The 56,838-nt window shown below is 39.0% G+C and overlaps 5 protein-coding genes across 5 annotated transcripts; 4 read left to right on the top strand and 1 right to left on the bottom strand.

The window, feature by feature from the left end:
* Positions 1–7,707: 7,707 nt before the first annotated feature.
* Positions 7,708–14,923, top strand: LOC144990473 (protein disulfide-isomerase-like). The gene is made up of 11 exons (XM_078943957.1): positions 7,708–8,135; positions 8,685–8,891; positions 9,029–9,162; positions 10,624–10,761; positions 11,450–11,566; positions 11,650–11,775; positions 11,887–12,078; positions 12,160–12,280; positions 14,307–14,485; positions 14,563–14,730; positions 14,799–14,923. The coding sequence occupies exons 1-11, from the start codon at positions 7,856–7,858 to the stop codon at positions 14,853–14,855; spliced, it is 1,719 nt and encodes a 572-aa protein (XP_078800083.1). The 5' UTR covers positions 7,708–7,855; the 3' UTR covers positions 14,856–14,923.
* Positions 14,924–17,544: 2,621 nt separating this feature from the next.
* Positions 17,545–21,458, top strand: LOC105354377 (uncharacterized). Its single transcript, XM_023958213.2, has 5 exons — positions 17,545–17,684; positions 19,171–19,324; positions 19,848–19,943; positions 20,037–20,232; positions 20,308–21,458. Exons 2-5 carry the CDS (start codon positions 19,189–19,191, stop codon positions 20,411–20,413), a joined length of 534 nt encoding a protein of 177 aa, XP_023813981.2. The 5' UTR covers positions 17,545–17,684; positions 19,171–19,188; the 3' UTR covers positions 20,414–21,458.
* A 4,733-nt stretch (positions 21,459–26,191) lies between these two features.
* zgc:136472 (protein disulfide-isomerase) lies at positions 26,192–31,209 on the top strand. Its single transcript, XM_011477150.4, has 11 exons — positions 26,192–26,475; positions 26,577–26,777; positions 27,356–27,480; positions 27,557–27,694; positions 28,026–28,133; positions 28,393–28,518; positions 28,751–28,948; positions 29,035–29,155; positions 29,404–29,585; positions 30,801–30,890; positions 30,983–31,209. The coding sequence occupies exons 1-11, from the start codon at positions 26,295–26,297 to the stop codon at positions 31,058–31,060; spliced, it is 1,548 nt and encodes a 515-aa protein (XP_011475452.3). The 5' UTR covers positions 26,192–26,294; the 3' UTR covers positions 31,061–31,209.
* Positions 31,210–32,302: 1,093 nt separating this feature from the next.
* Positions 32,303–39,472, top strand: LOC101164956 (synaptogyrin-3). The gene is made up of 4 exons (XM_020704242.3): positions 32,303–32,545; positions 35,021–35,255; positions 35,363–35,508; positions 38,591–39,472. The coding sequence occupies exons 1-4, from the start codon at positions 32,441–32,443 to the stop codon at positions 38,816–38,818; spliced, it is 714 nt and encodes a 237-aa protein (XP_020559901.1). The 5' UTR covers positions 32,303–32,440; the 3' UTR covers positions 38,819–39,472.
* Positions 39,473–39,747: 275 nt separating this feature from the next.
* LOC144981367 (voltage-dependent T-type calcium channel subunit alpha-1H-like) lies at positions 39,748–53,540 on the bottom strand. The gene is made up of 10 exons (XM_078943946.1): positions 53,382–53,540; positions 53,149–53,258; positions 52,924–53,057; positions 52,757–52,827; positions 50,231–50,309; positions 49,831–49,952; positions 49,211–49,501; positions 48,978–49,116; positions 44,582–45,141; positions 39,748–43,746 (listed from the first exon to the last, which is right to left on the bottom strand). Exons 1-10 carry the CDS (start codon positions 53,409–53,411, stop codon positions 43,045–43,047), a joined length of 2,238 nt encoding a protein of 745 aa, XP_078800072.1. The 5' UTR covers positions 53,412–53,540; the 3' UTR covers positions 39,748–43,044.
* Between the last annotated feature and the right edge of the window lie 3,298 nt (positions 53,541–56,838).

Here is a 56,838-nt window from a genome sequence, read left to right as displayed (position 1 = left end):
AAGAGAGTGGCAAGACGGCTTTTTCTGGACAAAGAAGACAAACTGGTAAGGAAAGTCCTTAAAGGTCAGCAGGTTTTGTTGACCCCTGATATCAAAGTAGATATTAGACACAGGTGTCCAATTCAAAATTGAAGTATTAAACTAAAAGAAGAAATGTCAAACTATCAGGTTTTAAAACAGACATTTTCATCAAATTACACAGAGACAAAGGAAGCAATTTAATTGTTAGTGTTAAAAAAATGCAGTTTAATCACCCTGTCCTTCACACTGCCTTTTTTAAATATAAAAAAGCTTGACTGGCTTCCAGTGCTTATTTAGATTCACTTTTCTGTCTATTGTTCATAATTCATGTTTGTTTCTTTTTGTACCAATGCATTTCACAAACAGGAACCCAAAATTAGCTTTAAGGAACTGCCTCAAAGCTTATTTTACTTTGAGCCAGAGCTATATCTTTCATCTATGGTAAGAGGCACATTTGGTCTTCTTTTTTGTCAAGAAGCTTTAAGGACATTTAATACACCTGTGCACAAAGTCTTTGTTAAAAATATAAACTTTTAAGATATTCAAACCCAGCCAAAAATGCAGAGTGTCCAACCTTTATGATTCCTGGATCCGACTTCATGTGTTCAGCACCACATGACTGTTTATAAATCTACGGAGGTACATATTTAATTTTGTGCCTAAGGCAGTGGTCACAACTAAAATGTATGTCATTTTTAGTCTTTTAAGTTTAAAGAAGTTTCCTCTTAATACACCAAGAATGAACATTCCAGGTGGTCCGGGAACCTGGCTATTGCCCTATGGAAGCCCCAGAAATCCTGGTTCCAGTTCCCAGATTTTATTTTTCTTCATGTGAAACTGAACCGTTAGGTAAAAATGGCTGCACCCACTTTAAATTCTAATGTTGCCTCTTTTGAAAGACAAAGAATCATCTAGTTCTAATTTCTATTCTTGTTTCATTTCTATTTTAAATGTTTCTACAATCATGGGTTTGAGTCAATCGGATTTTTGTTTTTATGTCTATTTTACTTTTTACAAAAGGAAAAAAAAAACATGTTTTAGTAGGTTTAACCTACAGGTGCATTGTCCCATTTGTTTGTTTTTTCCCCCCAAAAAACATTCAAACTTTAATTCAATCATAATTTCATGTTATAAATTCACAATAAAGGACTCGTCCAAGAGTTTTTTTTTGTGTGTGTGTATATGTGCTTGTGTGCCTAAAAGCGTGTGTAATTCTTTGTTGGGCTCTTAAGAGCTGACATATTGCAGCTATTGATCTTTAGTCCTAAAATCAACACAGAAGCCGGGATACTGACGACAGGCCGGGTACAGGGGCATCAGGGTGTCCTGATAGCGCACACACGGGTGGTGATGCTGAACACGCACACATGTACAATGATACAGTGGTCTGCAAACATCAGTAAAACTCAGTGGCTGTGCAGGATTTAATCAGTGAGACTTAAAAACAGTTTGATTTTGTGATAAATGCACTTTAAAAGCACAGATGTCTGCTTTGCTCCCTTTAAGCTACATACTTCACTTTTTCTTTATTTTGCTCTATCTTTTTAAACAGCAGCATAATTTCACCTTTATACTTTGCATCAAAATAAAAAGAATCAAATTTTAAATCCTATAAGTATTTTATCTGGGGGGGATATTAAAGCAGACATTAAACAGATTTGGTGATGAGGTGTGAAATTAACTGAAATCTTTTTTTATTAACTTTATCTCACCTAAATATATTGAGAGCATTTTTCATCTATAAGTGTGTGCCTTACATTTGTTTAATTCCATTCATTTTAAATATATTTTCTGTGATTTTCAATGAATCTCTCAAATCAATCAATAAAAAAATAAAATAAAATAAAATTTGGACTCTTGCAGTTTATGGTTAAAAGGGTAAGGACGGCCATTTTTGTTTGTTGACTATACTACAGTTGTTTTGGGGAAAATCTAAACTAACATACATTTACCAGGTAAATAATCAAATTAGTTTTAGTTTGAAATAAGTAAAACTTTAAATAAAATACTAGAAAAGATGGTAAAAAGTCATTACAATGCATCGTTTAGAGAACATTGTGGTTTCATCTTAAAGCAAAAATTTCTTTAAACCTGAAATCAAGAAATTGAATAAAGTTTGTCAACGACGTTGTCATCTTTCTCAACTTGAGCAAAAGGGCTTCAAACAGGAACCATTCAGAACAAACTTGTATATTTTGGTTTGAACTTTTAGGCCCCTGATTGCATTTTAGAGCTGCTGTGTTGTTCTTTTTACTGCCTAAAGTCTCCAGCCTTCAGGGCCAAAACCTGTAACTCCCAAACTCTGGATCCCACTGCTCCTCTTATTCAGTGTTGCAATCATGTAATCCAAACATTCTCCCAGTTCATTTAGTTTAATTACTTTTATTTCTGCCGTATTTTTTTGTCTATACTTATGATCATTTTTGTGCTTATAATAACCCACTTTGTAAATATATGTAGTTTATGTGTAAGTACTGCTATTAAAAAATGTACTAAATAATGCATTTAACTGATTATTAATGAAGTATTCATTTTCCAAAAGTTCAAAACGGTCTATGAAGCCCTCAGTAATTTTATAGGAATCATTTTAATTGATAAGGATTGCGACATTTGACACAGACGCTATATTTGTTAACCCTCCGTAGTCTGTGATGGTCATTGGTGAGTTTACCAATCAAATCGGTTGTTTAAAATCATGTAGGAATGACACCTCCCACCCATTATTTTCACTCATAACAAAAGTTATGGAACATAAATGTGACTCCCGGAACCTTCTCATTCAAATGAATAGGAAGGTGCGTCCAAACCTTTGGCCTGTACTGTATATTTCTGCTGTTTGCCGAGTTTAGTTTTATTTTTGTTTTGATTGCTTGAAATTAACAATTTCCAATCCAATCCAAAAGAAGCTGCAGTTGTACTAGAAAGACGGATGTCAATTACAAAACACAGTTTTAAAGAGATAGAACAAAGTAAAAGGGTTAAGTTTCCCAAACAGCAGGACTTGCTAATGAGTCTAGCAAGGCTTTGTCTTTATAGCAACTTCCATACACAAAAATATTTCAAAGAGCTTTACAGATATGTAAATAACCTTGGCAGCATTACATCAATGAAATGAAAGAATACAATATGGAAAATAACATGGTTACAAAAAATTGGAAACAAAAACAGAAAGATAGAGCGTAGACGGTGCAGGACCTCTGTGCTTCAACTATGCACTGTCTCCACAACATTTTTTTCTTGAGCTTAAAAACATTTCAATGTGTTTGTTTTTCCCCTGGTTTCAGATTGTGCTTGTATCCTTTAGTGTCTCCTGATGGTTCAGCGTCCCTCTTCAAAAGTCAAAAAAGCATGTCATTTGATTTCACGCTCTTTTATGCTTTAACTGGCTGGATAACAAGGACAGAAAACAAACAATGATGTGTTCATGTCTGTGTGTGGAACAGCTCTTCAGCATCTCTTAGCAGAGGATCCATTAACCTGCAACCTTCTCTTCGGTTGCCCAGCGATTAAGTAAACAAACTGTGTTTGACCGAATCCACATTCAAATATTTGTCCTGGAAGCTTCCTGCAAGACACACACGTCTGCAGCCATGTGCTGAGGTATATATACTGCGGCAATCCTGCTGGGCCAGCATCACGTGTGCACACACACAAAAAAGTAGATCCATCAGTGACCCAAACCAGAGATCTTCTCTTGGAATCATCTGAATCAGGCTACAAATTAAGAAGGTAGACCGCTACTTCGCAAAATTTTAATTTCATTCTGATCTGATCTGTCTCCCTCTCACTTTTTCTTTTTTGGTTTTTCTTCCCCCCAAAGTTGCAGCCGACATGGCCACAGTGGTCATGGAGAACTTCCTCGTCCAGGACCCAACTCCAAACTACTTCCCCATGTTTTTTCAGCACGCCGTATGCAGAGAGGATGAAGAGGAGACACTGGAGGAAATATCAGAGGTGAACGATGAAGAGGACAGAGAGGATGAGGTGGAAGATGAAGACTGTGAAACTCAAGAGGATGACGAAGAATGTCATGGTGGGTTTCTCTTGAACCCCTCTGATGCTGTTCTGGACATGACCAAGCAGCTTCTCAGGTTTGCTGATGTCATCAGCCATGATGTCCGGCGGTATTTTGGTCGCCGGTCTAATGATCAACAAGTTTGTGACATCTACAGTGACTCTGTCTCCATCACTACCAGCGGATGTCTGCGTTACTATGACGACCTGCTGAAAATTGCAAGAGCAGAAAGTCCAAACATGCAAGACAGTGTTCCTGCAGGCGGTGCTGAGGAACCAGTCACCTTTGCCAGCGGCAGCAGTGGCTTGGGGCCCCTGGCTGAACTGTTTGACCACAGGGGTCTAAGTCAGAGCCGAGGCCAACCCATGATCAAGCGCCACCTCCCACTGAGCTTCTGGACCGAGCCGGTCCCGCACGGCTCTCTGGCTGACTTCAGGAACGGTTCTGACCTTAGCCCCACAAACTGCGGCGCGCACACTCAAGACGGCACGCACGTCCGCAAACACATGAACTACAGCCTTCTTATGCACAGCAACACGCAGGCGCTCAGCAACATTCAGCCGGACTTCAGCGACCTGCTGGCAAACTGGGATCCGAACCTGGAGTTCACACATGCTCTAACAGAGGAGACAAACATGCAGCTCTGAGCAAACCGCTCACATGTGGAGTCCACAGCTGTGACAAAGTCAATAAAAAATAATAACTGCCTGGTGTTTATTTCTTTTTTTCTTTTTATTCCTCTTCAATCAAATTAAGATGTACCACAATTTGTGCACTAATGTGTCTTGATGCAGTTTGTACTAACTCTTCATCACTCTCTGTGTTGCAGTCTATAAATAGCTGTTTCATCCATAAGTTTTCATGTTTGACAGTTTTTAACTCTCTTTTGGTAATTTCCTGGTGGGGCAGGAAATAAAGTTTATACTGCTTATAATTTTACTTTTTAATTTGAAGAACTGTCACTGAAGTCATTACCTGACTGTTGTTCAGCTTCTTGTTGTGATGGATCTGTGTTTATCAACATCATGTGACCTTCTAGTCTTTCTTCAGAGAAGCAGAAGTGAAGTAAAAGTCACAAAGCTGTCAAGTGAGGCAACACAACAGAACCCCCCCCCCCCCCCCGCTCCCATCAGTAAAGTCCCAGACACCTCTGCCAGTGCTTTGATTTATGTGACCAAGGTTAAAATCTTTGTTCAATAATTAAGAACACACACTCAGCAGGTAATGTGTCCCTCTTTCATATCAAATTTTCACACGGCTTTCCCATTTTTTAAAATATAGAAACTCCATTAAACATGAAGTGTTAGTTTTTTTTTACACTAGAACAAATGTGTGTTCTGAAACAAACAACAAATTATGAATTTCAATAAAGGGTTGATAAAACATTAGCTCTGTACACTTTTGTCAAAAATCAGATGGAAAAGTGGTCAATTTCATTTTTGGTTGAGTAATTAGAAAGATAAACACTTTTTAAATCTACTATAAATGTGTTTACTTAATTAACAAGTTAATTGAATTATTTTACATTATTATTCATCAGAGTTTTTTTGTTTTTTGGGGATAGATTTTTGACATTTGCCATCATTAAAATGCTTTTAGCTTGTATTTTTCCTGCAGGACAGCAACCCTCTACCGACTTAAACTGGTTTATTCTGTAATAACAGCTGTAACTTTCCATCAGGTCTATTTACTACCTTGAAAGCTACGTGTGTTTTCACCAAAGGATTTGCATCACAAAGTGTAATAAATATTTAACTGCTGTTAGAGTAGAGGTTGCAGAAGGTTAGATGGAGGAAGCTATGGCAACCCTTTAAGGCACATTTGTCAAATTTAAGGCCCTCGGCCCAAATCTGGCCCGCCATGTCATCTTATGTGGCCCGCCAGAGCATAAAAGTTTTTAATATCTAGGGGGAATCTGACTTGAAATATCGGATTAGGCAACTATACATTAGACTTAAACACTGTCCATAATAATAACAATAAAACATTTTATTTGTTAGGCGCCTTTCAAGGTCACCGTACATAAAAGTGAAAATAAAAATAAAATAAAAGCAATCAAATGCACAATAAAATATACATATAAATAGGCCAGAAATAGGAAGTTATCGGAGGGAATAGGCGAGTTGGAAAAGATGAGTTTTCAGTTTTTTGGCAAATTGTGAGAGAGACCCGATGTTTCTGAGGTCCGGAGGTAGAGAGTTCCAGAGCCGGGGGGCAGAGCAGCTGAATGCTCTGCCCCCCATAGTGACAAGGCGAGCAGTGGGGACATCCAGATGAAGGGAGGAGGAGGATCTGAGGGTACGGGTGGGAATGGCCACATGAACAAGATCTGATAGATATGATGGAGCAAGGTTGTGGATGGATTTAAAAGTCAGAATAAGTATTTTGTTTGTAATCCGGTGTGTGATTGGTAGCCAGTGGAGCTGCTGCAGAACAGGTGTGATGTGTTGGGAGGAAGGTGTTTGAGAGATAATTCTGGCAGCTGAGTTCTGAACGTACTGTAGTTTACGTAGAGTTTTTTGTGGTAAACCAAAAAGAATATATATATAACCTAACCTGACAGAATTAAATCTAAAAGGATTAATGCTAAAGTAACAAGCAAACATATGTTTTCTATGCAACTGTAATTGTCACTTTAAAAAGTTATAATAAATAAATAAATGAGTTATTTAACATTAATGAGTAGTTACGTTTATTTTTCATTTCATTTAGTTTCATGTATAAGTTATATCTGGCCCTTCGAGGACAGTCATATGCTGATGTGGCCCTCAGTAAAAATGAGGGCCTCTGGAGAGATTATAAGCGATGACTGGAGACCAGAATGAAAAACAGGATGTTCAGTGAAGACTACATAGTTTTTGAAATCAGCAGATCAGTTAAAAAAAAAAAACAAAAAAAAAACACTATTTTAGATTTGAAGGAGTCAACAAAATTGAGCTAACTGAGAAAATATGATTTCTGCTGCAACTTTTCATCAGAATTGTTGATGATAAAATGTTTAATAGAGAAATTCTAGAACTGCATAAAATGAAGGAGTGTAATAGTTCATTTAAATACTCCAAACTTGAAGTTAGAAAAAGCAAAAACTAGTTTCTCTACATCATTTGGACTCAGGATGTTCCGCATTTTACAAATATTACTGACACCAAATGAGATGTTTTTCAAACTTTTGTTTCTGTGTATGCGATAAACATCAAATTACTAACATCCAGTGTATATATATATATATAGAGAGAGAGAGAGAATAGAGAGTTTTTAATAGATGTTTGAAGTTAGCACAAATCTTGTGATTTATTTGATAAATATAGCTGGTTATCATCAACATATTAAGAAAGAAATATGCTGTGCTGTCTAATGGTTCCTTATGGAAGTATGTACATACTAATCAGGCCTGGACGTCCCAATGATTCTGATAAGTCTAACACACATTTCGCATAAAACATTTCAGCACAAAAAGAGTTGTTTTTTTTTTAAAAAATCAGTTTTTTTCAAGCAACTGACCTGAAAAGTTGTAAATGTGTTATATAAAAACCACAAAGTCAAAAAAGAGGGGAAAAGCTGCAAACGGGACATGAGATGTTAACTTAAAGGTCTAATCTGCTTCTGAAATGTTTAACCACATGGCACTTTTTGATAGGCTTGTACTGCCTGGAAAAGTTACCCACAAGTATAACGTCTGATTGGATGAGAGAGAAGGCCAGTAACATTTCGACACACACACACACACCATCAGAGATAAATAAACCTACAGTCTTTCAGTATCATGCAAGCTGAAGCTGTCCCACACCTGACAGGAGGAGGTCACAGAACAACACGAGGATGAGGAAGCTTCTGTGGGTGAGTCTGCTGGCTCTGCTGCTGCAGGCCTCTTGCATCCAAGCCAACCATTCAGATGACAGCACAGAGGAGCACAGAGATGCTCAAGACGACACAACAAAGGAAACCCCAAAGGAGACCTCAGCAGAGACAGACGAAACTGAACAACCACCAAAGAGGGAGAAAACAACAGAGATAGAAGAAGAGCAAGGCATCATGGTTCTGCACATCAACAACTTTGACAGGGCTCTCAGCGAGACCAGGCATTTAATGGTTGAATTCTGTAAGTTCTATTGATATTGTGTGACTATTTAGAGATCAATTTTAAAATATTTAAAGTTATTTGTGCTTAAACCTCACAGCTTTTTATCACTGATGTGGGAGACAGCATGTTTTATTTTAGTTTTTTGGGTAAATGCAGTGGACTTCAAGGTTGAATGAAATATCTATTACTAAATAAATTAATAAAATAATGATGATGAATTGTGGGATAATAATAAATGTTAAAATATTATGCAGCTTCTCTAAATAAAAAAAAATACATGAAGTGTAATCCACTTACAGTGTTTGGCAAAAAAAAGGTTGGGGGAGCAAATTGTCCAGATGCTGCAGTGTTGAAATTCTCCCACAGAGAATGGCAGAGGGGAGACCCGTCAGGGAAAAGAGTAGATGTGATAAAAGCTTGCTCCAACGGCTGCTTCCACTATCAGCCGCTCATTTTCCTGTTATCTTAGCAGGAGCTGCTGAGAGCCAGAGGCCTGCGGCCTGTAGCTGGGCACAGTTCTGCAGGAATATATTAACTGTGTGTGTGTGCGTGCATGCGTGCGTGCAGATGCTCCTTGGTGTGGCTACTGTAGAAGATTTGAGCCAATTTATGCTGAGGCTGCTGGGATGCTGAAGGAGGAAGGCTCAGAAATGCGTTTGGCCAAAGTGGATGCCATAGAGGAGAAAGAACTGGCTGAAGAGTTTAATGTTGACAGCTTCCCCACCGTGAAGCTGTTCATGAACGGAGACCGAAAGGAGCCTATAGAATACACTGGTAAGCATAAATAGACACAAAAATGCTTTAATATTATTGTTAAAAATTTTAAATGTAAAAGTTTGTGTTAACTAATGCAAAAGCTGTAACAAAGACAACAGGTACTTGGACTTGACTTGTCTGCCTTCGTTGTCCAGGTAAGAGGACACCTTCAGGAATTGTTCAGTGGTTGAAGCGTCGCTCTGGACCTGGAGCTGCAGACCTGAACTCCGCAGACTCTGCGGCTGAGTTCATCAACACCCACAACGTATCAGTTGTTGGATTCTTTGATGTAAGTTCTCTCAATTTCATTACTTAGATTTTTTTTAAAGTGGTTGGACAGCTCAGTTGGTCAGGTATAGGACTGGCACATGGGAAATCAGGGTTCAATTCCCATGGGGTGCAATGAGCTTCATCCAGTGTGGGTCCTTCCTTCACGCTGTTCTGGTCCCCAGCCTGGATAAAATACAGGGTTGTGTCAAGAAGGGCATCCGGTGTAAACATTTCTGCACACCACCTGTGTGACTCAGTGAAAGCTTGTTTGCTGCGGCGACCCCTGAATGGATATGCTAACAGATAAACAACATTTAGTCATCGGACAACCCAATTTAGATACATCATCAACCTTTACATTAAACTTTGCCAGTTTCTCTTTTTGTCTCGCACTGTCTTTCCCTTTTTATGTTCATGTGATGCAAACAAAAAGACATCCAATCACAAGCTTGCTTCTAACATGTAGAGTCAAATACAATTGGCAAAAGGTGTGTTGTATGCACAAAATACATAACCCTTTTCCCCACAACACTTTAATAACTTACATTAAAGATATTAATATTAAATGACTTAAAATAACACTTTCTCTAACCTTGAAGCACCAAACAGTCTAAAAACTCAAAATGCCAGGTTTTCATGTTTGAAGCTGTCATGTCAAAGATATTTTGTCATCGTTGCTTAAAATAAAAAGTGCTAATTTAAAAAAAAAAAAGTTCTTCTCTGTTAAAGGCATTTTTGTTTTTATGTGTTGATTCACGGACCATTTATCGAGATGCGTATGGAATCATGTGAGAGAAAGATTTACAGCTATACTGTTGTAGTTCATATGCAGCTCTTTGTTCCTGTAAAGGCATATTTATTTACTCTGATTGAACCACCAGACCAAATCTGTTCAGTTTTTTGTCATTCATCATAGCTTTGCTGTTACGCTCTGAATCCTAAGTCTACTGTTTATCCACAGGACATTGTTCCATGTAAAATGCTAAGACACAACTTTGCAAACTCAAACCACACTGACGTGTTTTTGTCGAGAATTATCAAATTAGCATAAACCTTTATTTTAGACTGCCATTATAAACTTAAACACTTAACATACTCTGACATATATTCCTACTTTTCTTCTGTTTTTCTAAGCATAACATTGACTGATTTTGACTGAGACATCCTGGGAAACTGACAGCTGTCCTCAATGTTTCCACAAATATATAATCTGACACTGTGGAGACCTGCTCCACAGGTTCTCTTGGTTTCAAAATTCTTTTCATGTTAGGTATTGCCTCTATATATCATTTTCTAAGCTTTTCTTTTGTCAAATAAACTCAGTTTTATTGTAACTTCTGGGAAATAAATTAATGTATATAGTAATCATTTTTCAAGATCTGGATTTTTTTTTTGCCTTTCTTCAAGACAGGTAAATCCAGTGAATGTGTCCCATCAGTACATATTCAAATGTCTGTTATTCTTGTCTCCCTTTCTGCAGAACCTGGAAAGTGAAGCTGCTGCTGTGTTCAAGGAAGTTGCTTTTGATTTGACTGATGTCGAGTTTGCAGTTACAGCATCTCCAGAGGTTTTTAAGGAGTATGAGGTTACAGCCAACAAAGTGGTGCTGTTCAAGAAGGTACGACTGAAACCCAGTTCAGGTCTACAGTCCACAGAGAGGCAGTGCAATGCTGGCCCAAATGAGTGAGCTTTACTGCCATCCATTGGTCAGAATTAGAAAGTTCTTGCCTAAATCCAAATGTTTCCATGAGAATATTTATAATTAGGCGTCAACAATTCATTTAACAATGATTCGCTTCATATCATAATTTTTGGTTGCTGACATAATTCATATTGGTTCATTTTAAACGATCCGATTCAATGACCTAAAAGTGATCCAGAATATCTTCAGCCTCTGTATGGTCACATGTCTTTCCACACATTGGTCTGGAATGATGGACTGATCATTTTTTGCTGCCATCACATGTGTTTTGTCCGCTGTGATGGACCTTGTTTTCACGTTATAGTAAAATAAACCCACCATGCTTCAATCCAAATGGTATTTTCCAATACCAATGTAATCCTCTTATGTCATTTTAAAACCATTTTTTAATGGTATCGGTCGATTCGAATAACATCTTGCCTCAGACAGATTGATCAGGATATAAATCGATGTATCAATTAAGTCAATTCACCGTTACACCCCTAATTATAAGAGTAGTAGTATAAAAGTAATGAGAGTTACCTTAAATTATCTTATTATTTGAGTTTTATGTCGAATAGATAACTTTTTGTGATTCTACTATAACTTCAAGAGTTTTTTCTAGTTTGATGACGGCAGAGCAGACTTTGAGCTGTCTGAGGAGGACAAGCTTGACAAACACAACCTGACAGATTTCATCAAGGAAAACAGCCTGGAACTGATCGTCCCGTTCAACCAAGAGGTAAACAAACATGATTATTAAAAAACAAAATGAAAATGAGATCCTCGTTTGCATTTGAAATAATCCATGTGTGTTTTCGTTAGACATCAGACAAGATCTTCACCTCTCGTGTGCGACTGCACTGCCTTTTGTTCATCAACTCCACTGTGGAGAGTCAGATGAGCCTGCTGGAGGAGTCCAAGACTGTCGCCAGAGAGTTTAAAGGAAAGGTAGGAGTGTGTGCATGCATTACGGTGCAAACTTTACCGTTTTTTTGAGAATGCTTTATCCATTCCAAGAGAATTCATTAAAGTACCACCGCTTTTTCTCGTGTAACGCAGGTGCTGTACATCCTGATCGACATGACAACTGCCGTGTCACATGTGCTGAATTACTTTGGCGTGTTAGAGAAGGATTCCCCCACTGTACGCATGATCAACATGGACACGCAAAAAAAGTTCAAAATTGCCTCAGAGATGACCATTGACTCTCTGAGACAGCTTTCCCAGGAGGTTGTTGATGACACTGCAGAGGTAACACTTTAGTTCAGCTGACGTGAAGTCAAGCAGGAGCATTAAACTCAGTAAGCTCTTTTCCCTTTTTGATTGCTTCAGCCATACCTTCGGTCTGAGGAAATCCCTGAGGACTGGGACAAAGGGCCAGTTAAAGTTCTGGTGGCCAAGAACTTTGAGACTGTTGCCATGGACCCGACCAAAAATGTCTTTGTAGAATTTTGTAAGTTATTCATTCTAACTTTTAATGTATTTAGTTTCCCCATAAAGAGTCTGAGTTCGCAGTTTAAATATGTGCTTGTCAAAGTCTATTAGTTAATCTGAAATTACTCTAAAATCACACAAATGTTCTGATTAGAGTTCACATATACCATCCATGAGGAATAGAATAGACCCCAGCCAGGTAGAGACTGACATGGGTTGAAGTCTCACTCCGATCATTAGAATTCACCTTTGAGTTGTTGGCAGGACTAACCCCCTTCTCTTCCCCATTGCTAAGAGTACTCTGTTTACGTTCTCTCCCGCTAGCCTGCAGACCCCCAAACCCCCAACCAAACATTAGTGGTGCAACAAAAACGTATATATTGGATACATTGGAGCTATCTAGCCGAACATTTCTAAACCAGGTGCCAGCTCAGACGAGGAAAACAAAGACAGTACATGGATCTATTTGTCTGAAAGTGGCTGATCAGAATGGAGCAGAGCAGGAAGCTTGTCACAAATATGCTCTTTTTTTAAAATGCCTTTTTTGTCTACTCCTGATTCACAATGATTTGAATAAAAATACTTAAGATGATTTTTATCCTAATTTTCTTAGTATATGCCCTCCATCATCAGAAAAATGCAACAAGAACATGTTAAAAACACCAAAAACACTATTTTCATTGGAGTGAAAGTATAGAAAATATGTCTTGTTTTACACTAATATTTAAGAAGCAAACATCTAAAAATTTATCAATTTATTGTTACAAAATTGAATTAAAGCAAAAAAAAGGAAAAGAGCACTCTTGTAAAACATGCCTTTGTAAAAAAAGTCTGAATGGCAAAACCTTGGGCCTGTTAAACTTTTTTAATCTGACCCACCTAACTGGAATAAATTATACTTCAGTGTTTTGTTTTCCCTGTAATTCTGGGGTCTACCCATAGATGAAGCACTACAAATGCACTGACCTAGTCATTGCATTTGTAGAGTCAGAAAGTTTTTCTGCATTTATGCGGTGCTAGAAGATTACCGTACTTTCTTTTCGGATGTTCGTGTGTCGAGCAGTCATTTTTCATATCATTTTATCACCACATGAGCACCGCATTTCTTCATGACTTTTTAATTTTTGGAAGAAAAAAAAATCATTCTATTTTTGGGTTGCTTTGTGGTCCCCAATATAATTTTAATCCTAAAATTGATCCCCCCTCATCCCCCCAACCAGATATTGGTTTGTTGCTTTAAGGTCACACTGTGCAACAAGGGTAGTAAACACACCACATAATCATCAATTGCATTGTGTTTGAATTTGACAATACAACAAATATCAAGTAACAAACAAACAGCAGATAAACTATGGAACATCTCTTGGAACATCATGAAAAAAAAACATGGAACATAAAAACTAGAAAATATATCCAAAAACTTGTATTTCTTATTTTCTCAAGCGTTCATCATCAGTGTGGAACTTGAGGAAGCAGGATTGTGATTAGGTGTAAAACAGAGGTTTAAACTGCATTTTTGCTCAAAAAAAGGAAAAACATGTTAGAGAGAAATAATTGCTTTAAGACCAGTAGGCACGCACACACACAATTACTGTTCCAACTGATCCCTCACCCTAACCATGAGCTCATAGCCCCTCAAACCAAACTCAAAATCCCATATTATTTCTGTCTTATGAGGTGGATTACCATGACACTCCATACATCTGCTCCTGGTCTGGTCCTTCTGTCAAACGTTAGAACCCTTTGTGGCCTACGAGTCAAAAAGTTTGCCCACCCTTGGTTTAACTGACTTTGCCATCTGAAGCGCAGGAGACAAAGAGATGAGTCTTTAGTGCAATGCAGTCATTGACCACTAGGCGTCACTAACTGACTCTTAATTATCCACTTTCCCTTTTTAGCCACTTGGCGTTCTAGGTTCTGCTTAGATTCTCTGCAGCATCTAAAAACTATCACTGACAAGTTATAACATTCAGGTTGACAGAGTTGGCAGTTTTTTGTCACTAGGATAGCCTCTTCCACCCCTCACAGTGTCTGTGTGTGTGCAGATGCTCCATGGTGTGGACATTGCAAGGAGCTGGCTCCAATCTGGGAGCAGCTGGGTGAAATATATGCTGATCATGATGACATCATCATTGCAAAGATGGATGCCACGGCCAATGAAGTGGAGAGTGTGGCCATCGATGGATTTCCAACGTTAAAATATTTCCCAGCTGGTGACAAGGAGGTGCTCATCCAGACAGAAAGAACAAATTATGTATGCATACATATACATATGTTTGTGTGTGTGTTATTTTCTCTCAGGTGATTAGCTACACTGGAAACAGGGATCTAGAAACATTATCCAAGTTTCTCAACAACGGTGGAGTGCTGCCACAGGAGGAAAGTGATGAGGACGACGACGATGAAGACGAAGCTGACAAAGACAAAGCTCAGACAGATGAAAGGGAAGATGCTGATAATCAGAGCAAGGTTTGTTCTGCTGCTTCACTATTTTCTCCTTCGTTGGAACTAGATTCACTTTTCTTTCTTTACCTCAGGGGACAGACGATTCTTCAGAGAAACCAACAAACAACACATCCAAAGATGAGCTGTGATAACAGTTCAAACTAAGATCAATTATTCTTTCATTTTTCCTAATAAAAGCTGTGCAAGTTTGACGTAATTTGTGATCATTATTCTGCCTCTGGTGCTTGATTTTTATTTTTTATTTTATTCTTTTGTCCCGACCTGAGCAAACAGATGGAAGACAAGAGCCTTTATTTCTAGACATATTTTATTTTTACAACTGTGGTTTTTGTCACATGTTTCAAGGGCGATTTCCATGAACTTTGTATGTATTTTAAAACAAAACTTATGTGTAAATATGTTAATTTAGGGGAACCTTTTTACAGGAAAAGGGTGGTTCTAGACTAAGAACTTTTAAAAAATATATATTTTACACAGTCCTTTAATAACTCACATTAAAACAATGGCACTCTGTCCATTAAATTAAAGACAAAAAGATACTTCATTGTGGAGAAAAAAACAAGAAAAAGTCATAACAAAACACAACAAAAACAGTATGTAAACCAGTAAGCTATCAAAATTGAAACACAATGTTTTCATCCCCAATACAACAAAACCTCCTCCAGAGCCCAAAGGCTTTGAAGCCTTTAGGGTCACCGATCAACCCAAAAGTAAGCAAATTCAACATTCACACGACTTTTCAGAAGAGAAAAAAAACATAAAGGGAACATCCACACAACCAACACAGAGTAAACGATTCTTTCTCGTTAACCAAATTGAAAGTTTAGTCGTTGAAAAAATAAAATTAAGTAAAAGTGTATATTCAGTACACTTGGGACCAAAAACAAACAATGGGAGCCTTTGACACTAATTTTCCAAAACTGCAAAAAAAAAACCTTAGCCTGTTACACCAAATCACTAAATGTGCAAGAGTTTCAGATACCTCAAGAACTTAGTCGAGGTGTACTAGAGATAGCGCTCACACTCTTTCATCAAGAAGAGCCTAATTCAAAATCCTCTTGGGTACAATCCATCTCAAGTTTGCATGTTTTCTCTGTGCATGTGGGTAGTTTGTGCGGGCACTCCAGCTTCTGCCCACTGTTGGAAAACACGCTTCACGGGTCGATTTGTAACTCTAAACTGACCCTCAAGTGTAGCTGTGTAGTTTAGGGATGGAGTGGGGACTTGTCTAGGGTGCACCCTATGGGATAGACGCCAGCAACCCTATGTCCCTGCACAGGACCAAACAGGACTAGAAGATGGATGGATGAATGATTTTTTGTCTTGACTGGATAAGAAAAATAGGTGGGAGAGAAGAAAGAGGGCAAAGAAGGAAAGGGATAGAGGGCACAAGATAAACATTGAACATAAAGACAAATGTTGCTTGAGGTTTAAGGTTTTACTGTCATGTTTACCCGGTTACAAAAGGGCTGAATTATTTAGTACAACCACACACATCTACACACTCAAAAATCTTTACAAACTTACATAAGCACCTGTCTGGACAAACTTGCCTGCTCATATACCACACAGAGATTTACACCAACAACTGTGGACACTACATAAGTGAAGTCACATGTGTCCACCAGCACACATACAGACAACATAAACCTTCAACTCCCCCTTGAGGAGTGTGACGGTGTGGCACCGTCAGATGACGAGGGGGGGCCACACCGTGTTTTATTGTTTGTGCATTTATGTATTTTATGTTTAAAATTATTACCTGTGGTGCCACCTGGGTGAGGATTAAGAGCCACGCCCCATGGGAGGGGCTCCTCATTTAAAAGGAGCATCACAGGTTAGAGAGAAGGGGAGTGACAGAGAGTGCTGCATGCTGCATGGCCCTGCGTGGTGCTCACCGGGTCTTTAATAAAAACAGATCCTCCTCACCTTGGCTCCTCTCCATCCAAACATTAGAGAGGCCGCACAGACAGTGAGGGCCCCAAGACTGATCCATCTCTCCATCTTCAGAACCTGCTGAATCCCTTTCAGGGTCACCGGACTGCTGGACCCAACTCAGCTACGAAGTTGGGCGAAGGCGGGGTACACCCTGAACATGTCACCGGTCTCTTGCAGGACCAAACAATCACATACAGGCACACCTTGGAGCAATTTTAGAGTCCCCAATTAACCTATAAAGCATGTTTTTTGGGGTGTTTGAGGAAGCCAGAGACCCCGGAGAAAACACACACATGCATGGGGAGAACATGCAAACTCCACACACAAAGGTGTCCAGGTGGGATTCAAACCAGGACTTTCTTGCTAACCTCTGCTCCTCTGTGCTTCCTGCCCCTGGACCCTCCACGGTAAAGTAGAAGGCCAGGACCTCCACCCCCAAGACAGCCTGATACCAACAACAGAAAGAGAAAGAGAGAGAGAGAGAGACCACCCTGGAAGAAGAGAGGGAGCAGGATCATGGCGCTAAAACCAGCGCAGAGACAAGGCCCCCCCAAGCCCAGGGTCCAGTGAAAGGCCCCACATGAATGACGTCCCCACCCCCAATGAAAGGCCCAGCAGGGGCATGGACATCTCTCCAGCATAGATGTAATATCACCCCGAATCTGTCAGGGATAAAACCAAGAAGATCAAATCAAGAAAGCTGACGCACCCTTCACACAACCCCTACCCTTGGATAACCTCCCCTTACACCACTAAGCACACTTGTAACTGCATTTGAAAAATATATTTTAGAGGATGTTTTTTTCTGAGAGTCTTTCACAAAACCTTTTTATCAGCATAACAATGGAGCGAAGAAAAATAAAGAATGGCTGGGAAAACCAGCGGGGCCGGTTTTAACACGTGACTGGAAAATGTTTGTAATTCCAGCATGGAGCAGGTTTAGCTCAGAGTGACGTTGCAGCCTCTCTCATTGTGGTTTGTTTTGTTTCCGGCCAGTGATGTTTCCCGCTGAGCATAAGGTAAGATCATTCAGTTTTTTCAGCACTTTTTAGTTTTCACCAGATCAAACTCACTATTGGCCAAAAGAACTAAAAGGTTTTCTAGATAATGTGTAAAGTGTGTGTACATCCAGTGTTCGTCTTCACACCGGGGGAAAAGGCTTGTCACTATTTACACGAGAGCAGATTTACCTGTGAGCTTCCAGGTTGTTGCTGTTGGTGTTTCACAGAAAACATGTTCAGGAATTATCATTGCTGAAGTTATTTTACCAACTTGTCTTGATCATTTCCTTAATTTACTCTTTCTGGACATTTAGTATACACAGCCTGTTGAAGATTAAAGATTACACCTAAAATAAAAATAGTAAAAGTGAACAGACGGTCAAACTGGATCTGATGTTTTTCTATCAAAAAATACGAAACTGGTAAAATAATTTTTACTTACACATAGAAACTGGAAGCAGGAAAAAAGCAGGAAGTAGAGAAGTAAATTACTGCCAATACACCAGCTGTCGTACATTAAGGTAACCCCTGTCACATTAGAAGGGAGTATTATAATTATAGTTTTATTTAAATTAAAGACAGACCTGTGAGTGTTGTACATCACTCAATATTGCTTTGAGGAACACAAGATGATAAAATATAAATCTGATCAATCTGAGCTCTAAAGTGCTGTTATGCAACTTTTGTCTCCAAACAACAACTACCAGACACTATTTCAACTGTACACAGTTTTTTCTGTTACTCCCTCTTGGGAGAAGTTTATTTTTTTTTGTTTGTTTGTTTTGGTACAAACTGAAACATGGAGTAGACAGAAACTTTGTTTATATGTCACAGGGATTATGTGAAAGAAACTTGATGCCTTAAATTTCCATGCTTGTTTTATTGTATTTCCATACAGGTAGGAGGTGAGCTAAATATGCATCACGTCCTTTTGTTTTTTGTTTTTTATTCCAAAATAAAATTTGTTTTCCTTTCCAAATGCTGGCTTGTACCTAAAGGTTTTCGTTTGGTATTTGTTATTTTAATTTGAGCCCTTAGCAACAGCCAGGGCTTCTATGTACATGAAAGTCTGTTGTTATGAGTGAATAATCATCCTTATCAGCTTTCCTTGCCTGCAACAGACCGGCGACCTGTTCAGGGTGTACCCCGCTTTCACACAGCAGTATCTGGGTTGGCTCCTGTAACCCTCTGACCCTTAAAGGGATTCAATGGGTTCAGAAGATGGATTGATTTGCTGCAATAAAAACTGCATCCATAGAGAAAATGACATTTTACTGTGCTGCTCGATAATTAAAGAGGACTGAAAGTTCAGCAAACGAAACAAAGAAAAAGTTGGATTTTAATTGAACTAGATTTTATTAGGTTAATGAGCTGTCGGGTGCAGACAAATACAATTCAAAAAACAAAATTAGGAAAATGGACAATTGTTGAATTATAAATGTGTGTTTTTACTGTTGCTTCGATCTGAGTTTTATTCTTACCAAAACTTTGGTCTTGTTATCAGAAGCCACCTGTGTGACTGATGTCTAATTCAATGGAACCTCCTTCATATGAGGAGATCAGTCAGCAGCCCCCTGCTCTGGTGATACCGGTGTCAAACCCTCCCGCCTACACCCCCCCATCACCTTCAACACCTCCTCCCGCCTACGGAGATGCAGGTAACACACTTTGTAAAGAGTAACTCTCTTCCTTTTACACCTTATTGAGCACAGTGGTAGAGGTATCGTGATTTGGGCTTGTTTAGGACCACATGACAGAGACAGCTTTTGATTACTGAGCTGGTTATGAAAACCACAAAATAAGAGTGTTCTATGAAAGTATTTAAGACCAACTATCAGAGGGTTATATCTAGACCAGTTATGTCCAGGACAGTGATGCAATGTTAAGCTGAAGCACAGCAAAAAAAAAAAAAGTATGACTAACGCAGAAAAAAATCAATTGTTTAGTCAAAAACTGTCCCAAACATTTTATTTTGGGCCGTAAACACATGACAAAACTGTGGTTCCTTTGTATTGTAACAAACACAAACTTAGTCTTTTCACCTCATTATCGGATTTCTTATGTTAAACAGAAAATGCCTAGTAATTATTTCAGTGTCTTTACTTATTGTTTAAAATAAGAAGCCATGTCCACATTTTAACAATAGAAAATACAAATGTTTGTTTTAAAATCTGATTACAGTTCAGTCAGACCCCTTTCCTTTGCTGACGACACCTTCCATGGTTGTGATTTCATCCCCACAACCTCCTGGAGTCATCTTCCATCAAGTTACACAAAGTATTGAGTTTATCCTGTTACACTTGATTATTTTATTTAACTTCTTCTAACACATGATCACAAATGTTAATTGTGTTTTTTTCTAAATGACAGTTGGTGTGAGAAGGACAGAGGGTCAGACAGTAGCAGTGGTGTCTCAGCCGTCACCTGTTCCGATCATAGTGTCCTGTTTGAGGGAAAGTCCTGGTTTGGTGGTTTGTCCTCACTGCCAAGAACTTGTGACCACCAAAGTCAAACACGTGGCTGGGAAACAAGCTTGGGGCATTTGTATGACCCTTACCTTGTTGGGGTAAGAAAAGAGGAAATGCCAGAATACTTAAATTTTGCAAGGATGGTCAACATTTCTTTTCCTTTTCTGTTTCAGGCTGTTTTGCGGTTTCTGTTTGATCCCCTTTGCTGTTCCTCACTGTCAAGATGTGGCTCACTTCTGTCCTGGTTGTAAAAAAGAAATCTATGTTTTTGAAAGATGACAAAGTCCTCACATTTAGACAGTCTTGGCTCCATAATTTTTATGAACACTTTTCTTCTGTTGTTGTTTTTTTATTTTTTTATTAAAATCATTCAACTTTATAAAAACCAAGAAACCCAGCCAGGACCTGAATCAGTCTTATTGCTGTGAGGCGGCAGTGCTAAACACCAAAGCACTGTTAACTGTTCAGAGGAGAAAGTAAATCATGAAGATTAAAATTTTGCTTTTAATAATAACTTTTATATTTAGCAAATAGGTTATACCTTATTTCAGTATTTTATGTATCTAAGTGAAGCTCAGCACACATGTATGCATATCAACAAAGACATTAACAAACATTTTTAGCTTGGACACTGCTCCAACATGAAAGGTTTGAACTTGGAGGATTTTCCTTTCAGCTCTGCAGAGAGTCCAGTCACATATGATTTTCTGTCCCTGATGGTTTATCTGTTCTTTTTTTTACTTACTTCCACTTTCGGCTTCTCCCATCAGGGGTCGCCACAGCGAACATGTCGCATGGTAAATTTGGCAATGTTTTACGCCGGATGCCCTTCCTGACGCAACCTTCTCAAGCTGGGCTTGGAACCGGCAGAGGTAGAGAAGGGAACAGGGAGCAGCCCGGAGTCGAACCCGGGTTTCACGGACGGAAGGCGCCGCAAACCAGCACGAGCTAAACTGGCTCCCTGGTTTATCTGTTCTTTTTTTTAATTCTGTATATTCCGTGTCTTGCTGTAAAGAAATAACTTTATCACAGAGACTTTATAAAGCATGTAAAGAATATTTTTAAGTATACAAGGATGACACACAAAGCAATTGATACAAAACTCTTGAGCGTAAATGTTATTTTTTGCTGAGATTGTTGACTTTCAAAATCTTTTATTTATTCAGACAAGGTAGCTTACTATTTTACTTTTGTAATCACCATTCTTTTCTGAAACTTGTGGACTACCTTTGAGTTAATTTAGAAACATTCAAGTAGTTTTATGCTTTATTTGTATTTTTTATTATGTTATGTAATTCAGTATTATTAAAAGTCGCTTGCAGATATTTGGCTCTAGTAGTCTTCCGTTTAGAATGACACTGTGTTTAACTACATTTACTCATCATTGTTCTGCAAGCTCTTCTGAGCTTTTTATTATGATACCAAATACAGCAGCAGCATCGCATGCAGACTTACAAACATCTGTTTACCTTAAATGGTAAATGGTAATCCTCACCCAGGGAGACAAGCAATATTGTGATTTTTTAATTGATATTTTTCTTGTTGGGGTTGTTAAATCCTTCTCAAGCTCTACTCTCTTTTCCTGTTGTTTTGAATCACCACACCTTTTCTGAGGGGCATGTAATAAAATGATTAATGTCCATGCTAACAGAATGTGAGAAGCTATTATTTACTTTTAATATTTCTTTGCTGCAGCAAAAAAAAGACAATAAGACAATACATTCAAAATTGCCACTTTTTCCTTTAATACTCTATTTAAAATTGTTTAAACAAACATATTTCAGGAGCAAAATATTTAAATAATATCATCTAAACCAGCGGTTCCCAACCCCGGGCAGCAGACCATCACCGGTCTGTGGGTTACTTGGTACCGTTTGATACTGGTCCACACAGACAGGAAACATAACTAATTAGTTTATTTTTTGTTCACAGATTCCGATTAGGCTGTGACTCAATGATTTTGAAGCATTGAGTCTAGTGTTGCTCGCTCAATAGTGACCTCTGCAGTAATTCTAAGATTATTGCAGGTAAATAAAATGAAAATACGATGTTACCTGCTGTAAACCTAACATCAGCCTGTGATTTTATATTAAATGATAAATTTCTCTTAATTAAAAAAAAAGAATTTTCATTCACCTGAAAGCTGAAATGACTTGGTGAGTAAAATATAGCAAAGTTGTCTAAAATAAAGTTAGAAGTTAAAATGTTTAACTTATGTCTGGAATTGTATTACAATAAACAGACAATACATTGATTTAGTCTATATTTATACTGAGGACCAAAACCTTTTGGAGTGTCTTTGCTCCAAGGTGGTTCCGCTGCAATAAAACAAACTCTTTCACAGGACACAGATGAAGATGGTATGCATAAAAATTCAAGTGTGATCTGATTAAGTTGTGGATATGTTTTCCTGTTTTTTTTCCCAATATTGTAATGGGTCTTGTGTTATTCTTAGTGTGTTGGTTTCTACAGTGGCACAGAGGTGCCAGACACGTTTACATTTAAGATATAACAACAACAAATCCCAGTACAATAGAACAAATACTGAAATGCAATCACAGAACAAATTACAGAGTCCTGAAACACAAAAGCAAATCCGGGTGCAAATTACAAAATACTGAATCACAACAACAAAAGCGGAGACACGGCTTTTAACAGAAAGGGATGTAATATAAAACCATTGGTGCATGATTTTTTAAAAGTTATTTATTACTGTTTTCTTTATGTGGACATTATAAATTTATGAAACAGTCCAAAAACATTTTTTTGAATTGTATTACTACAATACAAATCACAAAAATGTTTAGCAAGGCAAAGTTTTTGCCTCACTTCCGGTATTAAAGGTATTCCCTTTATGTTAAGCAGCTGCTCGCTTTTGTTAATTTTCGTTAATCTTCTGATGTTGTGTTCTTTTGCTCTTGCCGGACGGCTGCTTAACGGATAAGAAATTAGAAATATATATTATAAATGGGCTGCACTGTGCAGTGGTTAGCGATCTTGCCTCACAGCAAGAAGGCCCCCAGTTCAAGTCCCAGCTGGGGGACCTGAAACAGAACAACAATGGGGGACCTTTCATGTTCTCCCCATGCAGGCGTGAGCTTTCTCCAGGGACATCAGCTTCCTCCCAGTGTCCAAAAAGATGCTTCATAGGTTTATTGGTCACTTTAAATTGTCCATAGGTATGTGAGAGTGCAAGGGTGTGTGTTTGTGACCCTGTGACAGACTGGCGATGTGCCCAGGATAGGCTCCAGCAGCCCCATGACCCCAAAAGGGACAAAACAGATAGATAGATATTCCTTTATTAGTTCCACGATGGGGAATTTTCCTTATTGCGCGGCAGTACAGGAACAGAGAGCAGTATATAAAAGAAAAAGACTATGGAATAAGTATAAACACCTATATACACAATATACACACATACATTCCAAAACATTGCACAGGATGATCATATGATCGGTTATTGCACAGGGTAAGATAAGACCGAGTCGATGATGTTGTTTGACGTGGTTCACTGGGAGCAGCTAAGGTTATAAAGTCTGATGGCAGAAGGTAGAAACGACCTGCGGTGTCGCTCCTTCAGACACTTAGGATGTCTCAGTCTGACGCTGAAGGAGCTGCACAGTGAGGACACAGACTCATACATGGGGTGGGCGTCATTCTCCATCAAGGATGATAGCTTAGCTATCATCCTCCTCTCTCCCACCTCCTGTATTGAGTCCAAAGGCAGCCCCAGAACGGAGCTGGCCTTCTTCACCAGCTTCTCCAGTCACTTCCTGTCCGCTGCAGACCGCTCCATAAAAGATGGCTGATGCCACCACAGAGTCGTAAAAGGTTTTTAGGAGTGATCTCTGCACTCCAAAAGACCTCAGTCTCCTCAGCAGATAAAACCTGCTCTGTCCTTTTTTGTACAGTGCTTCTGTATTGTGTGACCAGTCCAGTTTATTGTTGAGGTGAACACCCAAGTACTTGTATGAGTCCACTCTCTCAATGTCCCTTCCTTGGATGTTCACCGGTGCTAATGTAGAGTGAGTGTGCCTGCGAAAGTCCACCACCAGCTCCTTGGTTTTCCCTGCATTAATCTGGAGGTGGTTCCGCTGGCACCAGTCCACAAAGTTCTGAATCAGCTCTCTATACTCTCTGTCATTGTCATCCATGATTAGTCCGACAACGGCAGAGTCATCCGAGAACTTCTGCAGGTGACAAGATGCTGAGCTGGACATGAAGTCTGCGGTGTAGACAGTGAACAGGAACGGAGCCAGAACTGTTCCCTGCAGTGCTCCTGTGTTACAGACGATCATATCTGACTCACAGTGGCGAGACCTCACATACTGCAGTCGGTTTGAGAGATAGTCCAGCATCCATGCAGACAGATGCTGGTCCACGCCCATGTGCACCAACTTGTCCCTCAGCAGCAGCGGTTGAATGGTGTTGAAAGCGCTGGAGAAGTCGAAAAACATGACTCTCACAGAGCTTCCAGTCTGGTCCAGGTGTGAAAGAGCTCTGTCCAGGAGGAAGATGACAGCATCCTCAACTCCGATACCGGGCTGGTAGGCGAACTGCAGCGGGTCCATCGACTGGCTGACCATGGGACGAAGATATGTGAGCACCAGCCTCTCCATCGTCTTCATCAGATGAGAGGTCAGCGCCACCGGTCTGTAGTCCTTGAAGTCAGTCGGCCGGGATGTCTTCGGAACCGGGACCACACAGGATGTCTTCCACAGCTGTGGCACCTTCCCCAGCTTCAGGCTCAGACTAAACATGTACAGCATAACGCTGCATAGTTCATCTGCACATGTCCTGAGGAGCCTGGGGCTGATGCCATCCGGGCCAGACGCCTTCCTTGCCTTTGTTTTTCTGAGCTGCCATCTCACCTGGGCTTTAGTTAGTGGCAGTGTGGGGGTTGGTGAGGGGAGGGGGCTGCGGGCTGATTTGGAGATTTGGAGATGGATGGACCCACTGGCATCTCTTAGGGACTGCCAACAAATTAACAAGTGCATGATACAGTGAAGATATTAGTTAAAATCTAATATAATATAAAAGTGAAATAAAATAAATAAATAATAAAATAATTTCCTAGTGCTGAGCTAAACATTGGGGAATGCTTTTTATAAGAAATTGATAGACTGATTTTTTTTTCAATCGCTTCCAAACGACCAAAACAAGATAAATGTGTCCCAAATTGTGGCAGTAACACCATTCATATGCAATCCTTTGAGATTTTAATAAAAAAAATCATATAAAATATGCGTCATTGACGATTGCAAAACAAAGTAGTATATCTGATGTAGGCGAGTATAGGACCCACAATTCCGGATACATTTGGACTTGTTTGGTCACCTGGTTAGGAAGCTATTGAAAGAAATTGCCAGTCCTCACATTCTGTTTAGTGGGAGACAGAACAGAAAATACTTTTTTATCCATGTCAGGTTATGAATTCCATACAAATGTGTCTAAATCTATAGTCTATATCACTGCGCTGGTCTAAATGCCATTGGGCGTTCCATACAGTATACTAGTAGGATAATTTCCTCTTTCTCCTTTTTTCTTAAGTTCTCTTAATTGTTTGCATCAATGTTTTTACTTTGCTTGTATTTTGTAAATCTATAATTCACCATGTAAAATCCAAAGAAAATTAATAAAATTGTGTGTTAATAAGTTTAAAGTTCCACTCCAATCAACTTTAATGGCTGTTGTTTGTTGTCAAACAGTAGATTGTCATGTAAAAAAAACTGCTGTTGCAATGCTAACATATGTTTCTTGCATTGCTTTCTTATTTTAAAAAACTTTCCTACATTTTCTTTAATGTTTTCAAAGTGGTGCAAAATTTTCTTCCTGGCTAACATCAACTGAGAGCATGAATTTGACATCTTTTCTTTCTTTCTGGACATTTTGTTTTGACCTTGTTGGGAAATGCCCTCCAAGGTAAAGGACGTTCGTAACTCGACATGAGCCGCAGCCAATGGCAGGAATACAGCAGAGCTCAGATAGGAGGGTTAATCAACAACAGACTGTTGGGCATAGCAGGCAGATAACAAAAGCACTACAATTACAGGCTTAACACTGATCCAAACTTATCAGTTCATCCTTGCACAACTCTCCCTCCACACCTTCCTGCCAAGTCCGTTCAGTGTCCATGCTGTCAAACTGCCTGTGATCCGCCATGAAGAATCTGCTAATATTGGGTGCAATGGCATTTTGCCTTTGTGTGCACGTTTGTTCAGACACACAATCTGGACCCCAAGGAGACACAACGCTTCCAGAGGAGGATGGAGTTTTACAGCTGAAACAGGAGCATTTCAAGAGAGCACTGCGGAAGTACAAGCAGCTTCTGGTGCACTTCTGTAAGTTACTCCGACCTGTGCCATTTTCCTTTTCCTTTTGAATGCTTCAAATGATTAAATTACAAGTTTAAAGCTTTATATTTACTCTGTGTGCTTCTCAGACACTCCTTTTACCAAAGAAGCTCATCGCGTGACGGCAGCATTCAAGGATGCAGCCGAAGCCCTCATGGGGTCAGAGGTCAAACTGGGAGTTGTGGACGTGACTCAGGAAAAAGACTTGGTTAAAGAGCTCAATGGAACCAGCTACCCTATGGTCAGATTATACATCTCTGGAGATATACACAACCCTGTACCCTGCCCTGGTGTGTAAGAGTACATCAAGAGTAATCTGCGTGATCCACAAAGATGTCAAAGTTTAAAATGAAATGGAAAAATAGTTAAAAAAAAGGGTGTTGTGCCATGCCAACACATTTAGGCACACGATCCAGAAACTTGGGTTTTTATGTGGGACATGTGATTTGCAAAACTTTCAGGTTAAAAGTTTAGCATTTTTTTTTTGTATTTTAACAAGAACAGACAGCAGAATGTAGAGTATTTAGTATGTTGTTTTATATGACCTCCATAATCTCTGCAGCGATTCTCAGTTTTAATAAAGCTTACTGCTTTTCTCTTTGGCTGGCAAAAAAGCTAGATGAAGGCAAACAAAAAAGTTTTTACAAATTGTTTAGTGCTCCGAGACAGGAGTTTTCACGCGTGTTTACATGTTTCAGGCTAAGCCAATATAAGGCAATTCTGTCTCTCATCACAGACCTCTGATTGTTATGATAGTTTGAGTTCTATTGGAAGCCCTTTTGAAACATTTTATCAGATGATGAAATGGTGCTAAACCCTGAACGCCTTTCTGGAGGAAAGTAACCCATTTTTCTGAATTGTGTTGAAGATCCTCAGAGCTCAGCTTCCATCTTGACATGGCTGAGAAGGAGATCGGGGTCAGCTGCTGACCTCATCACTGATCTAAACCAGTTTGGGGCCTCTGAGGAGTTGATGGTGGTTGGATTCTTTAAGGTAAAAACTGTCGGATCGTATTTCCTATTTTTGCACTAACCTACGCAGACTTAGACATTTGTGTGTTTTTGTGCAGGAACTGACCCATGCGTACGTCCAGGTCTTCCATGCTGCGGCAGTGGACCTTCCTGACATCACCTTTGCTTTGACACAGAACGAGGAAGTCAGCAGGAAATACAGACTTTCGCAAGATGTTGTATTACTGCTTAAAAAAGTACGACCAACACAAGAACATCAGAAACCCTGGCTCTGACAGTCAAAAGATTTACTTAGTATATTAATATCAAACAAGTTAGACTGTAGAAAACATTTTAAAAGTGAGTCAGGAAGAAGTTTTTGCAAAATGTTCAAGCGTTAACTCAAAACTATTTTTTATTCATAAAATGCTTTCCTGTGTTTCACAAATCAGTAATCTAATAAAAGTCTTTATTTTACAATTACTCAATTTTTTGTTGATTATTCTTAAACTGCTGAAAAAACTTAAATTTTTGGTTCACAGTCTTATCCAGAAAACATTGTTTTATTGCTGTGTTTGTGTGTTGTAGTCTGAACTCATCAAGGCTCACAAAATGACGCCTCAGACTTCAAAGGAAGAGCTGGTCCTCTTTATCTCTGTCTACAAGATGGATCCGGTCACTGAGTACGATGGCCAGGTACTGTTGTTTGAAGCTTCAATTGAAAAAAAATGACCAATTTTGAATTGATTTCATCAAATGCTATTATAAAAGGGAAAATAATCAAAAAATACAAATCCATTCTCCACTAATGTCAAAAATTCAGACCTAGTTTTCTAATTCTTCTTATATCAGTAGTATGTACCATGAAGCGCTCCAGTAGTTGGAGCGCTTCATGGTGCAGTTGATGATTTTGTTGTTTAACACAATAAAGGGTCCTTCCTCTCCGTTATTGCAGACAGCTTCTCAGATCTTGAACTCACCTGTGTTAAACCACGCCCTCCTCTTTGTCAACAAGAGTTCTGCAGACTTTGAAGAGATTTCTTCTGCCTTCAGCAGCGCTGCAGAGAAGTTTAGGATGAAGGTATGCAAAACACTCATGCCTGAAGACTTTCTTTAGCATTTACCAAAAGCAAAACACATCATTGATCATCTCTACATCCTACAGAACATGGTTTTATCTTCACTAAAGGAACTTACACTGTGAATTATTTCTTATGTGCTTCAGATCAATATACCTTGACAGAGTTTAGTAAAATCAAATATCTTCCTAATATTTGATCATTTCCTACTAAATTTGTGTTTGATGTTTTTAGATTTTGTTTGTTTTGGTCAACGTGGCTGAATCTCGTAATGGACGACTTATGGAGTACTTCCGGGTTCGGGACTTTGAGGCTCCTCTCATTCGATTGGTCAACCTGACAGATCACGTGACCTACCACCTGCCCTCTGACACCCTGAATGTAGAGGTCATTCAGGAGTTCTGCCAGTCCTATCTGGATGGAAAGGCCAAGGTACCAAGAACTCACAAGTCCTGCTTGATGCGTGGGAACCAATGGTAACGTGTTTTCAGCTTCATTTGTTTGTGTCTCTAAAACAGCCCAAGATGCAGAGTGAGCCGATTCCTGAAGGCTGGGACCAAAAGCCTGTGAAAGAGCTGGTGGGAATGAATCTGGAGCAAGTAGCTTTTAACCCTGACAAGACGGTTTTTGTTCTGTTCTGTATGTGAACACACCTTGTATATCTGTTTTCATGCTTTTGATCAACCAAATTGTGGAGACATTTGTATTTTTGCAGTATTTAAAAGCAGAAAAAGTACTTTTTATTTTTATGAAAAGAAAAAAAGAATGTGAAGCATCTTTTATCATTTGTATGTATCAAAGGTATTTTTTGTTACATAAACAAACACAGTTTTACAAATGATGCACTGCTGTTGAGTGTTGTAATGAATAATTTGTTCTATGTTCAGATCTTCCTTACAGTAAAGCCTCCCTCACTCTGTTCCCGCTGTGGGAAGAGCTAGCCGAGGCTTTCAGGGAGCGTGAGGATGTGGTCTTCGCTCGCATCGATGCTTCTGCCAATGACATCAACTTGTCCACACAGGGAGCCTACCCTTCCCTCTGCCTGTTTCCTGCTCTGTATACAGAGAGGGTAGGACGCAATAATCATAGATAAGAGCAAACACTATTCTCCAGAAGAGTTAAAGTCAAACTCCAATCATCTTTTACATTTTTTTAAAGTGTTCCCAGAGGTCAATTAACCAATATTTTTGCAGTTTTTACCCCGAATCAAAAAATGTGTTGTTTTTTAGGACATAGTTTCTTAGGAGCAGCAATAGTTCATTAGAAATTCACCTCTGAGTTGTGAGTGGTCCGGTTGGCATGGAGTAAGCCTGACCCTGCTTCCCATCATCTGTTTACATTCTCTCCCGCTAGCTTACAGCCCCTTACAACCCCAACCAAACATTACCATGGCAGCAAAAATGGCAAGCAATGTTGAAACTATCCATTTGTACAGTTCTGAGCAAGATGTCAACTCAGACGAGAAAATAAAGACGTACATGGATCTAGTCATCCACATGCGACGCATCAGAATGGAGCGGAGCAGGGAGCAGTGAGCTTGTGACTTGCCATAACAGCATCTACGTCACAACAACAAGCTTAATTCTCCCCCATCATGTGAAAAATACCACAAAAATATTTTAAAAACACAATTTTCATCAGAGTGGGACTTTAAAGAGATTTTCAAATTGATGGAGTCTAACATTTATATTTTGGAGAAAAAAGTATCTTAAAACAGAAAACTGAGTTAGATTCTAATTTCAATATAAATGCTACTGTTCCATTTTTTGTAGGACAATATTTAGGGAGTCACACATGAAGCCTGTTAGCTGCTGCACAACATCAACAAACTTGTGTTTACATAATAGTCTCGGAGATATTTCTAATTGCTCATCATGGCAACATTTTTGTGTGCTGTGGCTGCAAATACAGGATAATAATGATTGCTCTTGCAACAAACTGTTCATCATAAAATTAATTTGGTTTTGCGTCTTGGGCAAAAAGCTTTCAGCTGTCATAGGTTGGGTGGAAGCTCAACATGATGCAAGCATTTGATGAATGAAAAACGGAGGAAATTCTGACTTCAATAAAACAAATCTCACTCACTAGTCCATAGCCTTGTGTGGAAAATGGATTTCCATGAAAACAAATTTAACGCTGATATTTTCTTTCAGTGTCACATATAAATATGTAACATAAATAACATTTGTGTTGCTTTCACTTACTGTATTTTTAAATCTGATCACATTTGTAGAACATAGCTCTCTTGACCTCACGGATCTCCATCATATGTCCTCTCTCTCAGATGGTGATTTACAGAGGAAAAAGGAAGCTGAAGGATCTTGTTCGATTTGTCGATAAAGAGATGGAGAAAGCCAAAAAGTACAGAGTAAAGGTGAATCATCTTTTTCATGTGTCAGCAAATGCTTTGTGTGGCTGTGAGTTTGAAGGCTGGCATTAAAAGATCCCTTTCTGTTGTGTTTCTAGGAGGATGAAGAAAGAAAGAAATACATGGAGGCCCAAGAAGACAAAACAAAAGGCAAAGAAACTAAGGATGAGCTTTGATACAAAGACTGAAACAGCTCTGCTTTGATTTGTGTACGTGTGTATATATCACATGACTTAATTTTTTCATTTCTGCATAATTAATTTAACTAAAATTTTAAATGTCTGTTTAATCTGATTAAATAAAAACGTTTTTAAAAAAAAACAAATGTCTTCAAAAAGTGGGGTGTTGTGATTTTCCATCAGAAATTCAAGAAAGCAGTTCCCTACATGTGATGTAGTGTTACTGACACTGTAGAGCTACCATTGGCTGACCAGATAGTGATGCCATATTTTTCATTGCAACATTTCTGTCATGGTTTCAGTTTGTTGTGTCTTGTTTTTCGCTTTAGTTCTTGTCCTGTCTTGTTTGGTTCTGTTTCCTGTTTTATTTTGAAAGGTTTCCTGTCTTGTCATGTCTTGAGTTTTACTTCCTTTGGTCCCCATCTGTCCTGATCGTGTTCACCTGTGTCTTGTCTGCCCTGTCTGTATATAAGTCTTGTCTCTGCCTTCCTCCTGTGTTGGTCCATTATCCCTGTCTGGTGTTCATGTCATGCCATGTTCCTCATTTTTTGTCCCTTGCCACGCCACAGTGAGTTTTGTTTTGTTTTTGTCATCCTGCTCTGCAGCGTCTTTTGTTTGTTCGCATTAAACCCCTTGCCCTTGAACCGTGTGCCCCCGCCTCTGCATTCTGGGTCCTACCGGCTCTCAAGCCACCCCCGCACATGACAATTTCTGTTTAGAGGAGAATCTGAAGAAGCATTTGTCCTTTTCTGTATCTCTAAAAAGCTCCTTTTCTCAGTGCAGACTGTTTCCATGCTTTTGATCATTCCCACTTCTGGAAATAAAATCAGAATCCCATCTTTGGGAATCTTGGGATTTATCCTGTGTGAAATTCCATAGACTGAAATAAAGAACCGTTGTTACTGCAGAACTTTACTGCAATAGATCAGGCACCATTTATTTTTAATTCATAAACACTTGTTCCAAACATAGACCTATTTTGGTAATTTCCCCCTATTTGGACTTATATATTAATGTATGTAAAGACATCACTCATGTTCAAATGACTTTTTTTTTGGCCTTTCCATCTTTATGACGTTGCTCTAATTTTCTAATCAAATGGGTTTTGAAAGTTTGCAGCAGGAAATCTGGTATGTTTTTTAATAAAAGAAAAAAATGATAAAGGCTAGATGTTTTTTTTAGATTGTGGATATAAATGGAATAGGCCAGCCAGAGGCAAAGCGTCAGAAAGCAGCGCGTTGCTGCAGCTGCTGATGCGCTCCTGTGACGCGGTGTGACTTCACACGGAGGCTGGAGGAGACGCCAACGCTCCGCGCTGCTCTCCCCTCGACTCCTCTCGGTCTGTGGGCGACCATCATCCTGCACAAAGCCGGAGGGATGGAAGCTGCGGGCGCGTACGGCGCCAGGAAAGCCGGGAGCGTCAGTTTTGACCCGGTTGCGTTCTTCACGCATCCCCGCACCATCTTCAGACTGCTGTCGTGGGTAAGCCTTCTCTGCAGTATGCTGGCTCTCAAACTGAGCGGACGGCCTGTCTGCATCCTCCCTTTGTCTGCACGCACCCCGCGTTTTTAGCATCTATATTGCTTTAAGACCGCGTTAATAACTTGTTTATACAGATACATTTTTTGATGAATAATTTTTGTCCAAAGAAGAACAGAAAACGTGATTTTCAGCTGCCTCCACATGCCTCTGTAGGGAGCCCCATTTTGTCTCGATAGTTAATTAGAGGCGGGTTTTTAAAACCTGCCAAGTAGACTGCTGGGAGCCACTTCACAGTAAAAGAAGTATCAACTATCATCATTTGGGTCTCATCACTTCTGTTTGATAGTTGTTGGGGGGAAAAGAGTCGTTTTATAAAAGGGAAGCAACATGTTAGAATGAAGCAACACCAAAAAAAAATTAAAGATTTTAAACCTAAACCAATACTGAGACACTATAGTGAATGAGGCTCCAGCAGTTTTAAAAAAAATGTCAGTTTTAAAAATAATAATAATGAGAAACAATTTTATCCACAGTTTTTGTGGCGTGTGACAAATATTACAGAAGAGTGAAGCATGTTTTTGTAAGTGTATTCAGATGACTGTTCCTTTTGAGGTGTTACCACACAGATTCGTGCAACAAATCATTTACTCTGATCATCTTCTGATCTATTGTAAGACGTTTCCAGTCATCTTATCCAAAAACCTTTGTTGTTTTTCTAGGACATAAAGTTTCTGCAGAGTTCATTAGAAATTCACCTCTGAGCTGTGGACTGGACTACTGGAGTGGAGTAAGCCTGCCCTCATTTCTCATCATCCCTTTGTTTACATATTCCCCTGCTAGCTTAACGCCCCTCACATCTCCAGGCTAACATTACTGGTGCAACAAAAATGGCAATCAATATTGAAGCTATCCAGCCAAACAGTTTTGATCCAGATACCAGCTCTGACAAGGAAGTGGATGCATCGGATTACGCAGGGAGTTTCTGGCCTGCCGACAGTAGTTTCTACATCACAGCTACAAGCTTTTTCAAACGGCATATTTTCCTCTGCTCCTGATTCACAACAATTTGGACAAAGAATTATTAAAAAATGCAATTTTAATCTCAATTTTCTTTAGAATGTTCTCCATCATGAGAAAAATGCCACATGATAAAATCACTGAACACACTTTTTTTATTGGATTGGGTCTTTAAGTCTTTATTGAAGCATCTGATCAGTGACAGTACTGCACTGTCAGAAACTTAGTGGCTGTCTTCACCAGTGACCTCATACAATTAAAGCTTTCGTTGAATATGTGGTTGGAAAGATGGCCAATTGTTACAAAATAATAAAGAGTTTAAATTGTGTAATGAATATCTCAACCCTGGTTGGAATATTTCAGGAAAAAGTTCTGCACTAATTGTTTTTCCATCAGTATGTTATCAATATTTTATTTGACTTGTCAATTCTAGTCACCCTTTGAAGACCCGATCTGATAAAAAATGGTGCTTTTGGTGTTTTTATCAAGTTCTTGTGGCATTTTTTCTAATGATGCAGAACAGATAAATAAAATACAATTATTCTTACAATTGCATTTCTAAGTATTTCTTTGTCCAAACTGTGAATCAGGAGCAGATGAAAAACTGCACGCTGGAAAAGCTTGTAGCTTTGACGCAGCTGCTACAGTCGGCGAGCAGGAAGTGTCCTGCTCCACTCCATTCTGATGCCTCCACTTGTAGATGAACAGATCCATGAGCGTCTTCAGTGTCCTTGTTTAAGCTGGCATCCGGATCAAAACTGTACGGCTGGTTAGCTCCGATATGGCTCACCATTTTGTTTGCACTGATAATGTTAGGTTGGAGGTGTGAGGGGCTGTGCGCTAGCAGGAGAGCGTGTTAACAGATATCTCAGTTATTGGTGATGGGAGATGTTGCTCTGTGCTTATGGTCTTGCCTAAAACTCAGAGGTAAATTTCTAATGAACTCCTGCTGCTCTGCTATATCCTAAAGAAAAGACAGTTAAAAAAGGCAAAATCATAATTACAAGAGCACTGGGAAAGCTTTGAAAATAGGTCAAAAGGTAATCGGAGTGGCTTTCAGTGTTTGACACTTTAAGATAAATAATTCAAGTTAATTTAAACAAAAAAATGGAATATTCCTTTAGAGGACTTACATAATGACACAAAGTGAATGACTATTCCTTTATCTCTATTTTTGTCTCTTTTTACTGTTTCCAAAACCCAAACCTGACCTCAACCATTACCAGTTTGTGTCTGACCCCAACCCAAACCTAACCCGTACTCCTACCTTAGCCTTGCACCTAACCAGGACTCTCTGTAACCACTAAGATCGGATAGGTGTGATGGTTAAACCAGGACAGGTCTTGATGAGGTGAAACAAGACAGTTCACACGTATGCACACTCATTGTTGTCTATGGTGGTATGTCTGAGTGATTCACACAGTGATTTTTTTCATAAAGGACCATCCATTCTTACAGGTCTTCTCCATAGTGGTGTTCAGCTGCATTGTCAACGAAGGCTACATCAACATTGGGAGTGAGCGTTTGCTCTGCGTCTTTAATAACAACGCTGATGCCTGTAACTATGGACTCACGCTGGGTGTGGGCTGCTTCCTTGGCAGCCTCTGCTTCCTGGTCCTGGACTTTTACTTTCCTTCCATGAGCAACATAAAGGACAGAAAGCGTGCCGTTCTGCTGGACCTTATATTCTCTGGTAATTTGGCACGAAGGGGCATAGAAGTGAGAAAGCTCCACTATGTCCTTCAAATATGAACAATGAATGGTGGTTGAAAAGATTCAAACGTGCTCTCCCTGCTGCAGGTCTGGCCAGCTTTCTGTGGTTTGTTGGCTTCTGTTTTCTGGCGAATCAGTGGCAGGCGACCTCTCCAGATCAGCTGCCATTGGATCAGGGTTCGGACGCCGCCAGAGCCACAATCGCTTTCTGCTTCTTCTCCATCCTTACATGGGTCTGTACCTGATTTTATTGACAGTTGTTTGGGTTTGTTGGGTCATCACACACGTGTTGTCATATTTACCAGTCTGTTTGGTCGCTGTGTTCCCTTTTGTTCATTTTTCTGCAGCTTTGTGTTTGAAGGAACAGACTTTAAATGGCACACTAAAGTCAGATCAGATAGTTATCTGATCCATTATCCATCCATCACATTTTGTTTTCCTAGGTGACAGGTGACGGGAAAAGATGCCCAGGTCTCTCTCCCCCCAGCAATAACAATATTGAGATGTTTTAAGACCACTTGAGAGATATCATCTCTCCACTGTGTCCGGGTCTGCAGCAAAGTGTCCTGAGTAGACATGTTCTTCCCTAGGGAGGCATCTTGGCAGCATTCATGCCAAATATCAGAAAGCTCTATAGAGTAAATATAGGTAAATAAAGATCTTTGTCTCGAATCTATTCACCAGTGGTGCAAAGTCCACAATACTGAGGACAACTCACTAGTTATTTGGTTAATGCCACGCTCTATGCTTCTCTTTCTTGATTAGAAAGGGAAAAGTTCTACTCTGGCAGGTGGGGGCATTCCATCTTATTCCAGCAACAATGCCCTCAGTCTTGAAATGTTTACAAGAGTTAAAATGAGTGGTTTAAAGAACTCAATAGGACTATATCAACTGCAAACAGCAGAGGGAAGATTCAAAGGCTTTTAAAGCCAACCTTTTTTCACAAATTGCTTGGAAGCTGTATTTTTCTCAAAGGCATTGGGTCATTTTCCCTGTTTTCTTTCTGCTTAGCAAAGATTTACAGCTATTACTTATAGAAAAACTCTGTGGGTAAGATAAATGGAGGACATGGAGCATTACTTCAAGAGGATTATTTTAGTAGAAATGTATGTCGTAGGCATTGTTGACTATATTAACCCTTGTGCTATCTTAGATGACCCCACCCTTACATTGAGGTGTTCTCCCTACCATGACAAAGGTGGATAAAGGTGGAAAGATTTCATGTAATCATGGACACCAGTGAAGATCACAAATCATTGAAGAAAAAAGGTTCAGCGCACTGTCTAGTGGGTCTAGATGACCCAACTCCCAATGTTAAAGTACCTAGGATAGCACAAGGGTTAAAGCCCACACTAATGTGTTAACCCTAACCCATGTCAAAGTAAGGGTGGGGTCATCTAAGATAGCACAAGGGTTAAAGTAAGATTTCCAGGGATTTCCATGAAGCAGCTTAGATCCACTGCATATGTTACATGTCAGAAGTAAACATTACTTGCGTTTGCCACTCAAAAAAAAATATATATTTGTGGTTAGATTTAAACTAATGCAGAGTTCTGGAAGGAACATGCCATTAAAAATCACTTTGTTTAAATATTTTTGACCGACCATTGTGCTGCTATGGAGCCCCAAATTGTTCATAGTTAAGAAATTAAATATGACCTTGTGCAATCACACAATCAACCAATACATCTCTCATAAATAAATAAAAAGATCATGAAATTGTGAAAACCTGCTCACAGATTTTAAATTAGCCATTGTATTATTAAATATGTTTTATTTTGTTTTACAAACCTGCTCATTATTTTAAAACAGAATTTTAAAATATTTATTTTAAATCATGATGAATATTATTATAATACTATGGCTTTTTTATAGAAACTTGGATTTCAAAATCAATAGTTTCCAAAGTAGCCTTGTTTTTATTTCATGTTGTTTTTTAGAATTAAGTTGAGCTTCATTCTTCCACCTGTTGTTGACGGGTGTGAGTTGGGCCGTCACGTTTGCTCAAGCAGTCTGAGTAAAGGAGTAGCCAATATTAAAAGTGTCTCCACCTTGCATTTGATAGACAGACTCATTCTGCTGAAAAAGCTCATTATTAAATAAATAAGTAATTCTCAAAAACAGCAATGTGAAATAAAAACAAAGCTACTTTGGAAACTATTGATTTTGAATTTCTAATTAAAGCCATAGAATATTCAATATTCAACATGATTTAAAATGAATATTTTAAAATACTGTTTAACCCTTGTGCCATCCTATGACCCCACCCTTACAATTTGATTTTGATTTTTGATTTGAAATGGTTTATTTCAAGCTATCAAATAAGAATAATGCACAAAAACAATACAATCATCAGTTATACATTCATACAATGACAAATCAAACTTAGGATTGTTAGACATAAAATAAATTATTGCTTGAAATGGAGTGGAAGGAAGCAAATTTATATAATCCCAGCCCTGTTCTACCGTAACCAAAAAAAGAGCACAACTCTGAACAGTGCCAGATTTAGCAGGATTAACCCTTGTGCTATCTTAGATTACCCCACCCTTGCATTGACATCTTCTCCCTACCATGACAAAGGTGGATAAAGGTGGAAAGATTTCATGTAATCCACGGACACCAGTGAAGATCACAAATCATTGAAGAAAAAAGGTTCAGCGCACTGTCTAGTGGGTCTAGATGACCCAACTCCCAATGTTAAAGTGCCTAGGATAGCACAAGGGTTACAAAAATGAACAGGCTTTTAAAGCAAAATAAATATATTTAAGTATATAATGGCTAATTTAAAATCTATGTGCAGGTTTTTCACAATTTTATGATCTTTTTTATATATTTATGAGAGATGTATTGGTTGATTGTGTGATTGCACAAGGCCATATGAAATTTTTTAATTATGAACAATTTGGGGCTCCATAGTGCTTTGGCTCTAGTTACATATCGGACATTTTAAGCAGGTTTAAATACAGAACAAAAAAGTTTCTCACTCTCATTCATTATGGGTTGAAGATGCTTCTTAAACTCTGCAGTGTCATTCATACAAATGAGATTTTGTACTTATTTGGAGATTTACAGAAACCTTTTTGATATTAGGATCACATTGGGATGTCTTGACCTCTACTTTTTAACAAGTACTGAATTTCTGTTTATGTTGTTCCATTGTAAAAATATTTTTAAAGTCCAGGGGGAAAGTGTTTGTTTCCTAATGTTAAAATGTTTGCTCTAATCCTCATGATATGCATAATAATCACAGATGACTTACTTCCTGTCTATGGAGCATAGGTCATATTTCCTCGATGTGTGTGTTTTAAACAGGCTGTGCTGACCTTGAGTGCCCTTCGACGCTACTTAACTGGCAGCAACACAAACTTGTTCACTTGGCAGCATCTGGAACCATACCCACGCAATGTTCGAGCGACACCGTATCCTATCCCCAACGGCACCACCATAGTAACCACCAATCCTTATCAAGCCCCACCCTTCACTGAAACCCTGGACCCACAGAAACTCACACAACAAAGACCCATGGCTCCCGCCTTCTAGAGAGGAGCTTGGAAAAAGCACGAGGGGTGTGAGCTGATTGAGTTCACTCACGACGCAGGCACAGGCAACTTCCATCCTCTCTGGGGCTTGACAGGATGTTAGATTTACTGTTACCATGGTAACTGCTGACGGAGTAGTTAGTCGTAACCCTCTTTGTCAAGACTAGTGTCCTCTGTTCACTCGATGCACGCAGCTGTATTCTTACCCACCACCAGTAACAGCTACACACACACATCTGGAAACACACAGACGCACACACTGCACACTCATTTAGTGAAGTACAGGCTAACAACGATGTAGATCCGCGATGGCGCTCCATCTGCATACTGACGAGACACGGTTGAAGAAATGTGGAAGCATTCCATCTGCTTCTCTCTGCAGTCGCTCTGACCAATCAAAGACTGCCTTAGGAGATTCCTGGCCTACCATTGGCTAAAATTTAATAAGTTTGGCCAATAGATTTTGAGCAACGTAAAGAGGGGGTCAAATATTTCAGAAAATGTTACGTTTTCTTGGCAGTAGCATAAATAGCAGGACTGCTTAATGCATTCTGGCTTGTACAAAGTTTTGGTGTGAAATATTCATGTGATTAAATATTTTATTGTGATATGTTGAAGCAAGCAGGAAAAAGACAATAAAATCTTTCCACCAGCTTTTGTATTTGTTCACATCACTTTTTTTCTAAATTGATTTGTTTCCTTCCATCTAAGAAACTTGAGTATGAGGATCATAACCTAACATAGTGGCGAGAAATTTAATCAACATCTGCTGGCAGCCCGAAATTAATGTTGAATTTATTAGCAGAAGCCAGCCGCCGATGGGAGCTGAAAAGACATGTTGGATTCAAATCAGTAAAATCAGTCAAATCAGTAAATCAGTAACCTTAACCAAAAAGAAAAATAACAACAGGATAAAAATAAAGAGTCAAATGAAAGTCAGACAGGAAGTGGTTTTATTTCCATGAATCTGCAGTAACGTTAAACATTACAAACCTCTGGACCATGATCACATCCTGTAACAGTGATCTCAGCAACTGTCCCTCAGACAGCTGACATTCAATACTGTATAAATTCCTTCTTAGCCCTCAGTATCAATCCCGTAATTTTTAATAAAATATATTCTTAACCTTTTTCTACAAAGTTTTTACTTTATACACTTTTATAGCCAGCACGAGCCCTTCTGAACCTCTGGCTCCGTCTGCTCTCAAGCACTTTAATTCTCTGTAACTTAAAGAAAAACCTGGTCCTAAAAGGTGCCAGCTCTGAGTTCAGACAGAAGGGGGCCCTCTAACTCCACAGAGCTCTGGCTGCATGCTTCAAACTTAAACTGGGTCTAATCTATTTCTACCCTGAGAATACAAAGAGTGCGGTCGAATAGCTGAATACCATTCTCAAATGAGTGAAATAAAAGGAAAAGCTAAAGGCTTTTTAATTACTTATTTTCTATCTTTTAGCATAGGAAACACTGGACCATTTTGTATAAAAGGAGATGATTCAGTTCCATAATTATTTTGTTGGATGAATGTGTTTAAAACCTCTTTCCTTTTGTTTTTCTCATTCCATCTTTTTTTCATAAATGCAGTGTGTTAAATTCTGCTGAGCACCATCCTTGAAACAACCTCATGGATGCATATTGAGCAAGTAAATGTTAGATTTTCTGTGGAACATATTGTATTCTCTTCTAGCAAGTCTTTTTGCATGTCTTTATGAATGACTTATGTCATCTTTTCTTAACCTCGTGACATTTCTTAACAAGGTCAAGAATAAGAGCTGGAGAAAGAAAAATAGTAGGAGATAATTTGTTTGACTATTCGACCGTACCCGGTGACAGAGAAAAAGGAATGGGCGGGGATTCAGTTGACTGAACTTACAAATGGGTGGGAGAAAGAAAAAAAAAAGTGAGGTAGAAACCACTTAAGTTCAGGTCACACTACATGATCTTAACTGGAAGTTTAAAAGAGCAAAGGGGATTTTTTTCTTTGTAGACAGTCGAGGATGGGTAGGTCTTGGTGTGGAAGAACTCCGACCAAAAAAAAAAAAAGAAAAACCGATAAGACAAAGTGTTGCAATCAGTGAACAATTAAACAACATCCAGAGGGACAAAATAAAAGCCTGAATTAATTAAGACAGAGCCTTCCTAAATACGCAATTCCTCAGCATTGTTAAGTATTGCAAAGATTATTTCAAGAAAAATAATTTTTTAACACAAACCTTTCTTTTAGCAGAAAAAAAGGAAAACAAATAAATAAATTCTCTAGACTGAGGAAGGGGGAGGTTGGTGAAAAAACCTGTTTAGCTAAAGTACAATAATACATCAGCAACTATAGAGGAGGTTTCAGCTCAAACCTCTCGGTCTGAATGGGTGACCGTTTTCTGTCTCCCAACCTAAAGTTTACCTGGATGATCAGGAAAACAATTAAAAGAGTAAATATGCATCATTTAAGTCAGTTTAAGAAGACGCCCTGCTCAGTAAATAACTTGGTCTGTGCTGTACCTGCAGTGCAAAATGAATTGATTAGACCTGCAATTGGAAAACAGGAAAAGGATAAGTGAAAATAAAAAAAGCAAAGAGAAGAGTAGAGGAAGGTAAACACTCAGTTAACTATAGATGCTGGGATGTGGCTACTATGTCTGAACTAAAGCTATGGTTCTATTAGAAGAAAACTTCTTCTTGTGTGCATCTCGTGTGAAACAGCACAAAGTGGTCTTTAGATACAAACACACTCATCCACACCGTTTCAGATTTCTGCTCTGACACCCTGTAAGAATCTTGTGAGGACAGGGTGACAGGTGAGACAAGACAGCTTCATCTGTAGGTCTGGCTGACGTCTGTCAGATATTTGATAAAATAATTGTCACAACATCGCAAGAAGATGTCAGTCAGGTGTCGACCTGGGATCTAAAATGACAACATTAAAAATATATATATCTAACAAGAAAATTACATTAGCCTCAGCTGGTATTCCTAATTGGTCTTCCATCTGAGCAGCAACCAGATCCAATTCTGCTGAGCTTCAAAGACCAGACAGAATCCGGCATGGTTTGTTGGTAAAGTAAACAGAAAGATCACAAAGCTTTCATGGCTGCAATATATCAATCCGATCTATTCTCTGTCAGGTTCATTTAAAGAAACCATGAGCGGTTAATAAACATCAGCAGTTGCTGATGTTTTATGCATTTTTAAAGCGTCCATCCTCTCTGGGTTCACTGTAAAGCTGTGTCGAGGCAAACAAAGATGTTTGGAAAGCTTTACTGGCAAGGATATGGACATGCTAAGAAGAAAAACGTAAAGACCCACTCTAATGAAAATTGTGTTTTTAAAATTTTTTTAACATGTTTTTCTCATACTGGAGGACATTTATTAAGGAAATTAAGCTTGGAATTACATTTCTGACTATTTCTTTATTCTTTATTCTTGAAAAAGAGTTTATTTGTGACATGGAAAATACAAAGGGTGTTTTACAAGCGCTCTGCTCTGCTCCATTTTGATGCATCCACTTGCAGACAAATAGATCCATGTAGATCTATTTGTTTTCCTCGTCTGAGCTGCTATCTGGCTCAAAACTGTACAGGTGAATAGCTCCAATATTGCTCACCATTTTTGATGCACCAGTAATGTTAGGTTACTCCAAGGTAACAGTCCCACCCACAACTCAGAGGTGAATTTCTAATGAAATACTGCTGCTCTGCAGGAACTGTGTCCTGGAAAACGACACAGGTTTTATGATTTTGTCTGAAAACTGCATAATCACAATAGACAACTGGCAACGCTTTTACAATAGATCAAAAGATGATTGGATGATAGAGACGTAATTAAAAACAGAGGTTTTTGGGAAAATGTATACCTGCCCAGGCTGGTGGCTCTCTGAGTCTGTATAATTGTCATTTTTGAAGTGAAGCAGGGTTGGATCTGGTTGCTACATAGATGGAAAAGCTATTAGCATTAGGTACTTCAAGTTTTTTCTTTCTTGTTTTCTGAAGATGTCTTGATGATTGTTCATTAGTTGTTAGCCCTGTTGTTGTTTTGAATCACAGGCCAACATCTACCAACATCTTACCAAGAGCAAAAGCTCCCTGTGACATCAGGACCATTATTTTTAAAATAATTGTTCCACATTGGCCAGACATGCGTGTAATGTCTGGGTCAATATTCGGACTGTTCCTCCCTTCTCTATTATGTGTGCTCTAAGAGCACATTCTTATCTTTCAATCCCATTGCTGGGATTTTTAGTCATCCACAGAGTTCTGATCCTGTTGGTTAGGAGAAAGGCTTGAGGCATCGAATGATAGTGTCCTCCTTCTCAGCTCAACATTGGTGTCCGTTTGCTGGGTTGCCATTGTGACTGGCTCCTCCCCCGGTGGCGGGCTCATCCGCTGCTTCCTGCTCTGGCCTGAAACTGGGGATGCAGAATGACTGAGGCAACCTCTGTACTCTCCAGGACTCGGGGAAAGGTGTCCACTTTTGTGTGAGGAGCTAGAAAGAGGCAGCCCGGGTGAGTGAACTGAAATATTTATGCAGCTAACTTCCTCATCAGCATCATCAGACAGGGGAGGCGGGTTTGACTCAGCGCCAGGCTCTGTGCAGGCCACTCTGGTGCTACAGAGCGAAGCTGATAAGCTGGACTCAGCGCTGATGACCTTCAAAGTGGACAAGCCCTGCGGACCAGCAGACCTCGTTTCAGCATGCGTTTCTGGCTGCGAGCCGCAGATGGCTTGCTCAGGTACGGGTTCATGTGCGGGGGTTTCACTGTGACTCCGGCTGTGGCTCCTGCATGAGATTACCCTCTGGGGGTGTGTATATTCCAGCGTGTGGACACTGGGCGAATGCTGGCGTGGCGGACTGGAAGAGTCTGTGGGCACAGTGAGGCAAGGTTCTGCCAGGTTGTCAGCTGATCCACTCTGATCCAGAGAGTCAGAGCGCACAGCAGCCTAAAGACATGCACAAAAAACAAATACAAAGACTGCTTATGGTTCTGCAACAGTTTGTGTGCTCATCCTCAGGTCAACAGAAATTACTCCTGTTCATATATTTTAAAAGATTTTCTCTTCAGTTGCCTTATTTCATGATCAGTATCCAGTAGTACATCACGTGTTATCTGTTGATCTTTATTAAAATACTGTTAGGATTAGATTCTGAGCCAAATAGGGCTATACCAAACCTATATGGTTCAGATCAACTTTGAAAATAAAAGTTGCACATAATTGTATTTTTTCTCTGTTTCTTTGTGTGATGCTTTTTGTACATTCTTGCAAATGATAACAGCTGTAAATTTGTTCTTAATAAATAAACGAAATAAATTTTTCTGCTGACCAATTTTTTTGAATCTCCACATCAAACAACACATTTATAAAATATGGGAGCAAAAAAACAATTTATGTTGTATTAAAAGTTGTATGATGCTTCACCATAGTGACTGAAGCATTAAATATTTAGTGGATGGATGAAAGCACTGAATCCCTCCCAGAGCACAACATAGAATTTTTATTTGACATTTTCCCTTAAATGTAATTGTCATTTATTCATTTGAAACATCTTGAAATGTGACTGTAATTTTCTTTTTCTGTGTTTTTAAAGCCATTGTTGAATGTTAAATGACCTTATTGATAAATTGTATCGAAGGAAAATAATCAAAGTAATAAATGTTACATTTTGGAAAATAAAATACATCTTTTAATTACTGGGTAATTATAACATCAATTAAGAAATGTAACGATGCACAACTGAACAGCACTAAAGCAAAGAAGGTAATGGAGGAGAACACACCTGTCTTTGTAAACGTCTGTTTGCAGTGCGGTAGGACCCAGTTCTTTTCAGGACAGAACTATCTGGAACATAGGAGGGACTGAGCTTGTTCCTGTCAAGACTGTCTTCAGGGCTGAGCCAGAAAGAGGGGCGCCTGCTGCCAAATTCTGTTGGACTGAGCCTGAGAGACGGGTGTCTGTCTATGCTGTGGCTGGACAAGAGCCTCGGCCTATCGTTGTTCTGGTCTGGATTGAGTCTGTATCCATCCATGCTGTGAGCAGAGCTGAGTCTGTGTCTGTTCATTTGTCGGGCCGGGCTGAACTTGTATCCGTCTATACTGTGTGCTGAGTTCAGTCTGTACGTTCTGACTCTGTGAGCTGGACTACACTTGTGTCCCTCAATGCTGTCGGCAGGACTGAGCCTGTGCATGGAGTGTCGCTCAAAGCTTTGGGCCGTGCTGAGGCAGATCATTGGTCTCGAGCTGCGCCCAGAGCCCAGTGAAGCGTGGCTGATGGTGGGAAGAGCTCCTGGAACCTGCAACAGAGAGCTTCCTCCACTGGAGCCCAGAGATGATACAGAGCCTGCAAAAAGTCAAATTTCATTACAAACCTCTAAAATATTGATTTAAGAACAATACTTTGACATTCCTGAAAGCAATTACAGGAACATTCCAGTAGAATGATTGAACGTACATGACCTTACCTCAAATGCTCAGTAAAGCTTTATCTTTAAAGATAATCTTTAAATCGTAAAATAAAATCTATCCTAAGATCGTTCATAGAATTGTTAAAATGAAATGAAAACCCATACTGAACAAAGCATTCAGAGATACTGGAAAATCTCCACAGATTTAAGAAAGAGCCCATCTGGAAATAAACCTATAATCTTCAATATTGAGAGGGCACATCAAAGGCCTTTTAAGCTACAAAGTCATCTTTATCACTTTTCAGAACACTACTAAGTAAAGTGAACAATTTGCCTCTGGAATTGCCAAGGTTGTATTTTCCCATTGCATGCGTCTGTCCACTGCAGCTGTTAACCCAGCTCTTTGTTTTATATTAACATGCAGAACCACTCCCAAAACCATGTCCTTGAAGCTTGTCGTTGGCAGCAGATAGTTTTTATATTTCTATATTACAGACAATCTGCATGAAATTTAGGATCCAAGGAAATGATATGATCTCACAGAGGCTTTTAGCTGATCAGTACCAATCTCTCTCAATCTCAAATAATATTGTTTGTCAGTTGATGTTTTCATCTTACTCTAGACTTTTTTTACATTTTAAAAATCTAAGATAAGAAAGAAAGTAGAATTTTATTCTAAAATTAGATTTAAGCTGTTTTTTATGTACATGTGTTTACTGTGGTTACTTTTAAAAATTCAGTAATAATAATACAGTAAACTTTCATACCACAGTAAACTCTATTTACTGTAATAAATAGGCAATTACTTGAATGTTAAGAACAGAAATTGCAGCATCAAATTTGATGCCAAGGTACTTCTCTCATCCCCTAAAACATATTTGCATTTTGCATTTTTATTCGTAGACTAAACTTATTCTTGTGAAGTTTCTAGTTCTTTGACTGTAATAGGTCAACTTGGCCACAGGGGGCAGAAATGTGGAGTGTGGTGGATGGTTGCAAAAGTTATGGTTGGTTAGGGTTGATTGTCCATCCATTTAATGTTAGTGTTTGTTGCTGATGGAATATTTTCACTATGATTTGTTGAATTAAAAAAAAAAGCAGAATCATTTATGCCATTAAGGCATTTTTATACTAGACATCAGTGGATGCAGTCTATTTTTCAAAAAAGAAAACTTGCTGTGTGTGGGTTTTATTTTTTAGAGTCACATCACTAAAAGCCTAATAAACAAGACTCAATTTGAAGCTTTTTTGCCTCAAAGACGCTTCCGAAATTTGGTAGCGCTTTAACTGAGCAGGAGTCTCCAAAAAAAAAAAAGAACTGGTGAGTCTCTGCTTGTGGTACGCATAATTTAAATAAAAAATAAAAAACTCAGAGTAGGATGAATGTGCTGTGTTTTAGAAAATATGTTTTGGGTGAGATGGTTTGGACATTTGGCAGCATGCCACCCAGTTGCTTTTCTAGCAAGGCGTAACAGGCACGTCCAACTGCAATGAGGCTCCTTGGCAGGACATGCTGGAGAGATTATATATCTGCTAATTATCCAGGAGGAAGAGCTCGGCAAGGTGGCAGGAAAAACTGAAACTGCTGCCCCAGCGACCTAAACTCTAGACAAGCAAAAAATAATGAATGGATGGATCCTTTGGCTGTTCCCTGCATTTTTGAGAGTGAGTCACCACCAGAGAGTCATTTACACTGTGATTTGGCATTAAGTTTTATTGATGTCCTTCATTTTAGTGCTTTTCTAAATTGACTTCAGTCACAAATTTATAAACTGAATAAACGTCATAGACATGTGCAACAGAAGCCATCATTTTTATTTGTGTCACACCATTATTTCTCGTTGTTGTACTGACTTTTTATATTTAACAAATTGTCTATTATGAAGAAACTCAGCATAAGATGAATTTAGACAGCCACTGTGTCTACAAACAAGGAAAAAAAGCAGCTGAGTTTCACAGTAATAGGTAGCTGATGGTTTTTCTCTTGCAATAGTGAAGCACGGCCCCACAGTGTCATGTAAATATGTCTGAAGAGTTCACATAGAGAAACAGTTTCACCTAAAGTTTTACAGTTGCCTATTTTGTGGTCTAAAGAATTTCAAATTGTGACTAAATTATAAACTCCTAAGTAAAAGACAATTACATACAGACATTTTAACCAAATAAAATAGACCTGATTTCAGTGTGTGGGAGATGCCATTTCATGAAGAGACTTCATAAAGAGGGACAAAAAAATCAACAGCTGCTCTCTGCCTACAATAACCTCCATGCATAACTCCAGCTGTCTCAGCAGAGCCAGAAACATTCTAAAGGACAGCACTCACCCCGGATTTCACCTCTTCAACCTGTTACCTTCTGGCAGACACTACAGGTCCATACTAGCCAGAACAAATAGACCCAAGGACAGTTTCTTTCCAAAAGCTGTCACTGCACTGAACTCCAATCTTGCAACACAAGCCATCTGATTCTTGCACACTTTTGTTTTATTTTTACACATTTTTTTAGTTGCTTTTTATTCTACTTATTTACCTAGATTCTCTGCCATCTTAAAGAGAACTGTAATGAATTTCATTATACCGCATATAATGACAACGGTTTTCTATTCTTTCATATTCTATTCTATTCTATTCTATTCTATTCTATTCTATTCAAAATAATCAGATTTTATTTTTTAAAAAGGTGGTATATAAACTAAAACAAACACCACTGTCAGTGTTGCAGTAAATAGGGCAATTCAAAGCATTTATTCATTCAACGTCTAAACCCGTTTCGTCCCTTTCGGGGTCACGGGGCTGCCGGAGTCTATTCCAGCCAATTGTTGGCAAAGGCAGGGGACATCCTGGACAGGTCACTAGTCTGTCGCAGGGCTGCAATTCAAAGCATTTTTTGTTTTCAAATTTTTATTGCCTTCATGTTGACATGCATGTGTGTGAAGGTTTTCGGAGCCAACAGATATTTGAGTGTGTGGATGAGTGTGTCTGTGGACAAGTCTAACCTTTCTGACTAATATTTCTATTTGACAATAATAATGATAAACCTCCAGCAAAATATCAAAGTGAAAATATTCCATCAGCAACAAACACTAACATTAAATGGATGGACAATCAACCATAACCAACCATAACTTTGCAACCATCCACCACACTCCACATTTCTGCCCCCTGTGGCCAAGTTGACCTATTACAGTGAACTTACTTTTTAATCATCCTCCAACTTCTTCAACCCCCTTTTTTCCTTTTGTACCCTTATCCTCCATCTATAACATCCACCTCTCTTTTTTACTTTTCTGTCTGGGCCAACAAGAATTGTATACAGATATAATTGATCAAATCAAAGTTTAGCCTCCAATACAAAAGGGGTTTATACAATTATACCTCTTGTGTGTCAGAAGATACCCTATGGTAACAGTAGAATCAGGAGACATTCAGCTCTTATCTGTTAAGAAAACGTTTTTAAAAAATTAACCATTTTTACAAATGTGGGCCGGGTTAACATTACAACAACATTAAAAATAGTTGACTTTTTTAACAAGTGCAGCTTTTTTAAGTAATTTTTTTACTTGTTTTTGTTATCCAATTTTATTTTTCATATTATTTGTTTCAAAAATGTATTTTGGTGATAATACAGTTTAGGGCATCTAAATGCTTGATGATATGTGACAAGTCATTTAAGCTTTTTATAGAAGCTTCAATCTGTGCAGTAAACATTTAGAGGTTACAAGAGTCTGAAAACTGCTATTTCTTCCTATATTGGTCATGAACAACCGGATTACCTGAGTAGCTGTATCCACAAAGGGCTTCTTGGCTGGGAGCATAAGTAGCGCCACTGAGCGGCTGAACGTAGCTGTCGCTAGGGAGAGACAGCATTCTCAGCAGGTTTCTATGGGAACCCTCTTCTTCCTCCATTTGCACCTGCCACATGAAATCATCACTGCCATCACTGTTACTGTCACCTCCAATCCGTTCCTCTCCTTAATAGAAACAAGTGATCGCCCCCTTCTATTACCTGGCTGGGTGTGTCCAATATCAGCTCCAGGTCTCTGCCCACGGATGCAGTGCTGAGGCGCCGGCTGGCCTCTTCCCTCTCCTTCTGCTCCTCTCTCTCCTTCCTCTCCTCCATCTCCTCCAGCTGTGCCTCCTTGTTGCTCTCTTCCAGGTGCTTCATGAGAACAGCAACCACCACATTGACAAGCACAAACTGAGCCGTGAGGACAAAGGTAACAAAGTAAACGGGGGAGATTAAGGGCAGGTATGAGAGACAGTGGCGTTCGTGTGGTCTGCACTCCCGCAGTGTGTCCTGGATGATGAAGACAGGAAGGGGAGAATGTAGATAAGCAAACAATTTTAATGGATAATTGGATCAATTTGAGCCTCTATTGTGCTGCACTTCTTCTCCTCTCCAACAGGGGGAGATGTTGACCCGAGGACATCCTGAGACCTTGAGCCTGTCACAGAAGAGTAATAGACTCTAATGTGAGCAGCTCTTAGTCTGTCGTTAAAGCAGCAATGCGCTCTCTTCCTAATGCTGCTGCTGCTGTCTCATGTTTGATGCTTTGAGACACAAACATGCTCTCTGCAGCCTCTCTATCTTCTCAGAGCTTCCCAGAGGAGAGAGTGAAAGCTAACCTTCATAATCCCATTCCAGTTGTCCCCAGTGGACACCCTAAAGAGTGTGAGGAAAGCCATGCCAAAGTTGTCAAAGGTGGCATGGCGGCTGAGACCCTCACATGGGTTCTCCTCTGAACACTCTGGAAAAGCATGAAAAGAGTGTTACTGGTTATAAGTGAGTTTCAGGAAGAAGCACAGGGAGATAAAAGAGAGATTCAAGCACTGATTGACATAATTAACTTATGCAAGCTAACACATTTTATCCTTTTATATGTACTCCACAAATATGTCACCAATTTCAGCCGAGGCACACTGTACACAAGCATTCCAGCTTCAGCACTGTTTCATGCACACACCAGTGCACTTGTGCACACACATCCCCTCACATGCATAGATGCACGCACACACACACACTAACCCAGTTTTCCAAAGAGCTCTACTCCCAGAGCTGCATAGATGAAGAACAGCAACATGAAGAGCAGACCCAGATTCCCCACCTAGACAGACACATTACACGCACACACACAGATATAAACAGGGTGTGATACACAGAAAAATAGACATGAACAGCATACGCTGAGAAAGACGCAAACAGATAGAAAGAGCCCCGAGACAGAGACTGCAGGGCCTCACGGAGCTGATGTTAAAAAGTAGCATTAAAACACCTGGATTCCAGCTTAGAAAAAATGAGCCAGCTTGTTGCCTGGATCCAGTGCTGATGAATTCCAAACATGCTTTCTCATTGTGATTATAACACTCACACTTGACTTGTCTCATGGTGGGGGGTCTCAAGATGTCTAATCAGATGATGGATAAACTTACTGATGAGATCAAGGGGGAGAAAAACCCAAGGAATTTGATTCCCTGCTGGAAAAGTTATTCCAGAGACAAACTTGTGTGTTAATAAGAAGTGAGGGATTGTAAATCCATTCTACTCATTTTTTTTAACAGAATTTTAATTTAGGAAGCATAATGTGACCCCCTTGAAGCCCAAAGAACTTAGAATGAGAAGAAAAAGCTCAAAAAGGAGCTTAAAATGAACAACAAAAGCACACTTCAACTCCTTAATTAGTAGAGTTCTCATGTCGTTGATATTCACCACCAATCTTGTTTTTGTCTCTGATATCCATCTGGGCATTTGTTCCTAAGTCAATTCTAAGATGTCTTGTTGCTTATCCAAGTTGTAAAATAAAAGACTTTTATAAATTAAATAAAAAAAAATCGAATCAAAGAACAAAAACGTTGGTGGTAGCACAACAGAATAAACTTCATTAAAGAAGTATAGCCAACCTTGGACAGGTGGTGAACTTCAGTTCCTCTATAAACACTGTCTCACACTGCTGAGGCTGAAAAGGTTGTGTTTCAAATCATGTTTTTGCAATGTGTATGTAAAATAGAACTGCAGATCTTTTTAAACCTACATTATCCCCCATGGTTTTCATGTACAGATTGAAGTTTAGTGTCAGCCCAAACCCTTATAAAATACTCCTCACTGAGCTTTTTTTCTTTTCTAACAGAGTATTTAGTTAGTGGTAAACACATTGAGTCGTTATCAGTATTACTCTGTTTACTTTAACCTGTCATGGCGCAAAGGGCAAGTTTTGTAGAGATGTGTGTCAAAGGTGTAGTAAACTTTAAAAATTGCTTCATTACCAAGCGGCCACCTTCATCAAATGTTGCAGTTCTTCAAATAATCACTAGAGGCTGGTTGCAGAAATTTTACGACAACTCAAATGTTAAAAAGTCTTACTTTATGCTAAAACAACAAAAAAAACTTTTGAATATTATTTGCCTTTCTTTCTTTTATGACAACCTCATCCTGTGCAATATTAGAGGCTTTTTGATTGGCAATAAAAAATTCGATAAAACGTTTGCTTTGTCCTTTGTCCAACCATATTTGTGACATTGCAATTCCATTGAAAATTCCAGTAAAATGTACAGTACCTGTTCCACTTTAGAGGACCTTTTTTATTTTGGCTGTTCAGACGCCTGTGGCTGACATCAGAGATGATCGATCCAGTGTATATACTGTAGGTTTATGTCCATTACACAGGGACAAATGAGACAAAACAAGCAATCGCTCACATTCACTCAGAGTTAATTTGAAACCACAAATTAAGTATTGAAGATTGGAAGAGAACCAGACACATTTTTAATTGTCTCTGCTTTATTCGGGATGTAAGTGGAGCTTTGTTTGTTTGTTTGTAGTAGTTTGCTGCATTTTTTGATTTTAAATGATTAATTTTAAACAATTATGGAAATTAATGAAGATAAAAACCTACATTTATGTTTACCACAATAGCAGAAATCTGAATTGAATATAAAAAAAATGCTCTTTTATTTATTAAACTGATTAGGCTGGTAGATTTTAATTTTAAACTAAGAGCAGTTTGTGGGCTACATTATTAAGGGCTCCAGAAAAATAAACATAGTCTGTTTTGAACTGAATGGAACTTATTGTTATTATGAGAAAACACACTAATGTGCTCCATTGCCGAGGCAATAATGTCTGTCCTCGTTAATTGTATAGCCAGTAGCATTTTATTGACACACTCGAGTGGGGTGACTACACACTGAATTGTTTATTTTTTGCATTTGAGACTCTTTTTTAAATCTGTTGATATATAATTGATAACAGGTATAAATGACAATAAATAAAGGGTGTGATAAATGTTTCTCAAAGGCTTTCTCTAGGTGTTAATTTAACGGGCACACGAATCAAATTATGGATGAGTAATTAAGCCGTATAACTAATTATGACACTGTCCTCATTTTTGTGCTGTAATTTTCTTTGAAGATTTAACATTGGCCAGTCAAAAGAAAGAGTACTGTTTGCAAAACCTGGAGAAGGAAAGCTGCCAAGCAAACAAGCAGTCTGCATTTCATCAGTTTTGGACTCAGGCCGGCAGCTACAAAGGGCATCTTTCCTTTTTCAGCGTCTCACCTGAGGCAAAGCTTGCATCACTGTGTCCAGCAGAGATCTCATCCCTGTTGCCATCTTTAGCAGTTTCAGCACTGAAACATTTGCAACGTGTCAGTTTTAGCAACAGCATACAGCACCTCTGCATTTTTTATTCATTTATTTATTTTGTTGTTGACATGATCGTGCACCTCGAGTTATCCGCAGGACCCTCATGATGCGTATGATGGTGGGGTTGATGGGTAAGGAAGCGCTCAGGTCTATTTCCTCCAATGCGATTCCCATGATGGACAACAACACAATGGCAAGGTCCAGTTGGTTCCATCTTCACAACCAAAAACACATAAACTAAATCAGTAAAGAAACATCACCAGAATGCATTTTTGTGGTGTTTGTGCGCACAGGAGTTTGGATACCTTTCTTTGAAAAAGCGACGCAGGCCAAAAGCGATGAGCTTCAGAATAGCCTCGATGACAAAAACCAGAGTGAAGACGTAATTACAGTACTTTAGTATCTCCTCCAGGTACTGCCGGATAGACAGAAATGGAACAATGTCAGAAAATAATAATATCAGGGATGTACAATACCCAGAATACTACTTCATTACTATGGTTCTAGGGCAGGTGGTAGTAGGAGTTGCCATGGTTACCTGTGGCTGGTTGTAGTGCTCCATGCTCATGGTGAGGAGGTTTGTGAAGATGATGACAGTAATGAACAGATCCAGGTAGTGGCTGGTGCACAATGTGTGTATGGATCGCCTCAATGGGGAATAGTCAGCGTAGTATGGTTTCTCCAGAGCCCCTGTGTCCCACACACACGCACACACAAACACACACACAAGGTCAATAAAATAATTCTAAAGTTAAAATATTATGTGAGCTATGAAGTCACTGATGAGAGGGTGCCAAGTGGCACTCTGCCTCATGTGTGAGTGTGCATGTGCAAATGTGTGTCTTAGGAGTAAAAATGCCACCTCAGGAATTAAATCTTATCCATCATGCACACTCTCTCTCTCCATAGCACCTCAAGGTGTCTTTGGACAGAACCCCTGACTATTTGCTGCCAGACTGTTAACTGACTAAGAGGAAAGCATTACTAAAGATTACATTGCAGTGAGAACGAGGACAGTGTAAGACACAAATGTGGTGAGAAGTGTTTACTGGATGTCCAGCGCAACACAGACATTACCTTTTACACATTTATGAGAGCCCCTTCAATCAACTTAGAGTCCCACTCTGATCATCTTTTGATCCATTTTCAAGCATTCAGAGTGCTCTTTTGTAGTTTTTAGCCAAAGTTTTTAAAAGCCTATGTTGTTTTCTATGGCATGGTTTCTGCAGAGTGACAGTGGTACATTAGATATTTTTCTCTGAATTGTGGACGTGACTGTTAGTGCGTGGTAAGCCCATCCCCATTTCCCACCATCCATCTACATTATGTTACATTACATCATCTCCAGCTATCTTACAGCTCCTCACAATCCCATCCTAACATGAACAAAAAGGGTGAGCAATAGTGGAGCTATGCAGCCACACAGTTTTGAGCCAGATGCCAACTCAGATGAAGAAAACAAAGACGAAAATGGATCTAGTTGTCTACAAGCAGAAGCATCAAAACGGAGTGGAGCAGAGAGCTTGTGACCTGCCCAGCATATTTTCACAAATAAGCTCTTTTTCAAAATGACATTTTTTCTCCTGCTCCTGATTCACAGTGATTTAAAAACAAGTACTTAGAAATATAAATTTGAGCTTACCTTTTTTTTTACCTGTATCCTGCATTATCAGAAAAATGCCACAAGGACATGTTAAAAACCACCAAAAATGTTATTTCCATTGGAGTGGGTCTTTAAAGAAGACTCTAAAGGTCTGAATGTAAAATAATAATAAATCTGAAGGTGATGGGTAATTGTAACCAATTACATTTTTTGTCTTGTTGTTCACTTGTCACCTTAAGATGAAGTTAAGAGAATGAACTCGTATGGAGAGGCACCCTGGTTAAAAAAATGAGTTTTTACACCTAAACTCAAAACAACAGTAGATATCACAAAATCAAAAACTAAGGTGACAAAAAGTGACAAAATGCACAAAAACTGACCAATAGTATTTTTCCCATCACAAATAAAGACTAAGATGTTGTTGGATTTGTGACAGTAAGAAAGAGGCATGAGGCAGAGCTGGAGGTAGCAGATAGGAAGAAGTTGAGGTTCTCTTTAGGAGTGATGAGGATAGATAGGACCGGAATACCGAGGTTGGAGCTACCAGGAAAGAGGGCTAGAAGAGCAAACCGGAGGTTCATAGATGTAATGACGGAGGACATGATGGTGGTTGATGGATGGGTGGAAGAGGATGCAGAGGACAAGATTTTATAGAGGTGGAGGATTTGCTGTGGGGACTCCTAAAGGGAGTGGCCCAAAGGCAAAGAAGAGGAAGCAAACATTTTATGAATAATGAATAGATAAGCAAGAAAACAGACTGAAGCAAAGCTGGGAACAAATGGCCATGACTCTATGAAGGAAGACAGGAAGGCAAACAACCTACCGGTAAATTAATAAATTAAACAGAAGAACAAAACCCTCAACTGGATTCAAACCAGAAATACTAGCACACAAAGCAGCATTTTCAATCAAATCCAGAACAAAAATAAAATTTTAAAGCACAAACGAATAAAGAATTAAGTAATTCAACGAAAAAAAGCTATAACTTCATGGATGTAAAGAAATAATGATATCTTTGGCTAAATTTCTCTTTGTATCCCCAGCATGCACATGATCACTGTGTCACAAATGCTGCACTCCTGCCTTTTTCCCTATAACTGTACATAAAACAAATGCAGTCCTTTCTGTCTTTAAAGTCTGGTGTTCTTTAAATCTACAGGAGAGGCAGTCAGGCTTCTTTAGCCGATGCAAATCTAACTTAAGATCAGCAGAAAGCACAGCTGTCAACTCAGGATGACACAAAACCACGAGCAAGTTTTGAACACATTTTTGAACCGTGAACAATGTATCTGGTAAAAAGTAAATCTACAAACTTCATTTCCATGTTTGAACGTGCAAAATCAGAAAGCCCAGGAACACAGAGAAAAGACCACTTTGACTCATACAAAAACAGAAAAACGGTTTATTTCTATGACAACAACAGAGGCCACCAACCTTAATTATCTGTCAGTGTATACATCTACTCAAAGCACACTGAGTCATGGACCCATAAAAAGAGCAAGAAACACAATTTAGAAATCAAATTGTCAGCTTTGTTTAGCAAAATCACCACAGCAAACCATGAGACAACCTGGAAAATATTCGGAGAGAATATAGTCTGATAAGACGACATCCCCTCAATCATCCCCTAAATCAAAAAGATAAATCATCAAAATGGAAAATAATCCAAAAGCTGAAACTCAGCTTGCAGCTTGACACACCATTCTTCATTTTCCCATCTAATCCCAGATTCTAATTAGAAACAAATTTTAAATTAAAACAAAAGAAGGAACAATAATTTTAATTTTTAAATGCATTCATCTCAACTCAATTCCTCCATATCTACAGCAATATTTAGTACCATTCAATTCTCAACACAACCTCTTCCATGCTGATCCAATATATTATTACATCCCCAGATCTCACAGAAATGCAAGAAATACACTTTCAGTGTTCCCAAAGAATGAAATAACCTTCCCAATTCTGTACTTTCTTTTACATCTTTGACATTATTTAGGAGAACTCTTTCAAAACATCTACAACCTACCTGTTTTGCTTCCATGACTAAATTATTTTATGTCTTTTTTCTCCTTTCTTTCTCTTATCCTTCTTATGATATTTAAATTTCAATTACGTAATCATAATCCTAATTTGTATTCTTTGTCAGTTTTTCTTTTTTTGTTAATTCTTAACTCTTTCTAAAAATCTTTTGTTATAAATCTAAAAAGAGGAACACCTCGAAAAAACGAGATGTAACATCTGAAGGGACTAATTGTCTGACACCTTAAAGAATGTTTAAATAAAAACAAAAATAAAATTCCAAACATTGATTTATCCAACAATAAAGGTTACGTGTTTCTCCAAAAAATGATTTGATGACTAATACATCATATTTCATGCTTCTTAAAAGAAC

Source organism: Oryzias latipes (genome assembly GCF_053564925.1).
Source record: "Oryzias latipes strain Hd-rR chromosome 1 unlocalized genomic scaffold, Olatipes_Hd-rR_3.1 chr1_Y".
NCBI lineage: Eukaryota > Metazoa > Chordata > Actinopteri > Beloniformes > Adrianichthyidae > Oryzias > Oryzias latipes.
The sequence above is the reverse complement of the archived record's forward strand: the minus strand, read 5'-3'. Positions and strand labels throughout refer to the sequence as shown.

Coding starts and splice junctions, on each gene's coding strand:
- LOC101164956 (XM_020704242.3), top strand. CDS start 32,441: ATGGAAGCTGCGGGCGCGTACGGCGCCAGGAAAGCCGGGAGCGTCAGT. Junction 35,256..35,362: donor GCTGGACCTTATATTCTCTG/GTAATTTGGCAC, acceptor TCCCTGCTGCAG/GTCTGGCCAGCTTTCTGTGG. Junction 35,509..38,590: donor TCTTCTCCATCCTTACATGG/GTCTGTACCTGA, acceptor TGTTTTAAACAG/GCTGTGCTGACCTTGAGTGC.
- LOC105354377 (XM_023958213.2), top strand. CDS start 19,189: ATGTCTAATTCAATGGAACCTCCTTCATATGAGGAGATCAGTCAGCAG. Junction 19,325..19,847: donor TCCCGCCTACGGAGATGCAG/GTAACACACTTT, acceptor ATCTGATTACAG/TTCAGTCAGACCCCTTTCCT. Junction 19,944..20,036: donor CTTCCATCAAGTTACACAAA/GTATTGAGTTTA, acceptor TCTAAATGACAG/TTGGTGTGAGAAGGACAGAG.
- LOC144981367 (XM_078943946.1), bottom strand. CDS start 53,411: ATGAGCATGGAGCACTACAACCAGCCACAG. Junction 53,058..53,148: donor CGTCGCTTTTTCAAAGAAAG/GTATCCAAACTC, acceptor TTGGTTGTGAAG/ATGGAACCAACTGGACCTTG. Junction 49,502..49,830: donor ACTGGAATGGGATTATGAAG/GTTAGCTTTCAC, acceptor TTCATCATCCAG/GACACACTGCGGGAGTGCAG.
- zgc:136472 (XM_011477150.4), top strand. CDS start 26,295: ATGAAGAATCTGCTAATATTGGGTGCAATGGCATTTTGCCTTTGTGTG. Junction 28,949..29,034: donor ATCTGGATGGAAAGGCCAAG/GTACCAAGAACT, acceptor TCTCTAAAACAG/CCCAAGATGCAGAGTGAGCC. Junction 30,891..30,982: donor CCAAAAAGTACAGAGTAAAG/GTGAATCATCTT, acceptor TTGTGTTTCTAG/GAGGATGAAGAAAGAAAGAA.
- LOC144990473 (XM_078943957.1), top strand. CDS start 7,856: ATGAGGAAGCTTCTGTGGGTGAGTCTGCTGGCTCTGCTGCTGCAGGCC. Junction 9,163..10,623: donor CAGTTGTTGGATTCTTTGAT/GTAAGTTCTCTC, acceptor CCCTTTCTGCAG/AACCTGGAAAGTGAAGCTGC. Junction 12,079..12,159: donor TTGTTGATGACACTGCAGAG/GTAACACTTTAG, acceptor TGATTGCTTCAG/CCATACCTTCGGTCTGAGGA.